The 71479-nt window shown below is 35.3% G+C and overlaps 6 protein-coding genes across 19 annotated transcripts; 3 read left to right on the top strand and 3 right to left on the bottom strand.

The window, feature by feature from the left end:
* The first annotated feature begins 2424 nt into the window (after positions 1 to 2424).
* LOC112280427 (large ribosomal subunit protein eL20) lies at positions 2425 to 4143 on the top strand. The gene is made up of 4 exons (XM_024515900.3): positions 2425 to 2503; positions 2828 to 2943; positions 3228 to 3291; positions 3679 to 4143. The coding sequence occupies exons 1-4, from the start codon at positions 2492 to 2494 to the stop codon at positions 4018 to 4020; spliced, it is 534 nt and encodes a 177-aa protein (XP_024371668.1). The 5' UTR covers positions 2425 to 2491; the 3' UTR covers positions 4021 to 4143.
* A 211-nt stretch (positions 4144 to 4354) lies between these two features.
* On the bottom strand, positions 4355 to 7244 carry LOC112280426 (calmodulin-binding receptor-like cytoplasmic kinase 2). The gene is made up of 3 exons (XM_024515899.3): positions 6236 to 7244; positions 5620 to 5968; positions 4355 to 5394 (listed from the first exon to the last, which is right to left on the bottom strand). Exons 1-3 carry the CDS (start codon positions 6629 to 6631, stop codon positions 5006 to 5008), a joined length of 1134 nt encoding a protein of 377 aa, XP_024371667.1. The 5' UTR covers positions 6632 to 7244; the 3' UTR covers positions 4355 to 5005.
* Positions 7245 to 32157: 24913 nt separating this feature from the next.
* LOC112280105 (uncharacterized) lies at positions 32158 to 36103 on the top strand. Of its 8 annotated transcripts, none has more exons than XR_016502057.1 (7): positions 32158 to 32427; positions 33224 to 33881; positions 34100 to 34505; positions 34666 to 34927; positions 35042 to 35121; positions 35228 to 35560; positions 35714 to 36103. XR_016502057.1 is itself a non-coding variant. In XM_073532852.2 (7 exons), the coding sequence occupies exons 2-6, from the start codon at positions 33339 to 33341 to the stop codon at positions 35517 to 35519; spliced, it is 1329 nt and encodes a 442-aa protein (XP_073388953.1). In that variant the 5' UTR covers positions 32158 to 32427; positions 33224 to 33338; the 3' UTR covers positions 35520 to 35560; positions 35773 to 36103. The 8 variants fall into 8 exon arrangements, 5 of the variants coding, with proteins under 5 accessions (XP_073388953.1, XP_073388954.1, XP_073388955.1 ...); XR_016502056.1 differs by having other exon boundaries at positions 35773 to 36103; XM_073532852.2 differs by having other exon boundaries at positions 35482 to 35560; positions 35773 to 36103.
* Positions 36104 to 37936: 1833 nt separating this feature from the next.
* Positions 37937 to 38754, top strand: LOC141045172 (F-box/kelch-repeat protein At5g15710-like). Its single transcript, XM_073532645.1, has 2 exons — positions 37937 to 38345; positions 38609 to 38754. Exons 1-2 carry the CDS (start codon positions 37937 to 37939, stop codon positions 38752 to 38754), a joined length of 555 nt encoding a protein of 184 aa, XP_073388746.1.
* A 605-nt stretch (positions 38755 to 39359) lies between these two features.
* On the bottom strand, positions 39360 to 42515 carry LOC112280675 (GABA transporter 1). 2 transcript variants are annotated; one of them, XM_024516446.3, is made up of 7 exons: positions 42046 to 42186; positions 41453 to 41810; positions 41212 to 41309; positions 40916 to 41102; positions 40486 to 40616; positions 40085 to 40306; positions 39360 to 39958 (listed from the first exon to the last, which is right to left on the bottom strand). In XM_024516446.3, the coding sequence occupies exons 2-7, from the start codon at positions 41799 to 41801 to the stop codon at positions 39575 to 39577; spliced, it is 1371 nt and encodes a 456-aa protein (XP_024372214.1). In that variant the 5' UTR covers positions 41802 to 41810; positions 42046 to 42186; the 3' UTR covers positions 39360 to 39574. The 2 variants fall into 2 exon arrangements, with proteins under 2 accessions (XP_024372214.1, XP_024372212.1); XM_024516444.3 differs by having other exon boundaries at positions 41453 to 42515.
* Positions 42516 to 58612: 16097 nt separating this feature from the next.
* On the bottom strand, positions 58613 to 63600 carry LOC112279441 (xyloglucan 6-xylosyltransferase 1). 6 transcript variants are annotated; one of them, XM_024513873.3, is made up of 4 exons: positions 63483 to 63600; positions 60922 to 61116; positions 59273 to 60605; positions 58613 to 59147 (listed from the first exon to the last, which is right to left on the bottom strand). In XM_024513873.3, the coding sequence occupies exons 2-3, from the start codon at positions 60951 to 60953 to the stop codon at positions 59279 to 59281; spliced, it is 1359 nt and encodes a 452-aa protein (XP_024369641.1). In that variant the 5' UTR covers positions 60954 to 61116; positions 63483 to 63600; the 3' UTR covers positions 58613 to 59147; positions 59273 to 59278. The 6 variants fall into 6 exon arrangements, with proteins under 6 accessions (XP_024369641.1, XP_024369636.1, XP_024369638.1 ...); XM_024513868.3 differs by lacking the exon at positions 63483 to 63600 and adding an exon at positions 63054 to 63352; XM_024513870.3 differs by lacking the exon at positions 63483 to 63600 and adding an exon at positions 62834 to 63023.
* Positions 63601 to 71479: the final 7879 nt, after the last annotated feature.

Here is a 71479-nt window from a genome sequence, read left to right on the forward strand (position 1 = left end):
CAATGTAATCGAGATGAAGATCTTCAAGAATGACATGTTCTTTCTTGAATAAATGGCAAGATATAATATATTTGGTATCACGACCTTGGAAGATACTTCCAATATTTAGTGATTTTATTAAATGTAAGAACAATTCTTGATGGTATTCTAAATGTTTTATTTAAAGGAAGTTATAAAGGCCTCAATAACAATCAAATAACAAGGTGGTTTTAATGTGTTTATAGTTGACTTTTAGGTTAGAAACTTGGTCAACAAAATTAGCCACATGTCACATGTATAGGTAGCTTGTAGAACAAGCTAACAATATGGCACATACATAAAAAACATTTTTTGCAAGTTAAGATATGTGGCTTGCAAAGTCAACACATGTTGGAGGTTCTATAGAACGTCACAATGTAGCTCCCAGGTGGAAATTATATATAGGAGTAAGAGTGAATCCTTCTTCACTCTTGTCAACTCCTTTCTTGCTTTAGTCTAAATTCAAGAATCTTTAATTTTCTTATCTTTTGGCAATAGCCATTCCAATTTCTTTTTAATATATATGTTTTCTTACTTCTATTTTGTCATGCTTCTTTGAAAAAAGTCTCACTTGGTTATTTGCTTTTATTGAGTTCTTGTCCTTGACATAAGTTGGCTATGTAGTACACATATAGAAACTTGTCTTGCAAGTTAGACATGTATCTTGTAAACTAGATATATATTGAATGTCCTATAAAATATTGCTATGTAGCTTCTAATTAGATAATATAAATGGAAACAAGAGTAAAGTCTTCTTCACTCTTATCAAGACCATTTTGTTCTTAGTCTTGTTTTAAGAGTTTCTAGTTTTTTTTTTTTTTTTTTTTTTTTTTTTTTGTCTTTAGCAATAATAATTCTAGTTTTAGTATTATATTATCTTTAAGTATTTTTTTTTAATGATGATACAAGAGTATTTTTTACTCTTTAATTATTTGTGATTCATATCCTTGACAAAGAGTCTCTATCTAAGAATTTTTTTATAAAAAAGTTGTTTAAATTATATATTTTTATTATTAAAAAAATAATTTAAATTATTTTAAAAAATAAAACCTAAAGAATGTAATTGATTAAATACTATTTATTGATTATAAAACACATTTAAATTTACTAATATTTTATTTTTTATTTTTTTTATATCTACTTAGTATGGAGATTTTTTTCACAATATGAATAAGCACATTATAAAAGTTATAGTTGAAATAGTGTTAGTATTTCAAAATTAAAAGTTATTTTCCTGTTTTTGCATCAATTTGAGACAAAATTATACATATACTAGTGAATTATCAATTATTTGGTTTTTTTGTTGTTTTATTATATCAAATATGCTAGATATCTAATTAGACTTATGAGACCAAAAGTGATACATGTTAAATCTCTAAAATATATTATCAAAATTAATAATATATATATATATATATATATATATGTCAAAATTTATATTCATTGTATACTGCTTATTTTTCATTTTCTGAGATTTGATTCTTCAAATGTTTAAGAAAGTTCTTTTTGATTTGTTGTACCTTTATGCCAATATAATTAATAACTCACATTAATATATATATATATATATATATATATATAATCTTGTTCTTTATTTTACTACATTTCTGTTGAATACATTTTTAGTCATGTATTTGTGAGGTTGTTTGATGTCAGTAGCATTTGATATTTGTTTATTTTTCTAAGTTTGAAGATACATGAATTCTTATATCCAATTGAAATTAAAATTATTAAAATTATGTGCATGAAATGTTATAAATGTAGAAGCATGCAAGATGTTTGTAAAATGACATGTGCAATTAGAACATGATATTCAGCCATTCAATTTCATTTGCATGTTCTTTGTGGAATGTTTTGTAGGCATTTATATTTTATTGATGTGGCAATGAATAAGGATGTAATAAATTAATTAGACATAATATTTCAGACTTGTTTTAGAAAAGGGTTCATCACCAGTTTTAAGTTATATAAAAAATCATAACTTCTCAAAGATCACATGACACATGAGCACCGTATGTTGTGAACATAACCTAACATAAAATAATTAGCAATGAATATAAAATCCACCCATGAAGTATTCTGGTAGTTTATCTGAAATGAAAGTTGGGAGAATTTTTTTCATAATTTTATTATTATTTAAAATACAAATGAAGGCAACAACCCTAAGACTACCTAAGACCCTTGTCTAGTTCTTCATATTATTCTATGACTCCCCCTTGTATAACTGTAGGCCACGAACTATACGAAAATACAAACTACCATATACTCACAGATACTCTACGAAACAGAGCACTGATGGAGAACCACTCGGCCCAGTGTGAACGGCGCTACCACCCGAAGCCCTAATTCTTGGAGCGGCTGCTTGAAAGTCCTGTGGGAATCGCGATGACGCTCTCTTTCAAGCGTGCGTCTGGTTGGGTCGAGAGACGCGCTCTGGCCCTCGTTGCTTCGTCTTGCTTCCCAGCGCGCAGCCATGAGTTTCCGGGTTAGTTGATCACTTGCCCATCTCATTCTGTATTCAGTTGCGGTTAATGAGTCCCTAGACGGTAGCGTGTTTGTTTCTTGTAGGGTTTGGGGCATCGAGCTTGCGCTGTGGTTCGTGAGCATCCCAGCGAAGCAGTCTTAGTCCGGTTTTGACGAGCTGGATGTGCCTTTTCGAGTGATTTGCTGTCCGACTAGGTTGCGTCAGGGATTTTGATGCTTGTCTGCTGTGTATGATTGTTTGATGTCACCGTAGTATGACCCATCATGCGGTAACTTGTTTTCATCATTTTCCGGTTCTGATCGCTCCAATTTCTTTTGGTATCAGTTTCATCAATACCAGGTGGTTGGGCGGGCCCTTCCTACCGCGACCAATGAGACACCTAAGGCTTACCGCATGAAGCTCTGGGCCACCAACGAAGTGCGCGCCAAGTCTAAGTTCTGGTATGGTGTTGTAGTTTAAGTTCGAAAAGAAACGACGCTCTCGCTTTGTGTAATTCCAGAGAATGCTTCGAAATTGGTGGATCTGTGCTTTAGATGATGATGTATCAGATCAGGATGTTTTGCGGAGCTGGCTGGTATTCTTTGCTGTGAATGTCGTTGGCTTGTGCTTTTATCAAGTACAGGTCATCTCTTCATTAGTGTTCTGGTTCACATCACCATATGTGTATCAGAAATATTTACTCAAGCTCGTACCATGTCCTCAATTTTCATGCTGTCTTGTGCAGGTATTTCCTCAGGAAGTTGCAGAAAGTCAAGAAGGCCCACGGTCAACTTCTCGCTATCAACGAGGTATGTCAACCTCACTCATTTTGTGATTTGAAGTCCTATCGTGTAGGCTCGAGTAGTAGAACACGCAGCAGAATTCTGAAATACAGAGGGAATGCGACCTGAATTCACTAATGGATCACATCAAAAATCGGTACTTTTTGTAGATCCCTCCATATAAGCTCATTGATATGTGCCATACTCTTCAGTTGTATGCTGATTTGAGAATCACACTCCGAATCGTCAATGCACTTCTAGGTTTTGATGCAATACCCAGTGTTGGGAGCCACTTTCGGGTCTTCAATTTCGAACCGTTCTCAGTGTATACGCTCTTGAAACCATCCCAATGTCGGGAAATTATAAGCAGAGACAATTGTCGTTGAATATGAATCTGACCAGACGTTCCTGCAGATTTTTGAGAAGTACCCTACCACTATCAAGAACTATGGTATCTGGGTGCGTTATCAGAGTCGGACCGGGTACCACAACATGTACAAGGAGTATCGTGACCTTACGTTGAATGGAGCAGTTGAGCAGATGTACGATGAGATGGCTTCTCGTCATAGGGTTCGCTTCCCATGCATCCAGATCATCAAAACTGCAACTATTCCAGTTTCTCTTTGCAAGCGTGTGAACACCAAGCAGTTCCATAACTCCAAAATCAAGTTCCCTCTGACCACCCGCAAGATCCGTCCACCAACCAGGAGCCTGAAGACCACATACAAGGCTTCCAGGCCCAACACATTTGTGTAGAAAAACAGTCGAGAAGGATCCTGTTCTACCTCGTGGCGACAGTTGCCATTTCATACGTGACGTGTTGGGGACAGTAAAAGCATTGAATCCTTCTATTTTTTTGAAGGATATATTTGAATTTAAGTGCAGTACGTTTTGCTTTTTTCTTGATTGAATGGACGTTTGCTGGTTGAGTTTACATGTTTGATGTTAGTTTTCTATCTTCATATCCCTTTGAACAATTTCCATTTCCCTGTCAAACTCGGTAGCGGCAGCTCGGGCCCCACTGGCCTAGAAGTATATTGTGAGACACTGCACTTGTGGTACAGTTTGCATACTACGATCAGAGAATAAATACTGGTAATGTGAAGTTTTATATATCAAATTATGTTACACTTACATGTCATTTGAATACATCGTACCTATAATTGGTACATTTCGATTGGCTACAAATTTTACAAGTCTCCTCGATAAATGTTCCGTATGCTTTTTAAGTATGTCTCAAATGTAGGAGGATTCTCTCTTCTAATCATGTTAGTTAAATAATTCCAATATCTGACAACCGTAGCTCTTTTTTCCAAGGAGTAAAATACAAACGTTCAGTCGGACAGATTGATCAGCGAACACGCTCCAGTTTCATGAGCTCTTGCAGCCATCACTTCTCTCGTTGCATACAGCGACGTTCCTATCGAGACGAAAAAAAGATGAGCATAGTGTCTGCTGCTGCGTGAACGTGCTATGCTTGGTTTTCGAAAGGTAGAGGATACCTGAAGTTTGTACTTGATCAATCTACTCACCTACAATCCTATCGCGATTGCGGCGAGTGTTTGTTTCTGTAGGATGAAACTTTCACTCGTTACTCCCACCCTGTTCAATCTGTATAACATCTTCAATGCGTCTTGGCTTAAAAGCTCCAGAGCCTGTGCAGAGAGGGTATCGCTCCATCCCTGCGACGACGTCTATTTGATGCTCGATGAATATGTTGGCCTGCTTCAGCCGAGCTGCTTCAAACGCGGCTTTCATAACTACCCTGCTGGTCTAGCTCATGTGCTTCCAAAAAAAATTTGCGAATGTCCCAAAGAACCTCAGTTACCCTCTTCATGCTGGGTCGCTTAGTCCTTTGAGGTGCTGTGCAAGCAAAGGCGAGGGTAACCAAGCGATGAAAGGCGCTCAATGATGCTGGTGTTTTCTTGATTTTACAGTCAAGCATGTCGACCAGTCTCCCTTCTGAAAATTTCTTCTGCGTCCATTGGGGAGTGAAGCGTTCAGCACCCATCCTCTTCATGTCAATCGGTCGCCTCCCAGTAAAAAATTCTATGAGCAAAACGCCGAAAGAATAAACATCACACTTCGGGTGCAGCTTATAAGTGTTTAAGTATTCCGGATCCAAATAACCTGCATTCGCCAAATCTCAGTCTTTTAATGCGTCTTTGCTCAAAAAAACCGCCGTCTTCCTTACCAGGGATTGGAGTGGAGATTTCAACACAAATGAAAGTTCAAACCTAATGTTCATGTGGAGGCCGGCGGGTATTATGTAACAGCAAATATGTGATATCAGAGGAGAAGCATCAGAAAAAAGTAGAAACATCTATCACAACATGGCTACGTAGCTTTCAATACCTGCAGTGCCCTTTACTGCAGTTGAGACATGGGTATCCCCAGCATCGGACGGTCCCAAGCGAGAGAATCCAAAATCCGCAACCTTGGCTCGATTCCTTTCTGTGAGGAGTATGTTTGACGACTTAATACCCCTGTGTATGATTGGCCGATCGGCATAAAGATGTAGATATGTAAGTGCGTGTCCGATGTCTATCGCAATTTCCAATCGAGTCCTCATGTCGAGTGGTCTCCCGTAGGTGCCATATAAGTGTTCACCAAGATTGCCGTTCGAAACATACTCCACGACTAGAATACATTCAGGTCCTTCTTCCAAATAGCCGATCAGTTTCACGAGGTTCAAATGATCCACCTACGATCATGAGATTGAAGTTAAAGCTTTTTGCAACAACTCGCATTCAATTTCAGGAGCTGCATAAACGAAAAATAACTTCACTGAGAATTTCCTGACCATCCTTCTTTCAGCAAGACCTCCCTAAAATGCAAAGTACTCGAAGAGAAATTCATTTTCACAATTTGCAGCTTGTGGTTGCTTATTAAAGGAAAACTATGGATCTTCTTTAGGTAATCTAGCAGTCGACATACAGTTCAGTTAGCATGTGGATTTAGAAAAATAAACCTGAGTCAACATTTCGACCTCCGTTCGAAACTCGGCCCCCAGCCGAGGTGCAAACTGATCCATCCTGCTGCGTTTGATGGCCACCATCCTCCCGTCCTTTAGTCTGCCTTTGTACACCAAACCGAAGCCCCCTTGCCCTATTTTATTTGATGGAGACCAGTTACAAGTTGCGGAAAGGATATCTTTCATTGTGAATTTCTCTGCAGCCGCAGCTGACTTCTGGTGGTCGTCGTTCACATTCGTAAACAATTGAAATGTATTTGCGTTGCGACGCTCAGATCCAGGCTGCGAAGATGTCGAATGTTGGTCAAAGACGACCTTGAACTGCTCCTGGCTCTCGTAATCACCCAATTCATCCTCCTTCGACCAAGGGAAATAGCAGGAAAAGCACCCCATTGTGATACTTCAGAGTTTCTAAAACCGACTGGATCACCCCGCAGCTGGAGCACAAAACGTCATTAACCACAGAAGTTCTGAAGATCCCGGAAGCCCGCACAAGGAAGTTAAATCACTGTACAAGGCACTTTCTAATAATCAAACCCGATCGTTGACGTCATTTCCAGAAGCCCATGTCCAACTGAAACCAGCATGAGGCTCTTATCCAGCAATGGCGGTGGTGGCATTAATGGCGCCTTTCTCGAATGCCACCTGAAAAACCAAATTCGCGCAAGCCTAGTCTCTTCCTCACTGTCGTGTCCAATTCCACGAGCCGCTCACAACAGAAGCCTCCCCCTTGAAGTTAAGTTGAAATTTGAGCGTGATGCTGACAACGTCCTGGAGGTGTAATCTTGAATCCTGTTCTTTGAAACGTAGAAGAAATATCTTGCTTATGGTTTCTCCAATAAACATTCTCGGAACTATGATTCAGAGACGGATCTATTTCTACGTTCAGGTCAGAAGTCTTTGTGTGCAATGCAATAATTTCCTGCGGTTCTAGTTCCTCGTACACAAAATCTGTAAAGAAACGACCTAAGAGAGTGAACAAAATGAATCGAAACTGGAAACAGCGTCACGACGCAGCTAACGTCCAGATGAGAATTCCTGGCATTATGTACACTTGCATCCAGCGATTCTGATGGTAAGAGTCTTTCACCACTTGCAGCGCCAGAGAAGGGCCTGCAGATATGCATCACAAAGGCAGTTGCTACAATTACATTGCAAATTGCTCTTACTCCCTTACTCCACGTGTCCTTCTCGAGGTTGTTAAATGAGAGCCGATTGGAGAGGCAGCCGTAGAAGAAGACAAATTAAGGTCAACCTGTTCAAAAATCAGTGAAATATATATATATATATATATATTTGGCATGGACGCCAACGACTAAACATACCGCCTTCGCTTCAAGTTCAGGGTCGGATACCTTGCTTAAAAAGTCAACTACTCGTGAGGGTCAGTCCAGCTTGTCTTCACTCAAAACGCGGAAATTCGAAATCTCTTTGCATTAGAATAAGTCACAAGGTGACTGGTGAGTTCCTCATGGATTCACCACCGGACTTACAACTACCCCGGAGTAGAGGATGCACCTGTTTGAACTCTTTCACTCTACAAAGGTTTGAAGGCTCTGCATGCGCGCCAAGAACTTCAAAAATCGTGCAGCGAGATATATGCCTCACAGTTTCGTAGTACGAAGTTGTCCTCTCGGTAGTTGTCACGATGCGCCGAAGTATCAGCGCGTGAGATGAACAATCTCTGTCTTTCTGCAGTATTGACCAAGTTTTAAATGCTAACATCACGAATTTGGGGAGTGAGGTGCAAGTAACCACTTCTGACGATGCCACCACGGGCGCTGCAACTAGGAATGGTTGTGATTGTAGCTAACAACAAGAAATCCGTGGAAATCGGATAGAACCTGGTGAAAATCGGTACGCTTCACCTCCACACCCGACTCTAATTGCAACTGACAAAATCTAATCATTGATTCTCATGCTACGATCCTCTCACTTCCACGTACCTCCCTTTTGCTGTCGCCCAACCTCATTGAGCGACTTATTCAATAATTTACTGACAGAGATCTTTCATCTTTGAAACTTACTAAAACTTACAACCTCGATTATGCTAGGACATAGGCTCAGCAGTTTAGAGTTAGGATGAACTCCGCGCTTTCCACCCTTCAGCGAGTCATCCCGCAAGAGATCACCCTAAGCTTCGGTCAAGAGTGGAAACTCAATCTTAAAATTGCTGGGAATGAATTGAGTCGAATGCTACACTAGTGTTCACAAGAATATTTCAATTCTATGTCCAACAGACATACGGAGAAAGGACCACGGTGGTAGTTTCTATGCAGCGGTCATCATGTCGTGCCGTCTTTATTGCTTCATAGCTCAACACTGATTATTCCAATCGTACTGAATCCCATTAAAGGTATTACTCGTAATCAGTCACTGATTAACCAAAACCACGACGTAAACGGCGAAGCTCTCGATCAATTGACCAACACCACCGGTGACAGCCCCTCGAAGAACTCGACGACAAATCCCACACACTTCCATTGTAAAAACCTGGCTCGGTCCACCAGATCAAAAATTCCGATTCCATCCTTAACAGCTCTGCTGATCGTAAGCTTCTGGAATCATACACGTGCCCTAAGATTAATCGGAAGCCGACCTTGGCCAGCGGCATTACCCTTAATGTGGTTGCTGTCGTAGCGCCAACTCGTCTCCTCTGGCATCAGCAAGCTACAGCCGCAGACTATTGTCACAGTTATTTTTACAATGCCTTATCATGCGTCTGCACCGTAAAGAAATTTCTTCCCTGTTGCCAGTCTGTGCCGACCTGTGGCTCCGACACTGATGACGGTAGCGTCGACGAGCATCGGTAGGGCCGGTCTGTCCCCTTGGTTGGTTTCTGCTCACTTTGGCCGCCGACAGATCACTCTTCTTCCCTAAAAGTAAAAGTAGTGACGGCTGTAACCGCGAAAGTAAATGTTGTCTGTATTTTTTTAAAGTAAAAAGGTGTGTTTTATAACCTGTTCTCCATATTCGAATCGCAAAACGTAAAGGTAAAAGTAACGCTTCCCTACTTGGTAGTTTAAATAGGAGGGGAATGTTCTCTTGCAACTTGGAGACCAAGTTGAATGTGTTACAGATACTTGAGTCATGTGATTGATTCAATTTTTGAAACTATTTCCAGGACTTATATTGGAGCATGCTGATTCTTTGGCATATGTTTGTCTTAGTAATTCATTAAAATAAAATAAAATAAAAATAAAAATGTCAGCTTAAAATATTTACGTGAAGTTGTTTTTCTAGCTTTTATTCTTTAGAGATTTGTTAGAATTGCTCTAAACTTTGAAATCATTTATAGGATCTCTCTGTTGCTTACATAAAAAAAAAAAAATATTAAATCAAAGTTGTCAGAAAGATTATAATACATCTTACATGTCTATTGTTATGTATTATTTTTATTATTTATTGTTACTGTTGCATGTGTGTATTATACATGGAAGTACACATCTTTATGATCCTTTTTTTGACATAATTATTTATTTTCTGATCAATTTACGTTGTGTACATAATGTATCTATATATATATATATATATATATTGAGAAATCAAGTTTTGTATTTTCATTCATTATTGAGTCTATTGCTTATTAATGAGTTTGAAAAAAAATTAATGATGAGATTACATGTCTTTATCATACATACATATATATATATATTTTCAAAACTGACCGCAGCTCAAATTGTACATGATAATCAACTAAGCTACAACTGTTTGTTTCAAAAAGTGGATCTGAATTATTTTAAATCCATTAAAAAAAAATTCAAACTTCATCCTTTGAAACATAATAAAATGATAATTTTAATAAATTGATAAATTCATACTACCTGAATTTAATGCAGTTGTATGGTAAAAAAAAAAAAAAAAAAAAAAAAAAAAAAGGCAGAAAAGAAAAAAAAACACACACACACACACACCTTTTACATTGTGGTGGCCATAGTTGTACAAAGTTTTAGTTTAGAATAAAACAACTTAAAACATTATCATTTTTAAAGGTGACCTTGTTATCCTCATGAACTTGAACTAATTATTTTTTAAACTAGTAATAAAAATGTCTGTATGGACAAGGTTAAAGCAATTGCATATCTCTTAGTATTTTTTGGAGTAGTTTCAGGTTAATTGATATTTTTAAAAATTATATCAATATTAATTTTATTCTAAAAATATATGAATTAAATTTCAAAAATAAAAATCCTATCTATAAATCATTTCAAAATTTCAATATACAAATATTTTGATGTTCAATAGTGAAATCAAATAATAAAGAAGTAAAGATATTATAGCTTTTCTTATTCCAATAAATCAAACCACTATCTCTATGCTTTTCAACCTTGCCTAAAGATCAGATGTAGCAAACACAAAAAATACCTCAGAAAACATCTAACTTGCTTTTATGTACGTTTTTACAAACTTAAGGATTGGTAGACCACCTTGGTCCAATATTAATTTACTTGCATTGTCTTTACTTGAACTAGTTATTTTATACAAGATGTATATACTATAAATTTTATTCTAAACTTAATTTTAAATGCTTTAACAAATTCTACAAACATGCATTCATACATGACAGATTGTGGCCACACTCTTTTCTAAAAAATTATGGCCACAATTTGATCTCTAAAACAATATGCAAATATTTTTGTTGCAAAAAATTATATTACATATGCTTAAATTATAAATAAGTAAAATATATATTTTATGAAAAATAAAGTAATTTTAATAAATTAAAAATCACATCTAAATTGTTGTTATTAAATGAATATTTGTAATAAATTTAATGTATATGCTTCTTACTATGTAATTTTTTATTTCATATTTTTATGTTAGTGTCATATAATCATAATAATATTTATTTCAATTTTTTTTTATTAAATTTATCTACTAAATATTAAGTATATATTTTTTTCTTGTATTTTTTTAATTTTTTTGATTCTTTAGGATATAGTTGTAATTTCAATTTTTTTTTTTTAGAATTTAAAATATAACAACAAAGTTATTATCAAGAACAAGAATACAAAGAGTATAAATAAAAAAGTAAGAAATTTTTCAAAGAAAGATGATAATAAATATATATATATATATATATATATATATATATAGATATTTATTTATTTAAGAAAGAATTAGAATAGCTATTTTCAAAGATTAAGAACTACAGACTCTTAAAACTAAACTAGAAGCAAAAAAAGAGTTAAAAATAGTAAAAAAGAATTTACTCTTGCTTCTATATATATTATCTAACTAGGAGCTATATGATGATGTTCTATAAAACATCCATCACATAGCCAACTTCCAATACATGTATCTAACCTGTAAGATAAATTTCCTATATGTACACCACATAGCTAACTTTCAATATATGTATCTAATTTATAAGATAAAGTTCCTATATATATGCCACATGACCAACTTGTATTATAAGTTGCCAAATTGTATAATATATGGCCAATTTGTTGGCCAAATTTTAACCTACCAATTATCTATAAATTATCAAAGATAAGAATAAGATGAAAGTAAATAAATAAGTGAGACTTTTTCAAAGAAGTATGATAAAATAAAAATAAAGAAGTATATATATTAAAAAGAAATTAGAATGGCTATTGCCAAAAGATAAGAAAACTAGAGACTCTTGAAACTAAACTAAAAGCAAGAAAGAAATTGATAAGAGTGAAGAAGACTTCAATGTTGCTTGTATATATACTATCTATTTAAGAGCTATGTGGCGACATTCTATAGGACCTCCAAAACATATTGATTTTGCACAATACATATCTTAACTTATAAGACAAGTTTTTTATATGGGCACCACATAATTAGCTTGTTCTATAAGCTATCAACATGAAAAATCCATGACTAATTTTTTGACCAAATTTTTAATCTATCAATCAACTATAAATACATGTAAAATCAAAGCAACATCTATAAAGCTTTTAGGAAGCTTTTCTAGAAGATATTATGAAATTAATCTACTTTTACTTACTTCTATCTATTTATATCATCTAAGTAATAATTACAGTAAATATGTGTCCGTGACATTATCTCTCCTTCTAGGGATGACTTCTACAAGGAGTGGTGATCACATATTGAAGAAATCTAAGATATGAAAAATTATATTTGTGACATATTATGATCTTTATTTCTTTCAAAGATTGTGATAATTACAATGTCTCATTTGATAAGTCAATAAATGATGGCTCTTAAGTTAAATTTGTTGGCTGTTGATTCTCTATCTTCTTAATTCTATAATTATATAGAAACTACAAACAAAAGATATGAAGTAGAATGTAATCTTTTTAAAATTATGTTTCTTTTATAAAAAATATTTACTATCTTTCATCTTGGTTTTGATGGATGTTGTTAATAAAAAGCTTTGATCTTTTCTATTACATTTGTAAGTTTTTTTTGGCTCTCATTTATGTTTGTTAATATTAAATCTGTACCAATGAATAAGATATTTCAACTTAAGTCGATGCCGCCTCAAGTCTAAGATTTTTTCCACTTCAAATTTTTTATTATAATTTGCTTATATAGGAGGCGGTGTTGTAATACATATTATCTTATTTAGAAATGCATTGGGCACCTCATTGTAAAAAAATAAATTTATGTTTTACAAATATCCAAGAAATTATAATAGATTTCATCCATATAAGAAGAATGTAATTCAAATTATATTTCAAAATTACTTAAAGCTAATACAAAGTTCTCAAAAACACTCTTTTTAGTAACTTCAACTACATATAAATTCCAATTACCTTATTACTTTCATAATTAGGTAATTTTCATTTCTCCTTGCAAGACCTCATTCTAATTAGTGAGCTTTGGCAAGTTGTAACTCCTAATCTGACTATCTACTTAGTGCAAAATTTTGCATACAAATGCCACTATAAGCTTTCTATATATTAAAAAAAATTCAATCCAATTCAACTTATAAATTGTAAAAAAAAGCCCAAAAATTGCATTGATGTCACTTGGATGCTAATTTGAAAGTTGATGCAAATATTCTAGTAGCAATTTTTTCTTCTTCAACCATTAACTTTAATTCAAAATCATTCTATAGCTTGATATTTAAGTCTTCTAACACGATGCCATATTTCATCTTAATTCAATTAATAGATCTTCAAATATCATAGAAATGCTATCCAATCTCAAACTACCAACTTCTAATATCCTTTTATACTAAAATCCAAATATCTTTCAATTGCACTATTAGAGTAATACAAAATTTTACACACACTTAGTATACCTAATCAACCAAGTATTAGCAAATTTTGAACTATAGATGTGATACCAATTTTACAAACTAGCCAAGAGTGCTAGCTGTCACGGCCATAATCATGTAAGCTAATAATTACATATAGAAATAGGTAGAAGTAAGTAGAAGTAGATAAAAGTAAGTTAATTGTATAATATTTAATATAGAAGCTTCCTAGAAACTTTCTAGACGTTGCTTTGACTTCATAGGTGTCTTTAATTGACTTTTTGGATTAGAAACAAGGTCAACAAGTTGGCCATGTGCCACACATGTTGTTAGCTTGAAGATCAAGCTAACTATGTGGCCCACACATAGAAAAACTTGTCTTGTAAGTGAAGGCATGTGTCCTACAAAGTCAACACATATTGGAGGTCCTATAGAACGTCGCCACGTAGCCCCTAGTTAGATAGTATATATAGAGACAAGAGTGAAGGCTTCTTCACTCTTGTCAACTCCTTTCTTGCTTCTAGTCTAGGTTCAAGAGTCTTTAGTTTCTTATCTTGTGACAATAGCCATTCCAGTTTCCTTTTAATATACCTACTTGTTTATATTTTGACTTATTATATCGAGATAGCCTTTTGGTGTATATTTTTCTTCATCGAGTCTTTGTCCTTGACAGATTGACAAGAGTACACTTACAATATCAGAGCTTTGTTTTTTCTTGAGTAAGAGTGGATTACCCCTTTCTCTTGACAAGACATAAGCGTATTAGAAGTTTGCGGATTACCCACTTCTAAACTGATATTGTTCTTAGTATCTTCTTTGTTATCAAGTCTTTTTTTTCTTTTGTCTTGAGCAATATCAAACAAATTTTTCTTCTTAGTGTCATTATGGCAGAGCTTGTTGAAATGAAGAGTGCAATGGCACAAATGCAAGAGCAAATGAGGGAGTTAATGCTTGCAATGCATCAACTCAATTCACCAACACAGGAAAGAACAAGAATAGCAGAAAGTGGAGATATAGAGATGATCGGAGCTGCTTCAACATCTACAACAAATCACGTTCCTTCTCCAATTGTACAACACCCTATAAGCACTAGAGAACCAAGAATTGCCTTACCTGAGAAATTTGATGGTACGAGATCAAAGTTTCGAGGATTCATCAATCAAGTACAATTGGCAATTGAACTTCAACCGCAAAGCTATCCAACTCCAGGATCACAAGTCAGGTTTATTGGCACTCTACTTTCTGGTTCTGCATTATCGTAGTTTTCGTCTTTTCTTGAACAACGAAATCCAATATTGGACAATTTGGAAGCTTTTTTGGCGGAGTTTCGATCTATGTATGGTGAACACGATGCAACTCGTGTTGCAACAAATAAGATCCGAATTCTGCGATAAGAAAATCGCTCAGTAACAATATATGCTTCACAATTTCGACAACTTGCAATTGACATCAAGTGGGATGATGCTGCACTCATCAGTCAATTTCTTTATGGATTGCAATACGAAGTAAAAAAATTGATGCTCAACTTACCTGATCCTCAAACTTTGAGTCAAGCAATCGATTTTGTGGTAAAATGTGATAATCGACTTTTTGAATTTCGATCTGAGAATCATTCACGGGAACCTCAACGTTATTACTCAATGGCAACATCAACATCTTTGTCAAACGTACATTCGGAAGTAGAAGACATGCAAATTGACGCGGTACGTTTTAAACCTCTAACTGAACAAGAAAAGATTTGTCGTCGTCAAGAAGGATTATGTTTATATTGCGGAGAACCTAAGCACACTGCTCAACATTGTCCAAAGAAATGACGCAACTATAAAATGAGGGGTACGACGGTCAAAGAAGACAACATGTCAGAAAACGGATTCGTCCAGCTACAATAGGGACCGTGCAGCTGGAACCTTGTACAATTCCTAATGAAAGTCCTATCCTCTCCTCAGAACCCTCTCCTTGTTTTATAATAGACTTATATTTAGGACCTAAGAATTACAAAGCCTCTGCTTTATTAGATTCGGGAGCCTCAGCATGTTTTTTAGATGAACAATTTGTTAAAAGTCGTAAAATACCCTTTGTACAGAAACCTAAACCAGTACATGTAGAAGTCATAGATGGTCGTCCCTTGTCTTCTGGAGATGTCACTCATGAAACTCATCCTATAAAAGTAACAATAGACGGTCATGATAGCTACATAGCTTTTAACATAATTAAATCCCCGTCCAATCCAGTTATTTTAGGTTTATCCTGGCTAGAAAAATATAACCCTCGAATAGATTGGAATTCACGTAAACTTGACTTTTCCAAAAGCGTTATTAATAGTTCTACGAACCAAGTAAAAAATTATAAGTCTAGTACAGTAAAACCCGTACTGATAGGTGCAAAAGCATTTATACACGCAGCAAAAGAAGGATCAACTTTTGCTATTTATGCTGCACCTATTTCTGAAAACGTAAAGACTTCAAGTGGCATTCCAAGTCAATATCAGGAGTATCAAGACGTTTTTGAGAAAAAGAATGCAGATATTCTTCCTGAGCATCATCCATATGATTGTTCAATCGACCTCAAGGAAGGAACTCAGCCACCATTTGGACCAATTTACAGTTTATCGCAAGATGAGATGGCTGAACTCAAGACATATATTGACGAGAATTTAGCGAAGAATTTCATACGCCATTCAAAATCTCCAGCAGGAGCTCCAATTCTATTCGTAAAGAAAAAAGATGGATCTTTATGAATGTGTGTTGATTATCGAGGACTCAACAAGATCACAATCAAGAACAGGTATCCATTACCTTTGATATCAGGACTCCTTGACCAGTTGAATCAAGCTAAGATCTATACAAAAATAGATCTAAGAGGAGCATATAATCTAGTACGGATCAAAGAAGGAGATGAATGGAAGACTGCGTTTCGAACCAGGTATGGACATTTCGAATATAATGTTATGCCCTTTGGACTCACGAATGCACCAGCTGCTTTTCAACATCTCATGAATGATGTATTTCGTGAATTCTTAGACAATTTTGTCGTCTGCTATCTAGACGATATCCTGATCTATTCTAAGAACGTCGAAGAACATGAAATACATGTTCGTCAAGTATTACAAAAACTTAGAGATGCAGGATTGTACGCCAAGATGGAAAAGTGTGTATTTCACACTACTCAAGTTGACTTTTTAGGATACATCATTTCAAATGATGGTCTCATGATGGATTCTAAGAAAGTCCAAACAATCGTGGATTGGAAGATTCCAAGGACGGTAAGAGATGTCCAATGTTTCTTGGGATTTGTCAATTACTATCGGATCTTCATCAAAGATTTCTCACGAGTTGCAGCTCCACTTACACGCTTGACTAGTAAAGATAAATTTCAATGGAATCAAGAAGCGGAAGCAGCATTTGAAGCCTTGAAGACATCGTTTGTCTCTGCACCAGTCTTATATCGTGTTGACTTTTCCAAGGCATTTTTTATGGAAACAGATGCATCAGATTTTGCCTTGGGTGCAGTTTTATCACAAATGGGAACAGATGACAAACTCCATCCGATAGCTTTTCATTCAAGAAAATTCTCAGCAGCCGAGATCAATTATGAGATCCACGATAAAGAACTTTTTGCGATCGTGGATTCCTTTCAAGAATGGCATCATTATCTAGAAGGCGCTTCTAGTCCAGTCATTGTGTATACAGATCACAAGAACCTCGAGTATTTCATGTCAGCACGCGTGTTGAATCGTCGTCAAGCTCGTTGGAGTATGTCTTTGTCAAGATTCGAGTTCATTATCACTTATCGGCCAGGAAAACAACAAGGTTTGTTTGATGTCCTATCTAAATGTTCTTATTTTGCACCAAAAGAACGAGATGCAGCTTTTGAGCAACAAAGAACGGTCCTCTTGAAACCGGAGCAATTTCATCTCCGAGCAATGAAATCAACATTGACTGTTGATTTAACTTTTCTCAAGCAAATCCAGTCCAGTATGTCCTCAGACCCTCTTGTTTATGATATCGAGAATAATTCTTCCAAGTCTCATGATCCTTCTAAGTTTGAGTTCAAGAATAATCTATTATATTTTGAAGGACGCGTATATGTTCCAGAAGGAGAAGTACGTTTACGTGTTCTTCAAGCACGTCATGACTTTCCAGCAGCAGGGCACTTTGGATATAATAAGACTTTGGAACTCATATCAAGAGATTTTTGGTGGCCACAAATGTGGAAGTCAGTCAAAGACTTTGTACAATCATGTGATATTTGTTCAAGATCAAAAATTCCTCGTCATCGACCTTACGGACTTCTTCAGCCATTACCTATACCAGAACAACCATGGTCTTCTGTTTCTATGGATTTCATCACAGATCTTCCAAGCTCAAGATCTTATGATTCTATATTTGTGATAGTAGATCGTTTCACCAAGATGGCACATTTTGTGCCATGTACAAAATCTATCATAGGTGAAGAAACAGCTAAGCTTTTAATTGATAATATCTATCGCTATCATGGATTACCTAAAGATATCATATCGGATAGGGGAACTCAATTTGTGTCAAGATTTTGGAGGACCCTTTTCAAGATTTTAAAAGTGGACATAAAGCTATCTTCGGCTTTCCATCCTCAAACTGATGGACAAACAGAGCGCGTAAACCAAGTCTTGGAGCAATATTTAAGGTGTACTATCAACTACCAACAAGATGATTGGACAACCCTTCTGCCATTGGCAGAGTTTGCTTATAATAATACGGTACATTCTTCCACGCAACAAACACCTTTCTTTGCCAATTATGGCTATCATCCACGACTTGATACTTTTGATTTTTCAAAAGTTGATAATCCTGCAGCAAAAGATATGGCAAATCGGTTGTCAGAGTTACATGCAATAATGAAGACACAATTGAAGGAAGCTCAAGAACAACAAAAGATAAACGCAGATCTATATCGTAAGGAGCAACCACAAATCAACGTGGGTGATAAGGTATGGCTACTTCATCGCAATATCAAGACTACTCGACCTTGTGACAAGTTGGACTATCGTAGGCTTGGCCCCTTTTCTGTTTCTCAACAGATCAACCCAGTTGCATATCGGTTACATCTACCGGAGTCAATGAAGATCCATCCTGTATTCCACGTATCTCTTCTTGAACCATATAAGATAGTGGATATACAAGGAAGAAGACAAATGCCACCGCCTCCTATAGAAGTAGATAATAATGAAGAATTTGAGGTGGAAGAGATATTAGACTCAAGGCGGCGCCGAAATAAGCTGGAATATCTTGTTCATTGGTGCGGATATGATATTAGTGAACGCACATGGGAGCCATCCAGGAATCTAGCAAATGCATCAGCTAAAGTCAAAGTTTTTTATCAACGACATCCATCAAAACCAAGATGAAAATCTCTCTTATAAAAGAGACAAGATTGAGGCAAGATAACATCCAATTTCCTATCCTTGTTTGTAACTTCTTTACATTTCTGACGCTAATTAGATTGAGAGCTAACAACCAGCGGATTCAACTTAAGAACCTTCGTTTGCTGACCTGCCGAACGAGACATTACGATTGTCACAACCTTCAAGACGACGCAATCGAGATGAAGATCTTCAAGAACGACATGTTCTTCCTCGAACAGATGGTGAGATACAACGCGTTTGGTATCACGATTTGGGAAGGGACTCCCGATGTTTGGTGATTTTGTTAGAGGTAGGAACAACTCCTGATGGTGTTCCGAATATTCTATTCGAAGGAAGTTATGAAGGCCTCAATAATGATCAAATAACTAGGTGGTCTTCCTGCCCTGGTATGGAACACTACCGATGGTTGAGAGGCCCTATCAATCATCTTCGAAGAGAACAGGGATCAGAGTATGTGGCGAATATAATTCGTCGCATCATAGATTTCCTCAACATATGATGACCGCTCCTCGTGGAACTCGTCTCTAGAAGGGGGGGTAATGTCACGGCCATAATCATGTAAGCTAATAATTACATATAAAAATAGGTAGAAGTAAGTAAAAGTAGATAAAAGTAAGTTAATTGTATAATATTTAATATAGAAGCTTCCTAGAAACTTTTTAGATGCTGCTTTGACTTCATAGGTGTCTTTAATTGACTTTTTGGATTAGAAACGTGGTCAAAAAGTTGGCCATGTGCCACACATGTTGTTAGCTTGAAGATCAAGCTAACTATGTGGCCCACACATAGAAAAACTTGCCTTGTAAGTCAAGGCATGTGTCCTACAAAGTCAACACATATTGGAGGTCCTATAGAACGTCGCCATATAGCCCCTAGTTAGATAGTATATATAGAGACAAGAGTGAAGGCTTCTTCACTCTTGTCAACTCCTTTCTTGCTTCTAGTCTAGGTTCAAGAGTCTTTAGTTTCTTGTCTTGTGACAATAGCCATTCCAGTTTCTTTTTAATATACCTACTTGTTTATATTTTGACTTATTATATCGAGATAGCCTTTTGGTGTATATTTTTCCTCATCGAGTCTTTGTCCTTGACACTAGCCTTAATTGTATTGCATAAATTCCAAATTGTTGATACAAACCATAACTTTGAAGAACAATTACAAAGTCATTCCAAATCTTTTAAAAACTAACCTTATACCTTTTGAATCAACTTGAAGCTAACTACCAAATTCTAATTACTAATCTTCAAATTCTTCCTTATTTTGTCCTAGGCGGTTGTTTTAGTCGCTAGAGGTTAGATTTTGATCATATCCCACAAACAATCAACCTCTAGGTAACAATCTAACTTATCATAGGAATTTTTCAGTCCAATCATATCTTCAACTTAATCTTAGTATCAACCATGTTAATTATATATCTCTTCTAATTTGATTTTATTAATTTATGGCTTTTTTAAGGTAGTAAAAGAATTTCTATAGCGTAGAAGGTAAAATTATCAACCAACTTTTAATCTATTACCTATCAAGATAAGAAAATAAACTTAGAGGCTTTTATAAAAGCCATGTTTAAATATCTTGAATTATTATTGAATGAAGATGATTAGATATTAATTAGAAATTTATTTTTGATTATATTTTCATCATATTATCATATCACAACATGATAGTAGTGGTATTTGTCTTCTTCTTGAGATATTTATTGTTTTATATGGCTTCAAAAAGAATACATGAAATATAAAATAAATTTTTATAGATTCTAATAGATATAATTAGTAAGAAATTAAATTAAATTATTTATAAATAAAAAATAGTCTAAATTTATAATAATCTAATTTGTCACAAAAGTAAATAGTTTTAATACTATCACAATGTAACCATATCTTTTCATCAATGTAAAAATGAGGTTGTTGCTTCTAATAAGCATCTATGTTATTTTTTTGTTGTTCTTGAGCTTCTTTTAGTCGTATCTTCATTGTTGTATGTAGCTTAGATAAATAATTTTTAAATCTTATATCACAAGATTATTATCTTTAAAAAAATTAAAAACATCAAGTTATAGATAATATCCAAATTTAACAAATAAAGACCTTTTATATAGAAGAATGTATCATATTATTATAAAAAAAATTCGCCAATAAAAAAATAGTTATTCAATCATCTTATTGATAATTGATAGTACATTTCAAATACGATTCCAAAACTTGATTTAGACGCTTTGTTTGTCCATCGCTTTGAAGATGAAAAGCCAAATATAGTTTTACATCTACTTTTAGAATCTAAAAAAATATTTTTTAAAATCTTAATACAAATTAAAATTTTTTATTTGATATAATATCCTTGAATAATCTATAATAGTGATAGATGTTGTCAAAGAAAAACTTAGCTATTTCTTCACTTGTGATAGATTTTATACATAGTGTAAAATATTCCATTTTGGTGAAATAATCTACTATCACAAATATAGAGTCATAAAAACTTAAGACTAAAAGATATGTAATAAAATCCATAGAAATAGGAGATCATGATTATTATAGAATAAATAATAGCTGAAGAAGTTTTTAAGATTGATGAGAAGGAATTTTTGCTATTGAAAAAATATTATATGATTATACAAAATCTTTGACTACCTTCTTTATTTAGAACCACCAAAAATCCTTAAATATTAGTTCCAAAGTCTTATTATATCTAAAATATTGTATACCTGAAAAGTCATGATGAGCTTTAAGAACATATAATTGAAGGATTTTTCTTAATATCACAAATAAGAGAATCAAAAGACATACTTAATTAAACTTGCTTAATAAAAGTTGAATCAATAATTAGTGTTGATTTCATTGCTCAAAGATGAAGATGCTTTGGCTTCAAGAAAATTATTTGTTATTGATCAAAAGTGGCATCTCCTTTTTTTGGTGCAAGATAAAGTCATCTAAAAAATTCATCTGAAAAATCTTGTTATTTTTTAATTGATAAGTGAACTTAAAGTTGAATCTTGATAAAGACATATTTCAATAAGCTTGGAAATAATTCAAAATATGTGCACACATGAAATATTCAAAATTCTTATAATCTATATACATGGTGACTTGATCAGGAGCGATTTTTATATAATGGCACTATTCTTAAAGCAAATCCATGGTTACAAATAATTATTTATTATAAATCTTGTTGTTGATTTTGGCTGCAAAAAAATTTTGGAAATGAAAAGCTACTAGGTGAAGTTTATCATCTATTTTTTTTTATAATAATATGACACTCAAAGTAAAGTTTGATACATTTATTTTCAAAAAAAAAAAATGTTTAAAAAATTTAATGTAATACAAGATTGGTGTAGAAAAAAAATTATCTTCAAAGCTTCAAATATTGCTTTCGCTTCTTGATTCTATTAAAAAATTTTTTTATAAGTCAAACGTGTAAGAAGAGCTACAATTTGAAAGAAGTCCTTGATGAAGATTTGATAGTAGTTGGCAAATCCCAAAAACCATTAAACATCACTTATTGTTTTTGAGATCTTCCAATCCATAATAATTTGAACTTTCTTAAGATCCATCATAAATCCATCATTTAAAATAATATATCCTAAGAAGTTGACTTGAATAATATAAAATAAACACTTTTTATCTTGGTATAGAGTCCCTCAGCTTTTAATTTTTGTAATACATGATAAATATGAAATTCCTATTCTTTTATATTCTTAGAATAGATTAAGGTATTTTTTAGGTAACAAACAACATAATCATCTAAAAACCCTCAAAATACATCATTCATTAGATATTAGAAAGCTTCTAGTACATTTCTAAGTCCAAAAGACATGACATTGTTGCATTACATGAACTCTTATTCAAGAATGCAATGAGTATCTAGCTGTGGAAGATAGAATAGAAAAATTGCTACAAAATAATATTTATTTGAATAGAATATTAAATAAATTCTAGTTAAATCTTAAAAATGCTAAATAAGCTTTAATCAAATTCAAAAGAAATCTTAAAGAAATTACAAGAGAAACAATAAGAAATCTTACAGGAGTTAAAAGAAAATTCACAATAAACCTTAAAAGAATCATTAAGAAATCCTAAAAAATATTAGAATAATTATAATTAAATCTTAAACAAATTTCAACAAAGTTCTAATTTAATCCTTGCTGAAACCTTAATGGACTTCAATCTAATCCTAGACAAATCTTAAATCCTAAATCTTAAATCAAATCTTTAAAAAAATTCTAAATGCTAGACTAAATCCTTGAAAAATTCTAAATCCTAAATAAAATCCTAAAAAAATCCTAAATCCTAAATCAAATTCTAGACAAATCCTAAATCCTAAACCAAATCCTAACCAACTCAATCTAATCCTAATATTATTTAGAACCTTAATATCTATCAATCAAATCATTGATCTTACTTAAAAATTTACACACTTTTCAAAAACTAATTTGGAAATAAGCACAAAAAATTTGAAGATAATTGCACTTACCAAATAGAAGAAAAATCCTAAAATCTGCTCAGATATTGGTTAGTCTCCTACTCTAATCTGAATGTTAAACTTCCACTCCCAATATCTCCTTTTTAAATTGTTTAATTATTTTCAAATTTTATATATGTATAGAAAATCAAGTCTATTATTCTTACATATAATTATTTTCCAATCCAATTAGTAGATTGCTAGAGATCTTAGAAATCCTAATTGCTTCTTAAAGTCCAATTTCTAAGACCTCAACCTACTTGAAATTCAATAACCTTCAATTTAATCATTTGATCAAGTTCAAATTTATAGCATATACTTTAAACAACTATTTTCATAAGTCCTCTAAATTTGAAGTATAGATCTACTACCAAATTTATGAATTTCTCATAAATATAACATCCTTTTTATTTCACAAATTTCAAAATCACCTAAAACAATTGTAACTTTGCAAAGCTCTTGCAAAGTCATTATATACTTAAATCACTCAAAATCAATGCTTAAAGAAATCTTTTAAGTTTTTTTTCTTATCCCACTCTCCGATCTACAAAAGAATATTTGAATTGTCATTGGTGTTTGGTTTTGTGCCTCAAGATTTGATTTTGATCCAAATTAATAACCAGTCTTCTTTAGGTATCAAATTTTTTCCTTTTGAGTTAATTTTTACTAAAATCAACTCTTAATTTCCTTCTATATATGCTCATATTCTTTATTTTTTTAATCTAATTTATTTTGCCTTATTCATAGCCTTATAAAGTAAGTAGAAGCTTACTTTGCAAAAAAGTATTATTTATATCTTTAGTTTTTTTTTGGACTATTTTCTATTTTTTTAAGATAATTTGTTATAATATTTGAAGTAAGATATTATATAATATAATAATTTCTTCATCTTTTTTACCTATTAGTCGTGTTATATCATGACAATGTTGTATTTGAAATGTTCATACCTAGTTTAAAATGTGATATTCCATTCATCTCTTTTTTTAATGTGTACCAAATTGTATGTTCTTTATAAATCTATTTTTATATAGATCTTAGTTTAATTCAATTCATCAAGAAGTCTAAATAGCTAACATTTGATTTGATCTAAATCATTATAGATAATATAAAAATACACTTATTGTCTAACTCAACTCCAATGATACTTGAGGTTGAATTACAAACTTAAAAGATTTGATTTTATTACACCAAATTAAATAGAAAATTAAGCTCACTTGTCATATTTTAATTAAATGGAATAATCTATAGCATCCAAAGAGAGCCAAAAAAGAGGTTGCAATTATATGGAGTATATGGCACAAAGCAATTGAGGTCAAAAAATAGAGAAAAAATATTCAATGACAATAGAGAAATCTTGTATCTTTTGTCTAAGCTTGATAAAGATAATCTTTCACAAGTTTTAGGCTTACCTTCACACAAAATATACTTGAAAGTGGTGCATGAGCTTAATATAAGTTCTATAAAATTCTTCAAACTATGTGCCAATCCAAATTAATTTTAGCTGGGATTAATACGTCTTTGCCCATCAGCTCTTTTGATGCTATAAAAAACTATACTTTATCTAGATATTCTTCTATGCAATCACCACGTAAGAGATGAGGCTCAAATAAAATGATTATGTCTTCTAAATTGCTAATTGGCCTATAGAAAAGATGAAGGCTTAATTGACTAATCTAATAAGGATTAATTGACTACAAGTAAATTGCTTAAAATCAGGTTTTGCTCATAATACTAAAAAATGACTTTATTTTCAAATATAAGGTTTTTGATTCAAGTTAGAGGAAGAATAATATTCTCTGCATGCAATTAGGAAGAAACATAAAATAATATTTTACGAGATTCCATAACATGTAAAATTAGGTTCTTTTTAAAGAAGAGTCATAAAGTAAGTTTGGTGCCAATATTGAATTGCAATGTAGCTAGGACTTCTAATCTTCTCTTAGCCAATATTTTGTATTGATTTCTATGTAATAAAATTATTCATTTGTTTCAAATAAATAAATAATTAATTTAAATTATACCATTGTTGAGATGACAAAAATCATGCTTCATTTTTAAAATCTTAGTTATAAGTTTTGGAAAAAAACTATGGTAAATGCAATGTATATAAGGAATATGTATCCAACAAGTACTTTTACATCAATGATATTATAACAATCTTCGAATAGGAGTGAATCTTATATATATATATATATATATATATATAACTATATATATATATATATATATATATATATATATATATCACAATTTTTGGATATACTTTATATATAAAGATGTCAAATTTTTATGAGGTCTAAACTTGATGCAAAAGATAGAAAGTGTATATTCTAGGGAAATTATGAAGATACTAAGGCATATAGGCTTATGTATTTCGATACCAACAAAAACATCAAAAATTATATTGTTGAGTGTTTAAAGCACAAAAATGCTTTTAAGCACTTAAAGATGTATCTTAGTAAGAGAAAAGGTATATTTGTGGATAACATCCAAAATGAAGTTACAGTCCGTTCACTGGATTTTCATCCAATAAAAAATAAAAGTAAAAAGTAAAAAGTATATTTTTAGATAGATAATTTTTTTATCTTTCCAATGACATAAAAATTATATAATTCCAAGTTAATATGAGTAAGTTATGATAGATTAAAGATAGAATGTAAATAATAGAAAAGTTAAGTGAATAATTTTTACCTCAAGGGTAACTTGCTTAAGAAATCAAGAGTTCAAGCCTCACCAAGGCTCACAAGTAGTGTATATTCTCCCCATTGAGAGGCCTTGAGGCCTTAGTCTTATCTTCCTACCTATACCCAAGGTGCTACAACCCATATGGAAACTGTGCACCTCTCTTCCTACAAGGACTACTCTAGCTGCTGGTCCTCCTATTTTCTACTAGTAAAACTACTTTTTTTGCATTTTTGACTTCACCATAGTGTTCAAAAACACCCAATTAGCCAAAAAACCTCGCATAGTCTTCAAATCTTACTTCATTTCTTCATAATGGCTCTCAAGGTGATAAAACTCAATTTTACCAAAGTCTTGAAATATTCTCAAAAAATTCATAAAAATTCTAAATAAACTCTAAATAAATTCTAAAAAATCCTATAATGTTTCTATAATATTAATATCCATATGAGGCTGTATTTTCCAATCTTGGTGATTTTTTATAGTAATAAAATCAATTTAAATCCACTAAAAATCCTATTTTTTATATAATTAACTAAAAAGACTTGAAGCTCTTTTTCATGCTTCCTCTAACTACTAACTAATCATTGATAGGATTTTATAAGTAATACATGTAGATAGGAGCCAATGAAGATATTGGTTTCAATAACTAACTCTTAATACTTAATAATAAAAAAAATGCTAAACTAACTAAAATAATTACCTCCAAGACTTACTAAGACTCCATTTTTATAACTTTTCTTCTAATAACACTTTTTCAACTTATAAATACTTCTAAATTATAATAAATACTCAAATATTTAAAAAAATACTATACTCTTAATATTTGTATAATTGAATGACTTAAAACTATGTTTTTAACTAATCCACTAATTAAGATCAATTTGTGGGACTCACAAAATTCAATAAAAAACAAAGAAATAAAGATAATGAAGATAGTAGAGATATAAATCAAGATGAAGAGCTAGAAAAGATAGAAAAGGTAGAATTCACAATTTTTAAGACCAACAATGAAGAAAATGAAAATGTTGAAGATAATGATATTGATGAATACTATTCTTTGAGAAATGAAAGACAAGATTCAAGAGAACAAAAGCTTAGAAGAATCCATATCATGGAATTGCAAGAAACATTTTCATGGAATAAGAATCATTTCATAGAATTCCAAGAAACAACCAACCATTACAAGATCAACCATAGATGCTAAGTACATGGTGGCAAGTCATTGTACAATAGAAGCTTGTTGGATAAGACAATTCTTTGAAGACAATTGACTAATGCAATTGGAAGCAACTTCAATTACATGTAATAATCAAGAATATCTTGTATTTGCCAAGAATTCTAAATATCATTTAATAACTAAATGCATTGATGTTTAACATCACTTAATATGACAGAATATTGAAGATATTGTAATAGGTAATATTGAAGTATTATGCTACATAAGACATACTTGTTGATGCTCTTACAAAAGTATTAATAAAGAATAGATACTTTAAATTGATAAAGGCATTAGAATTAAAAAAAAATTAATAATTAGTAAGTGGTAGTATTTAAGATAAACAAATTCTTGATTACTTACTACCACATAGAATTTAATCATAGTAAATTGCTAATAGTCAAAAGATAGCAAAGGCTAAAGGTAAATTCTTAAAGTGACTATTAGAATTTTTACATAGCAACTAGGTTAAGAAAAATCTAGGATTCAATAGGAATATAAAAGGGCCTAAAATATATATATATATATATATATATATATCTATGAATATTTTAATGATAGGTGGAAGCTAAAAAAATATCTTGGTAATAAATTAGATGCCGTATACCATCAACTATAAGTAAAGAATGCTAGAAGTGAGAATTATCTTACTCCACACTCTTTTTTGAGAGCACCCTGTTTAATGTTAAGTGTTGACATTTATTACTTTTTATTTCTTTGTATCTTAGTAAGATACCTCCAAAATCTTAATTATGACATTTTTAGTGACAATCGTCCTTAATGTAGTAGTCCACAATTATTAGGTCAACATCAGTGGATGTGAATACCAATGGACCGATGATTTGGTAAGAATTGGCACGAAACATGAAAGATTATAAATGAATAATTAAGAGTGAAGTGAAACTGAACTTGGCAATGCCGGCTTTAGAGTGAAGAAGAGGCGGTTCTTTACTTCAATTTCCATTTTGTGCCGCACTGCAGTAGAATGAGCCCAACAACCAACACAAAAGCATGGAATGTACGATCCCGAATGAAATTTAGAGGTATGCCAAGAAGCTAATCTATCGAGGGAAACAGATTAGTACTGAAAAATTTCAAACATACTTGCAAAGAGTGGTTGAGAAGCTTTGAGAGCATTGAAATTTGGTTTTGCTGTAGTGGTATACTGTAACATGAACATGGTTTTATGTCGTATGATCTCTACAAGAGTGAACGAAGTTGGACTTCACAAGATTTCTCCATTTGTCCTTAAGATCAACCCCAGTGCGTGCATAAAGGACATCTTTTTTCTTTTGCAGGATGGTCTTCCAGTGGCCTTCCCCATATTTCCGAACTCCGCTTTTCAAAGCTTCCACCTCTAATTCTGACCAGTTTTTTTTCTGCCGTCCACGCTTCAAGCCCGATCCTGTTGCAAATGAGTAATCACCTGTCGTCGAGTAACGAGGCGGCAAAGTCACATGATTGGGTCTAAGGATGTGTGGCAAACGGATTTGCCTTGAATCAGATGGAGAACAGCTGCTTGAGGCTTCATCCCAGCCCTGCACTCGTGTGGACGGGAGAGGTTTTAGAAGACTACGTTTTACAGAAGTGTTGTGGCTCATCTCACTTGGAATGTTCTCTTGTGCCTCTGTTTTACTATCTGGTTTTTTCAAGTGAGGAAGTGGAGGAAGTGGATACTTTACAAACTTCTGAAGCTCGATATGGTTATTATCTAATGTTTGTCGTGGTTTCTGCAAGTCTTTAATCCTTCCATTGACATCCTTCGGTATTTCCAAACAACGGTTATTCAAGCCTCGTATGTTACTCTCAGGCACCCCTTCGTTTTTGGAGTTAGCACTATTTTCGGCCACTGTATCTGTGACATTTTCATCAGATGCAGATGGAACCTTCACCGACAATCCTTGTAGCTTGTACTTTCCGTTATTGGCAGCCTCTTCAATTTTCTCCAGGAACACTGGGCTATAAATGGCCCAGAAATTCCTTATCAATGTTGCCAATTTATTCTCAATGATCTTGACCTTTGCATTGCTTGCATCCAATTTCTCACTTGCTGAAAGTCTAAGCAACTTACGAAGCTCTTCTTTCACTTCCAATATAGGATGCTGAAGTCCTTTCCACACGAACAGTTCCTCTTCGTTGTTGCTCAACTCTGATGACTGCAAATCACGCGAGTCCCTTGTTTCAATGTTCACCTCTGGTGCGTCGGGATGTGATGCCTTGAATCGTACGAACGATGGTATATCTTCTGATCTCATTCCAGCTTTGTCAATACATTCAATTTCAAAAGCATGATACAGAGCCTCGAGGGTGTCCAGTGTCTTCTGAATATCCAAGCCTCTAGAAACCAGAAACGAGAGCTGTTTGATCAGTATCATCTGTTTCAAGCGCCAGACGTCCTCAGGAACAGGAAGTGACTGTGCTAATTTCCTGATAAGATTCACATCTGACGTGTGCTTTAAGACGTACTCCCATACCCAAAGCCAAACGAGCTTCTTCCCTAGTGTGTATTTCATCATCAACTTTCGATTTGCTGTGGACACATCAGAGCTTTAATTCTGCACCATTCTTCTGCTCAGTCGTTTATTACTACGATGCTAATCTTGTATTATGTCTTTGATTGCTCATCACCGAAAACGCCCAAAACGGACTGCGATCAAGAAATAAACCAATTAATTCCCATTAGTTTTGTAGGAATAAAACAAACATCCGAAAATCGAGTAAACAACTAATCCATCTGGGTGTTGAATCGAGCCAAGTAAGTATTCACCATTGTCGAGTGACCTTAAAAACTCCCACAAGGATTTCGACTGCACAGTTAAAATCTCCGCCTATAAAAATATATGAAGAAAGGTAGCCAATCAAGGAACTTGAATTTTTTTTAAATGCATGTCTAGGCATGGAAATGAACATGGATCTGCTTAATGCCAGCGTTCGAAGTCAAAATTGTAACCCCGACGACCAAGATCGTGACGTAGATTAGATGCTATTTCAGAGCAACAATGTTTATAAAAAGAAAATTTCTGTGACATCAACAGAGAAGGAAGAGAATCGCAGACCCGACAACTCGTGGCTGCATGCTAGAAATCCCTACAACGTAAAGTGAGACGACGAAGGAGAGAGCCTGTCTTCTCCATCGCATAAGTATCAAGTGACGAAATGGACCAATCCAACGCAACGAGTTGATTAAGCTGACACTTACACTAAAACCTAGTAATCAACCAGAGAAGCAGAGCTTGATGTTCCTGCAAACTTTAGCATATGTCTCTAGACATAGAAAGTATACATCCATGACTTAAGACTTCAACTTCCAGAGGGGAAAATAGCGTGGGATGGTCGTCTGTATACGAAGAAATCTCAAATACTACCAAATTATTGAAAACGTTGCTCGATCATTAAATCTGACTCACTTACATGTAGCAAAATACAGAAACGTCGCTTAGAAGTTACGGAGGAGTCAAGGAGCGATACAACCTTACGATCGCAAATAAGAAGCATAGCCCAATTCTACTTCAATCCCATCGTTTTCTCACACCGCAGTTTAAACCGCAATTTGAAGCATTCACGCAGTAAATTTCGGGGCTCTGAGAGTCGAGCTCGTCGGGGATGACCTAGAGACTTCTCCCTGCCTTGTGTTGAATTTGTTAACGAGGATGTACAAAAAATGTTGAATCAAGAGTTGTCAAGGTTGGTTCTCGTAACAACTTGGACACCGTTTTGTATGTGAAACAAGTGGTCTTACCTTTGGCTTGCATGTACGAATTGCACAGTCCCTTTCTTTTGAATATGTGTATTTTAAATAAATGAATAATATGCAGTATTTATATATATATATATATACATATATAATTTATCCTTTTTATTCTTTTTACTTTTTCTGAACATATTCTTGAATTTCAAATCGTAATCAACATGTTTTTGAATAGTCACAAATAAATAATCAATATAGCTCAATATAATTAAATATCATAACTATTTTTCTTTTTATTTAAATTACATTTTTTTTCTCTTCATACAATTTGAAACATGAATTTCGAAAATAAATAAATAAATAATTTATCAAATTTCAGATACTACTGAACATGAAATTTTATGTATACAACTATGACATTTCTTGTTGTGGATACCAACTATACATTTGAATTTATTTTATCTAGCATAATTTCAAATATCATGACATATTATACATGATTTTAATAACAGATATGAGCAAATTTGATGTAAAAATTAATCTCTTCGGTTTTGTTAGATTTTAAAATTCACTTGGTCTTTTAAATTTGTAACTCTTTGTTGAAATGATAAAAGTGTTGATGAAACAATCTCATTTCTTCCATTTATTCCTTGACATGTAACTGCTGAAATGTACAACCTCCATCTTCAGTGTTATTTGTATAGACATGATTTGCTACATCTTAATAAACTTACTGCAATGTTAAAGAATTTTCACGTTCTTCTTTGTAAAGCTTCTCCACATATATGTCTAATACAGTCCCCTCTGTCTCTTCAATTTTTCTAAGTGTTACTCCAGCGAGGCAAAAAGCAGAAAAGACAAAAGGACAAAAGAAGAAAGAGAAGAAAAAGAACAGCACCGCAGTGGATGTCAGACACATGTACAAGCAAGCATTACAAATCATCGGCGTGATTCGAACCTATCAAAGAATACTTGAAGGAAAAAGCATGAAATCCTCCGTGGCTCCACAGCTCCCGCACCTCAGAAATGCCGCCTCAGTCAGCACACCGTCCGAGACATTCTCGCACTCAGAGCGGTGACGAAGAACGATGCAGACAGCCGCACAGGACGATGAACGAAACAAGGAATATATGCACCACGCATGTGCACAATAGACAAATGAGGGAGTGGTACATTCATCCACGCGGGTTATGAAGAGTGTCGACACCAACCCTGTGATCGGGAACCAGTGGTCGTTGGGTGGCTTTTTTGTTTTATTAACTTACCCGTCGTGGCTGTTCGTGTGTTGGAGCGCCCATCGACGTTGCTCCAGAACTTTCATAGTCTCGTCACCTTGAAGGAGCACCGTTGCTGCCGGTCTAGATTCACTGTTGGACTCTCGTCACGCTCTCCTTCCTCACCAGCTTCTTCCTCGTATGCTTCTCCCTAGCTGTTGTTTTGTGCGCTTCAGTGGTCGCCGCAAGAGCTTTATTTCATTCTGGAACATGAGCTAGGAGAGTTCACAGGGAGAAACTCTGGGCATTTCTGCTAGTGCTGCCGAACGGACATACAGGTGCGCTCGTTTTTGTTGTTGTTGTTGTTGATTCTTTTTTCTTTTTCTTTTTTTTCTTTTTTAGTCTTTAGTGTTCCGATTCTGTAGTGGTATGGTTCGGTGATGTCCTTGGCGGCGACTTTGTTCGCAGTAGAGAAGTGCGGTTGATTTCTTCATTGCGAATCTTGCGAGAGAGATTGTAGAATGTTGCGGCGTATTGACCACAGGAATTGTGTTGAGTGTTGAGTTGAACCAATACAGTGGCGAGGTCGCATTAGGTGTATAGGGGTAGAATCCACTGCTTTATGGATTGCTGTGAGAGCTTATTTCGAATGCTTATCTTTAGCGACTGGGTTTGAGTACATGCTTGCATTGAAGTGGGTTGGGTGTAACTTCAAGAGGCTTGTGATTTGTGTAATTGGAACGCCGCATTCTTTGCCTGAAGAGATATTTGGTTGGTGAGTTGTCTTCTAGTTTGGAGGGGGTTAAAAGTTTAGTATGCGCTACGACTGCTGCTCCCCTGGTGGGTTGAGAGTTTGTTGTCCTAGTTTTAGAGATACGCATCCGAGGTTGTTTGGACTTCGCCGGAATCAAATTGCGGTTTATTACATGGGCAATTTTCTGTTCTTTTGAAATATTCTGTTTATCTAGAATTGTGTTGTATCTAGTCTTTGACTTTTACGAGAGTTGAGTAGCGCGTTCTCTGATACTACTGTCTCAGATAGTAGACATTACCTTGAACATTTACAATTCTAGGTCAAGCAGATGGTATGATTTTCCTAAACTTTCTTTTAATTTTTTTCATATCTTTTTGCAGGCGTTTTTGCTGATAGTGCTACAGCGGAATGAATTGAGGGTCATTAGATTCTGGAAATAAGCTTCTTAGAAAATTCCTTGGTTCCTTAAATTTCGAGACGAGCAAGTGTTTGTTTATGACATCTGACTTAAGAGGGCACATGCTTGGACCCGTGTGTTGCGGCCTTTCTGCAGTCGGGAACCCCCCTTCTAATCGATCCCCAGTACGTTTCGAGGGATCTTTCTTACACACTCAAAAAACACATTCACCTCAGTCAGCAAAAGTGGCGCTCCCTACGCTACACCCCTCTAGTCCTCGTGCCCATAGTTTAAAACTCGTGACACGGGCGCCGGCCACTGCTTCTTTGTCAAGAACATTCCGGAGGTCGGATGCGGGGACCAAATCGCTTCAAGATGCATCCTTACCATCAAACCAAGAGACATGTGGTCACATGTTTCCTTGCTCTAGCATGACAAGTTTTCACAACCATGCAAGCTCCTGTATTTTGGCAGCTGATGGGAAAGTGGGTGCAACAATTTGGCATGCGCTTCTTCCCGCAAGACATCTTACACCTTTGGAATGCGATTCCAACCTGCCCTCAATTCGATCATTATCTGCTGGAAGAAGTGGAATCGATCCTGTTGCAAATATGATTCTTGGAAGTCCTGACCCCACTTTGGTAAGTGTTTGCCAGCTGCGCTTAGTGGGATGGTGTTCAATTGCTCGAATTCTATTTCAATTTCCTTCATATTCATGTGGGACAAGCCTTAGTTTAGTCTATTTCATGCTATTGCGCTCCTCAGAGCCTGATTACAAGATCAGAATGTACTTCATGTAATTGTATTTTGTTTAAATATATTTGATTTTTGTTCTTATTCTTGTTTTCATGATTCGCAGGTCAATAGTCCCTCGAAGTCTTTGGGAACTCTTCGGTCAGGTATATTGTCGGTGGATAATATTGGCCTCCCAAGACTGAGCAGCTTGAATGTCAGAACTGCTATGGCTGGTTGTCTGAGCGAAGGATCATGGAATGTTGCTTGGGATGCGCGTCCGGCCCGTTGGTTGCATGGCCGCCATTCTGCTTGGCTTCTGTTTGGTGTTTGCGCCTGCTTTTCGGCAGCCGCTGTGCCGTTGATAACTGCGGAATCGTCTCCTGTTGTTGCTGAAGCTGTTGTAGATAGTCTACCTCCACCAACTGCTCTCTCAGATCCTGAAAATAAATCCGCGGACCCAACTCTGGTAACACCGCAAACCGAACATTGTGGACACGGGAAGGAAATTATTACAGATTACACTGTCACTGGTAAGACTTAGAGGCTCTTTACTGTCCAATGTCACACTAGTTTCTTAATGTCCTCAGCGTATGTAGTGCTATGTTTATTACATTTTTTTAATGAGTGTTTTCTTCATTCATACGGCTGTAGTTTTTGCTCACGATTGTCTGCTGGGTGTTGCGATGATAGGGATCCCTGGAGATGGGCGGTGTCTATTCCGTGCTGTGGCACATGGCTCATGTTTGCGCCGCGGGAAAGATGCTCCAGACGAGACAGCTCAACGGGAGCTTGCTGATGAATTACGTAACAAAGTCGCCGATGAGCTAATCAAGCGAAGAGATTCAACCGAGTGGTTCATTGAGGGAGATTTTGACCAATATGTAGAGCGGATGCGCCAGACGTATGTGTGGGGTGGTGAACCAGAGCTTCTCATGCTTTCCCACGTACTTGAGTAAGTTCCTCTAAACATCATAATCAAGTACCGTGCAATTGGAGGTTCCTCTGTTGGTGGTCACTTTTTGTCTTGTAAATGTGCTGACGTTCGAGTTTATATTTTGGTCTGCAGAATGCCTATTACAGTGTACATGACTGAAGAGAAAACCAAAAGCGGCTTGATTGCCATAGCTGAATATGGTCAAGAGCACGGTAAGATTGACCCGATTCGGGTCCTCTATCATGGATTTGGTCACTATGAGGCATTGCAGATTCCAAACAGCAAGGCTAACTCGAAATTGTAAACTGAGATTTGTAGGCGGGTAGCGTATCATGGCATTGCTTGTAATGCTAAGAGGGTTGGAGCTGAAATTCATAGCTCATGTGTTGCGAGATTTATCTTCGGCGAGATCAGTTGATTTAATTACATTGAAGAGGCCCGAGCTGGGCATTATAGTCATTCTTTCATTATTAATGAAAATGTGGGGATTGTGACCTGCTCAAAGTTGAAAGATATTTTGTGCGAAGATGAGATATTATTGTGAGATTGATAGTTTTACGTGGAGATGGTAGCGTCACGAAACCCAAGCACCCACCGTCTTTATCTGTGAAGTTGGAGACTCTGAGAGGAGCCTGTGCACTCGAGCTCAAGGTACATTCTCAAAGCAGAGGTCATAAAGAAGTAGTTGGGTTCTCAAACTGCCACTTGGAGTGCAATATTCTTTAAATATCTTAACTTTCTGATGTTAACCAGTCCTCAGTAGCACTGTACATGCATGTCAGTGATAGTTGTCGCTTTTTGCAGGGCGTACATGAATACTGACATTCGAACTGATATACTGTGTCACAATGCAATGAATGCAGAGGTGATGACCAGGCCACTTTAAACTAGGGCTTTCCCTGAAATAGCTAATCTACCTTATTCTAGGGTCGCGGCCAGGTTTTATTTTAGGTGAACTAGTAATAGATGAAATACATCTACATAGCTGTTTAAAATCATTTATCATGGTCAAATTCGACATACCCTGTTGAACTGTTTCGAGTGCAGAATACTCTCGAGCGAGAAGTCTGTAAGTTTAATCAAATTTATTTATTAACTTTAGGACTTCAGTACTTACACAGTAATTACAAGCAACCATAACATGTAATATCCATAAAAGAATTATGTGCAATAAATATAAATTTTATGAGTTGAGACATGTTTTGTTGTAGATAAAACCATGAAATTATTATTTACATTTGAAGTTCTCTATTAAGTAGCCAAGGTTGAAACTTGTACCAAAATTGAGTTTTGAAGAGTCTTCAATTTTGTGTGCAAGAAATAGATAATTAAATAATTGTGATTAAAACAATCTACACATGTTTGTAACAATTTCTCAGCTGTTTTCAATTCACAATTAAACCAACTATATTTAAGTCTCTAACAATAAAAAATAATAATAAATTATATTAATCAATTTTATCCTCAAAAAATTATTAAAAAATAAATAAATATGGCAATCTGAGTGTCTTAATAAAACATTCAAGGTTAATCTACTAAGCGTATTCTAAAAAAAGATGTTTCGTAGGAAATTTAATTGATTTTACTTTTGATTGTATTAACTCCACAAAAAAAGTCATTGAAGGATCCTACAATTCACATTACTTATATAATACATATCAACATCATTGGAACAAGCAACACATTTGCTTGAATAGTTGGAACAATTTTCTGAAATTGTATGGCTCCCAACCCTGAATCTGTGGTTTAATCTGAAAACTCAGTGGGATTATACTGATCAGAGTCTAACTCATTTTGAACATGCAACTAAATTTTGTGTTTTGAAAAATACCATGCACTTTATTGAATTGAAACTGTTACTATTTATATACAGTCTATGTCACTATTCAAAATAATCAATGTAAAATCAAAAAATTGTTTTATTGTATGACTTCAAACTGTATGATTGAAGTATTCAATATCAAATACATTGACATTCTACAAACATTTATTGTGTTCAAGTTACATCAGAATTCACATATATTTGTCATTAAGAAAAACCATTACTGTTGAGATGCTGGCATTGATAGTCCTTTTTTTTTACCACGACAAAATCAAAAAATCATCATTTTAGCCACAGAAAATACGATATCTAAGAGAAGAAGAAGTTGAAAAGAATGGCCGATGGAAACTCAACAGTAGCTTGCAATAGAACCTAAGTGAATTTGTATTATAAAAACAACACTTTGTTAATTTTTAATTTTTTTCCTTAAATGTACAGTTTTACGATTTCAAGTATTTTATTTTATTTGTTGAAACCAATAAAAATATTCATGAAAAGGTACATAGTACCATAAAAGCTATGCACAAAGATACTATACAATACTTTATGTACAACATGTAAAATACATAAAAACATGAAAAATCCAATCATTTCTTTCACGCTCTGGGTGAGGTTCCAAGCTACATGTTCGAATTATTATAGTTTATTTATTTTTTTTTTCTCTAGGAAGAGATTGAACGATTATACACCCCCGTACTTTTCTGTCCTCTAACACTTAGGTTGCTTTCATGCCATTAATTTTACTCTTTAGGTACTCTCACATCCTTTTGCTTTTTCGCCCGTGCCCTAAAGCTGCCGCAAGCTGCGTCGAGGTTGGCATCAGTGTGCTGCGTCCATTCTGTGGAGCTATGGTGCTACTCGGGTCAAAACTCGCCTTGAAATTCGTCGTCGAGCTTTCAGAAGACGACGCCGGCAGTGTACTCATCAATTGTGCCACTGAATAGGCCAAGATGCAATTTGCAGTACTTGTGCAAGTGGTAACTCAAGCGTAGGTTTCTTGATCGCTCCAGACCGAGAGTTTTAAGCGGGAAGTGTTTTGACTGTGGAGTTTAGAGGATCTCTCACATTTTGGAGTTACGACTTGTCTTGGCAGCGGCTGGAAGTTGATGTGGTGACGAGACTTAACTCTGGTGGACTGAATCTGTAAGGAAATCTCGGCAGTGTCACGAAGCAATATTGACGGAACTGTGTCCATCGAGAGGAGCATGGCTTCTTCACCTGAACAGAACGAATCCGTTTCTACGTCGGATGTGTGGAGCATGTTACCTAAAGATATTGCTATGAGAGTGTTGGCGCGACTATCAGTGCCTCAACTTTTTCGTGCTCGCACGGTATGTAAGCAATGGAACTTGCTTACTTCATCTCCGGAGTTTCTGAATCTATTTAGTGGTCAGTCCCATGAACCGTATTTTCCAATTATGACATCGCGTTCCTTCATGGCACGTTGCCCTGATCAGCAATACAACCCTGAGCAAGCTGTGAATTCTTTGTTTAACGGATTCTTTGGGTACAACCATACGACGGAGACATGGCAAAGGTTGCCTCCACTCGACTTTTTACCTCGTCAAGGTTTAATGCTTGTAGCTGCTGCTGAAGGAATTCTATGCTTTCAAGGTAATTCAACTCTGTTTTTGTGCAATCCTGTGGCGCGAACATGTATCGAGCTGCCACAATTTGCACCCAATTGGTCGCTGCTGCGTACGTGTTCAGTAAACATTTTGGTAGATCATCTCACAAAATCGTATAGGGTCGTCGTGGTCGGGAACGTTCGCTCAGGGTCGTTGTGAGTGTTGCAATTTATAGATCGACTACAAGGGATTGGAGTATCGTCGATTGTCAGCCTCCATCCCAACTGTTCCCGTATCTTCCAACTGCAGCTTTATGCAGGACGGCTGTGTACTGTGGGGCAGTGAGTAGCCCTCTTAACCAATTTGGTGTCATAGCCTATGATATCCAAGCTGAGGCGTGGCGAAAAGTGTTGCATAACATACCGTCACCGCCAGACGATAGCAGCGATTACTAGTTGACCCAAGTGGTGGAGTGTGGTGGGGTTGTTTATATGGTACTTGCGAGTGGATACGGGGGAACATGTGGGGGCGTTGTCACCAGCGTGAGCATTCTCAAACTTGAGGCCCTTACAAGTAATACTCCCATTGAATGTTCTGGTGTGAGTGAGCATTCAAAATCTGAAGGGGTCTCAAAAGAATGGACTGAGGTCACAAGCTTAAGTGAGGAACTGCTTCTTGATTTACAGAAAGGGTGGTTAGAGAATGACGATGTAGGTGACATTGTATGTGTTAGACATGGTACCCGAATATGCCTATCAGCAAGCGTAGACTTCATGATAGAGTACGATGTGGTAACGGGCGACTGGAGTAAACTGCCAATATGTTATCAGTTGCTCAATGTAGGTGCCAATATTTCTGTTGAGTATCATCGGTTCCCCGCACAGTTGAGTTTGACAACTTTGGACTGAGTTATTCAAATTTCAGAGACGTATTGTGTATAGATTCAAGCTGTTACTAATATAAAATTTAATTAGCATGTGGTAACAAAAGCGTCCCAAAAATATTTGTTTCATTTAGTATACTTCTCAGATTTTTCGATGGAATTGTTTGCACATTCATATTCCACTCTTTGCATGCAGCATTCTGCTTTAGTTGACTGTGATTGTGGGTGTACAAATCTCATGTGGGGAACTGGTCCGTCGCACAGCTGGCCCGAAAGTAATCTATATCATAACTGTCACACCGCATCATAGATTGGTCACGGGCACATATGTGCAGAACATTTCTCTAATCAACTTGACGCCTTCTGGCTGCTTTACAAGTTAGTTTGCATGCTCAAACTATATTAGCGAATAATTTGTATGTGCTGGCAACGAGAACTACTTGACGGACGGAGGCGACGCATCCCAGTAGCCCAACAATGCTAAATACGATGACGATAGTCCAGTGGAGCCAATACTTGGGCGTTCTAGGAGAGGGATGGAAGACACCAGCATACAAGATGAATGGCAGGACGAAGTCAAGAGGGGTAAAGCCGAAGGAACCGATCACGGCATTAATGTCTCCAAAGAATGGTATAGCTGCACTTATGAGTGTGGTAATAGCCACAAGTGCAGATCGGAGGATGAGACGTGGGACAAGGTTTCGGGCGGAATATTTGCCTTTCTGTATATTTGACGATTTGCCCTCAAAGATTTCGAAGGTCGGCTGTGCGTATACCTGCAAGACTCAGCAACATGTACAATACTTCGTCAGACATCAATCGGCGCAAGCCCTCGCAACACGACTGCAACATATGAAGCAACAATTAGAATCAGACTCTGATGGCATGCTGTGGGAGCTTACCAAGGCTACAGCCAGGAGTTGTGCAAGCACGAGGGCATTAGACAGGAAGTTGAGCCACTTGGGAACAAAAGGTTCAATATTAATGAAAATATTTCCCTGGGCTTCATTTCCGAATGCCCAATATCCAGCTGCTGCCACGGAGAAGAACGTGGTTATAACGACTGCGTAGCAGACAAGCAAACCCTTAAACATCTTTCCTGTAACAGGTGGAGCCAACGTTGCCTGAATCCAAAAAAAGAACGCATTAGTTGGCGAAAATCACAAACTGGTTCACCCAACTTTCTGCCACAGTTTTCATTGAAGTGAATCTTTGAGATTGCACATGAAGAGGAGTAATGCTGCGCAATTCCGTTGTCCAAGTGCGAATTCAACAAGTGATTATCTGTTCGCTAGGTGAGTACCTGAATCTCGGGAATGATGCCATTACCGTAGGTTGTGGCAATGATCACCAGAGAGTTGAACACACCATACGCTTTGGAACCTGGAGATCCTACAACTGCGTAGTCCCTGGGTGGCGCTTCGTTTGAGTGGCCTGCCAATTTATTCAGAACGGTGCTCGTTACAGAACCGTTTGCTGGGACATGATCTTTCACACGCATGGGATGATGGAATTCTTAAGAATGAAAGCTAAATACCGGAATCACTAGATTTTCATTTTCGTATTTTTATCTATCCCCTCTTCAATCGTTAAAATGTAGTTATATAATCCATCTTTCGTTGCCCGGAAAGCTCTACTCATTTTAGTGATAGAAACGACATACTAAATTTCGCACAAGATACATTCTGGACACTTCCATGTGAAAGGATAATGAGGATTTTCGAGTAAACCACCTGCATAGATGCAACCTCCAACTGCACTAAGACTGTATCCCAGGCTGCACAGCAGAGACAACAAGTTGATGTAGCGTAAAGAGTGGAAAGAGGGCAGCTGCGAAAACACCGCCATCACCATCCCGAAGATAATCGTGAACACGTATAGTTGCATTGAGCCGTTGGGATGAAACACCTTGTAAATCAGCTGGACATCCGAAGTTCCACCATCAGCTGTAGATGATGGAAAAAAACAAGACTTTATTCAAGAATAGTAAACACACTAACAATTCCTTGAAAAATTATGGGTACTGCACCTTCATGCTCTGGCCGCCGAGGACAATGCAACCGATCATAGCGCCCAAGCACAAACCAATTTGAAGGACGGAGACAGGGTAGTAGCCCCATGTACGTCCTACACGTATTGGAATAATTCACCAAGTCAGATGCAGATACTCATCGTCAAATGAAACATGATTTGAATCGACCATTCTCTTCAGCAAATTCGTAATCGCGCACACTGCGTTCAGAGAATGGTGATTTTGAGATGATTCGTACCTAGGACATAACCCCCCATATCCCTAAAGCGGAGGAGGCGATGACCTTCCAATTCTGCCTGCTCGAGTACCTTGGAAATCCGCATGTAAGCGTAGAAGGAAACGACAGCTCCGATGATAAGAGCCAGAAAGCCAGGTGCCCATCCCAAGCCCTTCATTGCATAGGGAAGGCTGAGAAGTGCAGGAGCCACAATAGATGTACTAAGATGGAAGCCAGCATGCTTCCAGTTCCCTTTAGATTCCAGCACAAACAGTGCTCCACCATCCTTGATGATCGCGGTGCCATAGATTGCTTTGTCTTCTCCTCCACAAGCTTCAGGACTCATTGTTGTGCCGTATTCACCTGCCATTTTGACCGCCTGATCCATTCCACCTATCCGAACCTATTACATACTATTTTTCGATCACAACTTTCAAGGCTGCATCAGGTAATGGGCTTTGGAATCCAGATCTCTGAAAGTTTACTTTCATAAATCTATCTCTCCACGCAAAACTGTCGACAGAAGTTGCTATAATTCTACGCCTAGGTTCTGACAATTTTCACGAATGCTCTTTTGAAAGAAATTTGTTCTTTGGACTTGAAAGTACTCGTACCAAACAATGAGTACCGACGTTCGATGTTCGTCGTTGGAAGATCCACGGGGCAGCCCCAGCAGCTCAAGATACCCTCTGATCTCACACAGACATTCTTGGCTAAAGATCAAAAAAATGCTCCGAAGAAAAGTTGCCAGGTTCTTCACAAACCGTCGCTCACTTCCCAACATTGTTTCTACTTCCTGCAGGTATATCCATCTCACTCTTCGGTACTTCAGACTGCTGCAAGTTTACAACGGACTAGCAAAATTTCTTGTTGCTTCTAGGTACTGATGCCGTACGTTCGGAAATACACCTTGGGAAATATGAAGTTGGAACTGCCACTCACACCGCCACAAGACAGCAGAACAACAGTGTTCTGCAATTCAAAGGCAGTAACAAACGACAGCGAGATCTTCTGCAACACTGTAGATGCACGAGAAGTTTTCGGGTTCGAGGCCGTGCCCAGTTCTTCAAGGACGTGTGGACACAATCATAGGAATGTGGCCCTACATTGTCCTGGAAGAAAATAGTAACCACGGATGACACGCAACGTCAGCATTCGACAAGGCTCAAGTCCTAAAAGCATTTCGATGCAGATCGACACGAGAGACCGGTGCTACTAATCCTGTACCCCAGGCTTCTCTCGAGAGCTGGGTAGTGATGAGCCACAACATTTTCTGATTCTGGGTGGTTGAGGGAAAGTAATTATCGATGGATTGTGGCAGCAGTGGTTATGCTGCATCACGACTGAGGCTTCAAGCTCGTCGAGCAATGCTTCAAGAACGTCGATTACAATCCATTTCGCGTCACGGACACTCCGTGTACTTCGCAGTGGATAATTCTCAGTACCATGGGATTTCTCGTTCATAGCAATCGATTGTCATCACCTCAGTTTTAATCGACAAATAGATCCCTGGACGTGAGGGAGACACCCATGTCGTTAGTAAATCCCCTTCGGTGCAGCTTATTTCTTCGCTGTGTGAAAGAAAGTATCTACAACGTGATAAATATGGGGACAGGCTGTTGGATAGTACCCCTATTTTTGGAGAACTTTTCAACTCGATTAGCCACAAAGTCGATCAACTATGCAGTACCTAGCATTGATGTAGATTGGATCATTTTCGGTTCTCACCTGCACTTACTGGTTTATAAGTAGCTTGGATAATTGGGACCGTAGATGGAGTCCTAGGGCCAACATGCATCTGAAATTGGTGGCCCACGAGGTTATCGTGGATGTATTCTTAGCTGTAGTAGAGACTACATGTCTGCGAGTCCTTCATGGGTTTTCATGCGTGGTTCTGAACAGAGAAAAACGAGATTAATCTTGGACCACTGGAGTGAACGCCTGGAGAAAACAGTACTACTGCAATTGGTCGGGTCTAGTTGTGCAGGTGGTGGCCATGAAGATGGAATCACAATTTGACACCGGCATCAACCAGCGACTTGGAAACCTTCACCTGGGGGAACTTGGGCGTAGTCGCGAGGGGGTAGCTCTGGTGCGAAACCGAGACTGATCTTGTTTCAATGCACCTCAAGCATCGAAATCACAGAGTTGACCCAGAGTTCATGGGATCAACATGAACTCGATGAAGAGGAAGCACGACGGCTCCTCCTGTTCACCAACCTCGCAAACGTAGCACCGACATCACGAGGTGATCAAAGTCCAGGTGGGGAGATTAAAAAGGAAATCACAAAGTTGGTTTTCGTGGGCACAAACAGCAGAAAGAATCTCCGAGGCCAACAAGTGGCATCGTGGCTTTGGGTTCCGGACACCCAACAAGAGAGACTGAGCACTAGGGCTCTTCATAAGTAGCGGTGATAGTGACGATGGGAGTCTTGAAGAAGAGGAGCCATGAGGAGGATAGAGGATGCCATGGCTATGGCAGGGTGGATCTCCGCACCACTTTGAGGATGGGAAGGAGGACTAGGACGACAAAACTTTAGAACCAATTATTTTATTCTCTTATCTATTAGGATATATATATATATATATATATATAGATATTTATTTTTGTGAGAAATTTCTTTGTGGAAAAATATCATACATATCTCTTGAATATGTTGAAATATCGAGAGTATTCCTACATTCTTGATAATAACAAATGTATCCTTAGAATTTTTTATAACAACAAATATATCCTCCAATATAATAAGATATAAAAATGTGACAAAGGTGCAACAATTCTATTACTCTTTTTATCTTTATATAGATACATTTCAATAAAAGAAGAAGTCCCTCACATGTTGTGTACTCTTGGGCAAACTATCAAAAAAAGGAGAGTGCCACAATAGTTGAATAGTGCATAACATGGGGCTCTCTTCTTTATAGCCCCTCGTCCTCCATTGCCTCTAGTTTTGATGCACACAATATTGAGATTCTTGATTTTGAAGTATGTGTCTATTCTTGGTTTAAAGATGAATTGAGGCTCCTTGTGCATTGTGAGACTAAGACTAGGAGAGTAGGCTCTTGGAATAGGGATGCCAGCCATTGCAAAGGTTTCATTTCATTCATGGATGGTGAAGGTTGATCATCTTCAATTAACAATGCTGCATCAAAGATCTTGATTTTAAGTTCCTAAGTTTAGAATGTAGTATTTTTCTTTGTCCTTGAGCATGGCAACAATCTTATATATTGCTCTAGTTGTTGTAGTTAAATCAACTTTGGGATTATAAGCTCCGACCTTGGATTTCAAGTGTAATAATCCATGGTGCCATATCACTCACAACTCAATTGTTATTACATACACTTATTTTGTTATTCTTGGAGTTTATATAAAATTTGCTATATAACAAGATTTTAGAGAACACAAATTTGATTTACTTGTGAATATACTTATGGCTTTAACAAAAAGTCAAAATTTTCATTAAAGACAATTGCAAACATTACACCAATGTCCTTGTGCTTTGAATATGAATTTTAACTATCTTTATCTAATATCTAAATTTTTTACATAGATTTATATTAAATTAAATTATTACATTAAATTATCTGAAATTATTTTAAAGATATTTAATTTAGTTTTGTATAGAAAATTTATTGCTATTTCACATTCCATGAAAAATTATTCTCTCTTAAATTTAATCATATATCTTAACTATCAATAAAAAATAATAATAATAAATTATATTCTTTTCAAAAGAATACAAAGAACAGATTTTAAATCAATTTAGATTTTTTTTAATGTGAAAGACTTCATACATTTTAAAATTTCTTAAAATAAAACTTATAAGCATATTAAATAATATCTTATAATATTATGAAAAATAAATACAAGATGATTTATAAATTAAATAATGTAATATTTTAAACTAAACTGATATAATAATTTCTAAATAATACAAATATTAAAAACTAAAAAAATCTTTATATATATATATATATATATATATATATATTATTTCTTATAATATTTGCATAAATATTAGATTTTGAACTAAGTCATAAAGTAGTTCATAATCTATTTGTGGTAAGATATCTCATTTTTATATTTTATGTAAATTGCTATTTCACATGGAATAATATTGCTATTTATTCTCTGTGTATTCCATAAATTGCTAATTCACATTCCATGAATAAATTTTGTGTACTTTCATTGTTTTAGAGTTGTAATGATTCAAAAAAATTAAAAATAAGTGTGTGTATATATATTTATATATATATATATATATATATTTTTTCTAGAATAGATAAAATAAGAAAAAAATAAAGTGATACAAAGAAAAGAAAAAAATCATGTATCAGTTAGAAATATACAAAAATTGATAAAACTTATTACATTTTTAGTTCGAAATTATTTTACATATAATTTTTATAATAAATTTATTATAGTTCTAATAATAAAATTCTTAATATATTTTTAAAATAGAAAATTTATTAATAAATAAATATTTTTTTATATAAAAAGACAAAAATTGATTTTCAATTAAGTTCTTATGCTGTTGGATCAAAAAACTAAAAATCAAAACACACTATTAAATGTTAAAATAATAAAGAAATAAAATTTAAAGCTTTTAAAAAATAAATTTATTTTTTAAAAAAAATTATATTTTTTTAAATATTCAATTTTAAAATTTTATTATTAATTAATCATTTAAAAAAAAAATCAAAATATCTCAAGAAAGCTTTGTAAACAAACACTTGGGTGTAAAGACATACATTTATATCTTCTTAGTTGAATGTCAACATCATAAGTTAACTTACTTATCAAAAAATATTTTTAAATGATTATTTTTAGTTATAAGAAATTATAAAAGAAATTTAAAAAATTAAATGAATTTTAATGAAAGATTATATCTATTAAATTCTTGTGCATTATTAAAAAATTTGCATTTGTACCATTTTGCCATATAACTACGTATTGTGTAGGCTCGTAAAATTTAGATTTAAAACCATGAAACAAAAAAATTGGATTTCACATGGTTATATGTAGGCTCTATTATGTAAGTATATATTACTTTCTCTTTTTTGAACATCACATCTTTAAACATCACATTAAGTAGCACTTTAGCACTACAATCAAATTGATTTCTAGCAAGTCAAGCAATTATCTCCAATATTCTTACATTGATTGGATCTAAACATTCTTTTAACTCTTTTCATATCTTCCATACAAATGTAATGGTTTTTTAGGTGGCAATGTAAACATTGTATAGAGGATGGTAGAATCGAAGCAACATCAATTTTGTTATTGCTTGATTTAGTTCAATACTCAATGGATGATATTAACCTGATGGTTATTGTATAAATTACTTGTAAGGCTTGAGCAATATTAAGGGAAGTAATATAGTCAGCGATTGATTGTTGCATGAAGAGCAAAGTGCTGATTGCATGCATACATAGGATTTCAAATAGATACCACTTGTTGCAAGTGCATGTGCAATTTCATAAATCTAATATATGAGGTGATTGCTTTAACAAGCATTCAAAAATAGTATCAAATGAAAAAAATGATGCAATATTTGTATACAAGTATCTGTGACGATTTAATCTCCTCTTTTGCTTTAGTTGAGAATGGTCCAATAATTATATTGATAATTATATATCATTCATTATACTATGCTATAAGCTACTACCAAATTGTTTCCAATATTAGAATTAATGGCATCTTACATGCTTCGAAGATCTAAGAATTTAGAGTTTTTAAAATATTTAAAATCATGTGGCCAAATTAGTTTTTGTCAAAGAATGGCAATATCTAATATTGTCTTTAAGTGCTTATAAAGTATTCTACAACTTCTTTGAATACAATCCAAAATTTGGATGGTTTCACATTGAAATTTGAAATAATCATTGTCTATGTTGATATTCACAAATATATAAGCATTGTATTTTTAAATTATTATTGTAAGTTTTCAACTAAATGGCACATGCAAAATACATGGTTGATAACATTAATGAGGTATTTTTGTCAATTAAACAAAAATATAAATCTAAAAAGTTTATGATTTAATAGACAAGTTGTAAGAATTATTGTTTTTAGTTTTTTCCAAAAAAATAGCCAATTATCAATATTTTCAGCATTCACAATACTGAATGCAATAAGAATTCTTTGCTCTTCTATATTTTTTGTTGTAAGAACAAGGAGTATCTTATAACATATTTTTTTAAGTCAATACCATCTATGCTAATGACAAATCAACAAGTTTTTAAACCACATAATCTTGTATTATAGACAACAAATAATAAAAGATAGTAATTTTATTTATTGATTTCTACTTCAACATAGCTTATTAGATTTTTTGTTTTGATTTGGTCATAATATACTTTTAGATTGGTGTAGTTGTCTTCATAAGAGCCAATTAGCTTAGAAACAACTTATTTTCTTCTATACCATGCCATCAAGTAAGATACTATAATATCTTCACTACATCAAATATCTTTTTGGATCTATGTAATCTTTAGAGATCAAAATGACATCTCCTATAAATCCTAAATTTGAAATAAGAATCACCACAAATACAATGCAAAAACCTCAATACATTCATTACCATGATTATTATCAATTCTATACTTAGGAAAAATTTAGACTTTTCTTCAAAGCCATAAGTATATTTATAAGTAAATCAAATTTATATTCTTTAAATGTCATAGACATAAATATGTAAACCAATAATTATCCATATGATTATATAAAAGTAGGTAAAAGTGTGTTAATTCCATAATATCTTCTATAAAAGCTTTTTAGAAGCTTCATAGATGTTTTTTTGACTTTATAGGTGTCTATAATTGATGTTTTAGGTTAAAAATATAGTCAATAAGTTGGTCATGTGCCACACATGTTGGTAGCTTGAAGAACAAGTTAATTATATAGTCCACACATAAAAAACTTGTCTTATAAGCTAAGGCATGTGTCTTGCAAAGTCAACACATATTAGAGGTCTTATAGAACATTGCTACATAGCTCCTACTTAGATAGTATATATAAAGGCAAGAGTAAAGCCTTCTTCACTCTTGTCAATTTCTTTCTTGTTTCTAGTCTAGATTTAAGAGTCTCTAGTTTTCTTGTTTTTTGGCAATAGCCATTCTAATTTTCTTTTAATATATATAATAATTTATTGTTATTTTGTTACTTTTCTTTTCAGACAAATTTCTTAGATTTATGCTTCTTCTAATTTATGTTCTTGACACTAAAATCTTATTGTATAGAGAATTATTAGTGTGATTTTGGTGGTTCATATAACGCTTCTAACAATCAAAAATACTCTAGCAATATTGCATAAAAACTGTTAGCAATAAAAGACTAGAAAAGATAAGCCTTGATCTACCAAATTAGTAAATTTTATATGAAACTCAAGAATAACAAAATAAGTGTATGTAATAACAATTGAGTTGTGAGTGATATGGCACCATGGATTATTACACTTGAAATCCAAGGTCGGAGCTTATAATCCCAAAGTTGATTTAACTACAACAACTAGAGCAATATATAAGATTGTTGCCATGCTCAAGGACAAAGAAAAATACTACATTCTAAACTTAGGAACTTAAAATCAAGATCTTTGATGCAGCATTGTTAATTGAAGATGATCAACCTTCACCATCCATGAATGAAATGAAATCTTTGCAATGGCTGGCATCCCTATTCCAAGAGCCTACTCTCCTAGTCTTAGTCTCACAATGCACAAGGAGCCTCAATTCATTTTTAAACCAAGAATAGACACATACTTCAAAATCAAGAACCTCAATATTGTGTGCATCAAAACTAGAGGCAATGGAGGACGAGGGGCTATAAAGAAAAGAGCCCCATGTTGTGCACTATTCAACTATTGTAGCAATCTCCTTCTTTTTTTGATAGTTTATCCAAGAGTATACAACATGTGAGGGTGTCACGAACACAAAAATACAGACTCGAGATCTAACAAGAAGTTCAAGAAGAACTAGCAAGAACTAGATTAATCAGATGAGAACAACACCAGAGAGGTGAACTAGAGCTCCAAGAGATGTATTGTCGAGACTAAAGAACTTTTCAACCTCGATTCCAATATATACTTCTATTTAGGAAGCTTCTCAAGCAACTTCTATCAACTAGGAAGCTTCTAAAAGGTTCCAGAGACTTGCTTCTAAAAGGTTCTAGAAACTTATCTCTAGAAGGTTCTAAGGACTATGTCCCTAATATCTTCTACCAACTAAGAAGCTTCTAGAAGGTTCCAGAGACTTGCTTCTAGAAGGTTCTAGAAACTTGTCTCTAGAAGGTTCTAAAGATTATGTCCCTAACATCACCTCCTCTTTTAGCTTCGAGGCCTCTGAGAAGCAATGTTGTTGATCAGTACCAACACAAGAAAATGAAGATCTGTTGCATAACGTCTGCTATGAACTCCAACTGTTGTTCATGAGGCAAGTGGTTCATTGGCCCTTGAAGCCAACAGTAGTGGTCCACTCCTTCAACTTTTGACCAAGCATGAACTTCTGTGTCCTCATTGTGAAATTGTCCTGCAAACACGCCTTCTGGCTGACCATCGTAAGCAGGCTCGGACTCAAATACAATCACTAGTGATCGATTACTCAGTATCTTCCATCATCGTCATGGTGTAGGCGGTTCTTTATCTCGGGGTCGCCTTCGTGAGCTAGTCGATTGAGATAATCTGACTGGCATAGTATCTATCTCTTGGCTATCCATATCAGAAGACCAAACTATGGCTACTGAAAAAATTCTATTTTATCTTGGAGAAAATAACTACATCAACTACAAATTTTAATAGTGCTCTCTCCCTTTCTTATATTCTTGGGTGACCAAGCTTCAGAAGGAAGCTATCGTCGAACCGACTTAGGTTTATGAGGATGTTATTGATGAAACTCCTATACCTTTTATGGCACATTGGCAAGATTTTCAACTGGCTCTCACGTTCGCTCATTAATGTCATAGCCGCACCAATGAATAAGATACTCCAACTTGCTCCACCTTCACCGTGAATCCAGTACCTTTTCAACCTCGTATTCCTCGTGGTTCTCGATCTCAATACTAGATGGCGGACATTGTACTCTTCTAGGAAAAGACAACTCTCGATAAGGCTCTAACAGAGAAACATGAAAGACTAGATGTACCTTTATAGAAGCCACTAATTCCAGACGGTACGCAACTGGATTGATTTGCTTCTAGGTGATAAATGGTCCCAATCTTTGATAATCCAACTTATCACATGGTCGCTTGGTCTTGATATTTTGTCCAAGAAGCCATGCTTTATCTCCAATTTTGAAAGTAGGTACTTGATTCCGAAATCTATCTGCAAACGCCTTGTAGGATTCTTGAGCGGATTGTAATAGAAGCTTCAACGTATTTTGAAGCTCTGATAGTTGTTTCGTAAATCCTTCAGCTGCTGGATTGTTATTTGTTGACGGACTCAATAAATCAAGCTTCGAATGATACCCATAGTTGAAAAAGAATGGTGTGTATTGAGTCGACACATGGAGGGTGTTGTTATATGCAAACTCGGCTAGCGGCAGATATGTGGTCCAATTGTCTTGGTGATAGTTGATGCTGCATCGTAAATATTGTTCCAAGACTTGGTTCACCCGTTCCATTTGGCCGTCAGTTTGAGGATGAAAAGCTGAAGAAAGCTTGATATCCACCTTCACTATCTCAAAGAGAGATCTCCAAAACTTTGATATGAATTGGGTTCCTCGATCTGATATGATATCATCTGGTAGTCCATGATAACGATACACATTATCGAGAAAGAGCCTTGCTGTGACTTCATTGGACGATGTCTTCTTGCAAAGAACAAAGTGCTCCATCTTTGTAAGCCAATCTACCATGACAAAAATGCTGTCAAATGAATTCGATGATGGCAGGTCCGTGATGAAGTCTATGGAAACTAAAGACCATGGTCGACGTGGAATCGGTAATGGCTGTAGGAGTCCATAAGGGCAATGCTAAGGATTCTTGGATCTTGAACAGATGTCACAAGAGAGGACAAAATCTTTCACATCCTTCCACATTTGGGGCCACTAAAAATCTCGAGAAATAAGCTCCAAGGTCTTGTTGAATCCAAAATGTCTCGCAATTGGAAAATTGTGGCGAGATTGAAGAACTCGGAGTCGTGCTGGTCCTTTTGGGATATACAACTGCTCCTCAAAGTATAAAAGATCTCCCTCCACCTTGAACTTGTCGTCATTGGCACGCTACTTGATATCAATGGCTACTGAATCTTTAATGGTTGCGGCACATACCTGATTCAAGAAGTCAGCATCAATTGGTACAATAGTAGCGCGAAGCCAAAATTGCTCTGGCTTCAACAACATCATACATTGTTGATCAAACGCTACTTCTTCAGCCTTTGGTACAAGATACGATCTCCTCGATAAGGCATCAGATAGTCCTTGCTGCTTTCTAAGTCGATAAGTGATAACAAAATCGAATCTAGATAGCAACATACTCCACCGAGCTTGACGTCGATTTAGAACTTCAGCCGACATGAAATATTCCAAATTCTTGTGATCTGTGTATACGATCACTGGGTGTGCAGCTCCTTCAAGAAAATGATGCCATTCTTGGAAAGAATCCACTATAGCAAGAAGTTCCTTATCGTGGATCTCATAATTGATTTCAGCAGCAGAGAACTTTTGAGAATAGAATGCAACTGGATGGAGCTTCTTGTCTTCTCTTATTTATGAAAGTACAGCTCCGAAAGCAAAATCTGAAGCATCAATTTCTAAATAAAAGGCCTTTGTAAAGTCTGGATGTACCAAGATTGGAGCCGTAGTAAATGCGATTTTTAGGTCTTGAAATGCCTTCTTCGCTAGAGGTCCCCATTCCAGCTTATCCTTGCATGTCAACCAAGTGAGAGGAGCAGCAACTTGAGAGTAATTCTTGATGAAGATCCGATAGAAGTTGGCAAAGCCAAGAAAGCATTGTACACCTCTCACTGTCTTCGAAACCTCCCAGGACACGATTGCTTCCACCTTCTTGGGGTCCATCTTCAAGCCTTCCGTAGTCGCAACAAATCCCAAAAACTCCATCTCTATTTGGTGAAATAAATACTTCTCCAACTTGGCATATAGTCCTCGCTCGCGTAGTTTTTCCAAGACCAAACGAACGTGCTTTTCATGCTCTTCCTCATTTTTGGAGGATATCAGAATATCATCCAAATAGATGACAACAAAATCGTCAAAGTACTCTCGGAAAATATCATTCATCATATGTTGAAAGATCGCTGGAGCATTGATAAGACCAAAGGGCATGACATTATACTCAAAATGGCCATACCTTGTATAAAAAAATGTCTTCCACTCATCTCCTTCCTTGACTCGTACGAGGTTGTAAGCTCCCCTTAGATCAATTTTCGTAAAAATTCTTGCTCGTCCAAGTTGTTCTAAGAGACCAAAAATCAAGGGTAATGGGTAACGATTCTTTTTTGTTACCTTGTTGAGGCCTCGATAGTCCACACACATCCATAATGAGCCATCTTTCTTCTTCACAAATAAGATGGGTGCTCCACCTAACGATTTTGAATGACGGATGAAGTTCTTGGCTAGATTCTCATCGATGTACTTCTGCAACTCCACCAACTCTGTCTGCGATAGATTGTAGATTGGGCCAAAAGGCGGTTGTGCTCCTTCTTGTAAGTCTATGGTGCAATCATATGGTCTGTGTTCCGGTAGCATGTCGGCATTCTTCTTTTGAAACACATCTTTAAAATCCTTATATTGCTCCGGTATACTTGTTGTCGAGATCTTCTCCCCGGTAGTTGGAGCCGCATAAATGACAAATGGTGTGCCTTCCTTGGACAATCTTATAAATGCTCTTGCTCCAATAAATAAGGATTTCTCTATTTGGGGTTTTCTACTAGGCTTGCTCTTGGGTGATTTTGTGGAAAAAGTCATCTTCCGCAACTTCCAATCTAGGGATGGGTTATGCTTTTCTAACCAGGAAAGACCAAGAATAATAGGATTTGATAGGGTTCTAATAATATTGACAATATTATGACTACTATGGCCCTTAAACGTCACTTCTATAGGTTCTGATTCATGGGTGACACTACCAGACAATAAAGGTCGCCCATCTATGACCTCAACGTGAACAGGTTTGGATTTTTGTACTAAAGGGATCTTATGATGCTTTGCAAATTCTTCGTCTAAGAAACAAGGAGATGCTCCTGAATGTAATAATGCTAAGGTTCTCAGTTTCTGAGGGCCAATAAGCAAAGGGATTGTAAAAAAAAGGGCAGGTTGAGCGGAAAGAAAGGAACCTGGTTGTTGTTGCGATGTCTCATTGTCCAGCTACACGGTTCCTATTGTGGCTGGGCATCCTCGTTTTCTTGAATAAATGTGCTCCTAGTCGTGACAATACATCAATTTTACTTCTTGGAGCAGTTTTCAATTTTGTGGCCTTCTTCACCGTAATATAAGCATAGACCTTCTTCCATACGCCGCTTTTTTTCTTCTAGAGTAAGAGATTTGACACGTACCGCATCAATTTGCATGTCTTCTACCTCTGAATGTGAATTCACGCTGCTTGCCGATATAGTTGGAACGTGGCGAACCGTATGTTGTCTTGAACGTTGGTCTTGGCGGCATTGAAATATGTGGTTATCGCACTTCATAGCTTGGCTAATAACTTCATTGAGCATTTGTGGATAAGGAAGAGTTAACAGCAAATCCTTCACATCGTCCTTTAAATCCCAATAGAATTGACTCATCAACACTTCTTCGTCTCAATTGATGTCACATGCTAATTGCCTGAAGTCTGATGCATAGACTAATGTAGAACGCATCCCTTGTTGTAGTGATCGGACCTTTGTTGTAGCCGATCGAACCTTGTCGTATTCACCAAATGCTTCCACAAATGCCTCCAAAAAGGTTTCAAAGTTGTTTAGTATGGACTGTCGTTTCTCAAACAAAGGAGCAAACCATGATAGAGCTTGTCCTGTAAGTAAGGTTCCAACAAGCCCAACATGTGACTCCTCCGTTGGATAGCGTTCAGGCTGTAAAACTGTTATCAACCTGATTTGGTTGACGAATCCTCGAAACTTGGAACGTGTACCATCGAACTTGTCTGGAAGGCTAACTCGGGGCTCCTTATGTTGTAGAACCAGCGGTGCTTGTCAAACCTGAGGCAAAATTGCTTCTCCAAGTGCAAAAGTTTGAGGCTGGTGCAACTTAGATTATGCCATTCCAAATGCTCCATCATTATGAAGCCTTGCCACGACTCCTTCAATCTCCGCAGTTCTTTGCGATAATGTAGTGAGGGCATTCATGATAGCATCCAACTTGGACTCTGAACTTTTCGTCATACTAATGTCTTGGCCTCCGGCCATTCTAAGAGAAGGACAGAAATAACTGTACAAGAAGACAATATTGGTTTAGAGGAGGGTACTCCGCAACCTCTAAAATGCCTTAAGAGCTTCAAGAAAAATGGTAATCCACTCTCTCCAAGAAGAATAAGACTCCAATATTGTAACAAAAGAAGTATCAGTTTAGAGGAGGGTAATCCACAACCTCTAAAATGCTAGTACACTTCTAAGCAAAGGGGTAATCCACACTCTAACAAAGAAGAAACTAGCTCTGATATGTGAGGTGAGTGAAGTCTCGACAAACTGTCATGGACATAGAAATATAGACTCGAGATCTAACAAGAAGTTCAAGAAGAACTGGCAAGAACTAGATTAATCAGATGAGAACAACACCAGAGAGGTGAGCTAGAGCTCCAAGAGATGTGTTGTCGAGACTGAAGAACTCTTCAGCCTCGATTCCAATATATACTTCTATTTAGGAAGCTTCTCAAGCAACTTCTACCAACTAAGAAGCTTCTAGAAGGTTCCAAAGACTTGCTACTAGAAGGTTCTAGAAACTTGTCTCTAGAAGGTTCTAAGGATTATGTCCCTAACAGAGGGACTTCTTCTTTTATTGAAATGTATCTATATAAAGATAAAAAGAGTAATAGAATTATTGCACCTTTATTATATATATATATTTTAAAATATCAAGAGCATTCTTACATTCTTGATAATAACAAATGTATCCTTAGAATTTCTTGTGATAAAGGTGTAATAATTCTATAGTACACCTATATATATATATAATAATATATATAATATTACTTGTTTTAGATTAAATTATTTAATAAACAAATAATGTGTAAGTAGATAATTTTTTATAATTTAAAATATATTAAATGGTTCTTTTTAATATAAATACATAATTTAAAAATTATATTTTATCTTTTATTAATTATATGTTTTTTTAATATAATATTTTATATATTTAGAATTATTTTTTAAATTTTTATTATAATAATTAAAATGATTAAAAATAAAATCATATATCGTCTATTTTATTGGCACCCAATCTTGTATTTTTACAATTCTAAGCAAAAAATTAATTTTTTTCAATTAAAATCTTCATTTTTGAAAGATTCTTTTCTTTGCTTTAGAAATTAAAAATTACTTAAATGTATGTGTATATTTTCAAACATATATAGCTATTTTTTAAAATTCTAAGTTAACTTACTTGTAGTACCAGAAAGCACATTCCAAGTCATTTTTATTACAATTTATGTTAACTTAAAAATTAGTAGAAAATTTAACATCTAAATTTTATTAAACCATGATCTACACATTCGATTCAAAACATTAGTTTTTATCACTAAGTTTTGGTTTAAGTATTTCTTAAATAATAATAATAGTAATAATAATATCAACAACTTGTTTTGGGACTGAGCGGAGTGTTTCCTAGCCTTCAGAGCCTGGAAACGGTAGCGCTGGCACTCCCCACGACGTTCTTGAATACGACGATCGCACGAAAACGATGATTCTTCTCAGTACCTTCAAAAGTGCATAAAAAAGAGGACTGTACTCTCTGAGAGTAGTGGAATACCTTTCCGGTTTCTTTTAATATCTCGGAGAATCTCTACGAGTCTAGAGGCGAGTAAGTGCAGAATCTCTCCATTGTTGAAAACTTGCTGTGACAAGAATAAGTTGCTGTGCAGAAGACAGTGCAAGGAGTCGACAGCATCATCCTATTAGAGGTGGTAACATGGTCAGAGATTCTGCAGAAACAGGCGAGCAATGTGTGAGACGCTACGGGCTAGATTAAGTACTGTACCTTGTTCAGAGGTAACAAAGTAAGTGATGTAATGTGAAGACGCAAAAATCCTTGGGCGTGACGATGGCTTGCAGTTGGACTTGTTCATGTACAAATATTTAAAATAAATACATAAATATCATGAATGCTCAGATCGAGGAGAAATGAAGATGCGTTTTTTTTAATCAAATACAGAGTAATTTCATGTGTAAATGGACATGGAAGCCAACAATATTCCATCTGCAGCCGATTTGCATGTGGAAATACTTTGACGCATGAAACGGTCACAGGCAAGCAGGAAATGTCACATTCGTAAGGGTGATTTCAAGTTTGATCCCTTTACCAGTTCTGACGACTGACGTAAGGCTGCACATGCTTTCTACCTCTCATGTCTGCTCTCTGTCGAGCAATTTACACTAAAAATATCTAAAGACCTGATCAGCAGACGGAACCAATTACCTCGGAGAAATTAAATAAACTCGATCAAACCATCAAATTAAATGATTGTGTTCAGCGAGATATATTCTGCTCATTTACTTATTTATTTATTTCTTCATTTATTTGTTTAGTTTTCCCTCTAAGTGTATTCGACTTTCCCTTCTTATCGAAACAAAAACTGAAGGAAAAAAAGAAGGAAAAGTTGCAAACATGCACTATCAAAAAACCGCACCTGTGAAAAAAATCTAGGTCCAGCGGACGTCCCGAGTAGGACACTTATCCATTAAGGAGGCTTCTTTCAATTTCGAGGTAAGTTTCCGATTATACACCACCTCCTGATCTAATAAAAACTTCTAAAAGAATTGTAGGTACTACGTTCAAACCTCAGACCTAAATTTTCGGTGTGCGCAGTTTTTGAGCTTGGAAGATGATGAATGAGACAAGTCGGACGAAGAGCACGTTCAAGAAAGAGGAGAAGCAAATAACTCCAACTGCTACCAATGTAACATCGCTGCAGCTAACAGTACAAACATTTAAAAGCTCAAACATCACATCTAGACAGCTTTCGAATCGGTGGACAAAAAGTTTAGGGCATCCATACAATTTTAATAGTGCTGGTAATCACACGATTACAACAGCATCTATCATTGAACTGCACGCCGATTAGGAAGCCAGAGAATCAAGAACTCTTCAGGAAGCATCGACCCCATCACTATATCAATCCTCTCCCGTCTCAAATTCTAGTTGAATAAGCATTTTAAGCTTGTACAATTGGAGGAAATTTCATCACCATTAATGCTAAGTGTGATTGAAGATGATGTCAAGATGAACATTTTCAAATTTTCAAAATGAAATTACTGCAATCAAATAGTAGCAAGTACGTCGTTCACGTCGACTGCGTTACTAAATGCGAATTTAGAAAGCATTTTCTTCTGTGCAGAGCAGTATACGTCTTCAAATAAAAATCCGAAGCAGATAGTGAATAAAATTAAGAGTTTCAAGGATTTCCGTGCACGGCTTCCAATCGAGACACTGGTTGATAATTCTGCTTTTATAGGGGTAAGAGTGAAGAAAGGCCACGGAAAGATCTTCCGGAGGGTGAAGCAGCGGTGGGCAGGTGTGGGGACGACGATTGGGAGTTGAGCTTTTTCTGAGGGGCGCCATTTATTTCTCCTCGCATCAATATCCGGTACAACTGCCATTCTCTGTGTCGATGCCATGCGTAATGCTTTGACCTGGATCAGTCAACTTTCTAAAGAACTTGACAAATGTACAAACGTACGTAGCTTCGAGCAAAGTGCAAAACGTTATTGATCCGATAATTTAATCACTAAAGCTTGATAAGAAACATGTAGTTATACACAGACAGAACATGATCACGGAAAAAGAGGAGACGATGCGGTGGCTTGACCAAGAACTACAGTTGGTTGACTGAAGTCGCATTTTGCTCCAACTGTACGTGAGCAACGAACAATGGAGAATCTCACTCAACTTGCTGCTGCTTGCGTGATCCAAATAGCTGAAGAGTCACAGGCAGGTGTTTCTCTGGTGACGGAATTAACAAAATTCTCATGGAACATAACTACGCACATCATTGACATAGAGATAGCGTTGATAGACGGAAGTGCATGGAGACAAATCGAACCACCGAAGGGTGCGGTTTACACAGTTGTATCTACCAATAGCTCTTAAAATTTTACAATCAAGGATCTGAATTAGAACCTTGTGCAGATATTGACACCAGCAGTTTACATAACTAGGTTGATCTTGTCGGAGGTCTTCCTACTTGCCCGTCGATTGAGTCTCTACGTCTCTACCTGTCCATGCAGCACCTTATAGGTTTAATTTGTGCAGAATGGTTTCGCTGTTTGACTCACACCGGTAGTTTGTTCCAGCGGCCAAACTTTCTAGTGCCACCTCAGGTGGCGCAGCTGCAATGAAGTGCCTACTGCTCATTATGTATAACGCCTCCATTGTCATGCAAGATTTAAAGCAACTAAAGGTGTCTTCGATACCGACGGTACATGTTGAGTTCGAGAGTATCGATTATTTTCGGATGATTTGCATTTGGCTAGGCCAGGCAACAGTAATTAACGAGAAGAAATCTGCTTGCTATGCATTCGCCATCATTTAATCCCAGAACTCGCCCGCAACAACCACCTCTCTACAAAAAGTATCAACGCAACACGAATGTAAGACTTGTCGCCCAGGATAAGCGTTGGAACATAAAGAGGATTGCTGCTTTTTTGGCTTGAGGACCAGAAATAAGGTGGAGGAATTAGGATTAACCTGAGTCTACACTGCCTTCTTCGACTTCGCAACCACCGAAGCTTTTTCAGTCCGATTCTTTGCTGCATCCTTTGGCTCAACCTCGGCAGATTTCAGCATTTTGTGAATGAAGCCGTATCTTCCAATGACTTGATTATCGGCGAAGTTCACAGCGCGCTCCATTTGTGTCAAGCACCGATCAACAGTGTACTCGGGATTGATAGCTCCGCAGCAGAATTCACATCCGCAAAAATGTGTCACAAAAGGCCATCGATCATCTCCGTATTTGCCTGGCTGGTACTTCTCCATCATGTCCTCGAATTTCTCGGTCAAAACCTTCCAGTAACCCTGGAAATAGTAGGAGCTTTCAAGGAAAACTTTGGACCCCCATCGCTCCCTGTCTGTGACCATGAGATAGACCAACCCAGATTGGTCATCCGCCTCACTATCGCCTCTGTCGGGAAGTGCCTTCGTCAGAAACTTGCCAGCTCCATCCCTAATCTTGCCTCTCGGGCTCATCGGTGCCCAAGCATGAAGCATGTCCATCGACCATTGACAATTCCGTAATAAGAATACACCAGCATTGAGGCCTAGCCAGCTCCTCTTCTCGTACACAACTTCATCCCAGCCATGCATCACCATGTTGTATTTTTCATACTTGTGCAACGGGAGCTGAAAGGACATATCAGTGAAGATTGCATCACTGTCCATCCACCAGAACCAATCGATTTCGGGGTGTTCCTTCATAAGCATATGCGTCAGAAACGTCTTCACCCACCATGAAGTCATATCTTCGTCAATATGGTCCATGTTGTAGTAGATTTCAATACCGTGTATGCGGCAATAGTCCATCTTGTTCTTGATGGACTTCAGCAGCATCTGGTCGCCTTGCTTGTTCTCGCACTTCCTTGGGTGCGAGCTCGTGATAAGCATGATACGCGGTTTAGGGTTCACTCCGCTTGATGAGTTTGTGCTCCTCCGTATTGCCTCTTTGCGAGTTTCATCCCAACCAACAACTGGAGGACCGAACTTCGTAAATGGCTTGTTCGCACTCAAAAATTCCTGCAATCCCTTGTCAATCGATGCAAGATGCTCACGTAGCTCTTCAGAAGTCATTCTCTGAGGGCCATATACGGGTCTTGGACTACCAATAGTGAGCGTGCTTAGATCCAACGTGGATAAGCTCAAGAGAACTATGCCGAATGTGCAGACCACCGCAATCAAGCACATCGCACGCACCACACGGCTTTGAAAGCTCCGGCCTCGAAATAGCAACCATGCATCGTCACCCATTGAAGACAATCCTTTCTTGTTATCTTCCTTCATTTTGCTACGTAGAATGCTCTTTCCCCTCCTGCCGTTTCACTCTCTTGCGTTAGCACTTGCTCTCACGACACTTCACTATTATGCAAATTTCTGCATGAATTTTTACCCAAGGAATCTGTTTTCATGCTGATCTCATGATTCTGTCGTAATCCTGGTCGTTTATCCGCATTCCAAAATAATCTCCTGAACAACCTTGTGCCAATAACCTCACCGTAGCCTAATCGGTGCCATCTAGATTGGCTGCTGCAGGTTTTCGTTCATTAAACAACCACACCTCCTAAACGAATTTCAATGGGCACAAATAAAGAAGCTGTAAATTGGAGAGAGCGAAAATTCTGTCTCACCTCTGCTCTTGCAATTGCACCCGCAATCGCATCCCCGTAAACCACAGTGGAAAAAACCACAGCTCTTCCTCAGAGCTGTGACCCACCAGACAGGTTCAAAGTGCGCTGTGCAAATACTTTTCTTCAACTCTTGCAGCGCTTCTTTGACTCAATTCTACCACCCTGTACTCCAATTTAGTAGATTGATACAAAATCCTGCAAGAAAAATAAATAAAAAAATATATAACTTTTAAAAGAAGAGACAACGGTACCATTGTCAGGTAGAGCCAAACAACAAGGTCATGTGCATCGCAATGCACATTTTCCGTCCATCTCGAAATGCATGTCATCAAGGGAACAAGCTGAATTTTCGCAAATTTAACACAACGATAATGCTCAAGTTTCGAACCAACTACTTGTGCAATTTTATAGACATGAACTCGTTGTAACTAGCCATAGCAAGGATGCGATGTCGGTGATAGTCTTAGTTAATCCAGCAAAAACCACAATGAACATAGGATTCATCACTTGGCTGTACATTATTTAACTTAGATTCTAAAAGTAACACTATCGTCAGAGATGGTATTTCATGTGTGGACCCTTCTCAAAGAAATTTCTTGAGCAAAGCGATTCATCAACTTCGAAAACCCCTAATAAATCTGATTTCAGTTTGATTCTCAAGGTCGAGAGACATTTCATGTCGAGGCCAATGCGTGAAGGTCGAAGGCAGAATCTGACAGTCTTGTCAAATCTGGACACATCGAACTCGAAATCAAGGCCTCAACTGCCATTCAACAGGTGGTTGAGGAGGAGCATCTTCAAAATTGAACTTTAGCCAAATCCAAAAGTTATTTGAAACCGATTCAGGTCGGAAGAACTCAGATTTTCCTTTGACGCTGTCGTCAACACAACGTCTAGGGCTAAGCTTTCTTTCCTGAATGCCTCTCAGACGAAGAGAAAACATAAACTTCTACATTCAAGTTTGGAAAGAGGAAAACACAGAGACCTGTTATACTAGACTTGATAATATGGATGGTGCATGTTTAGTTGTCAATTTGTTGCACTCACTAGTGATGCTCTCACAGCCAACAGTTCCTAAGGAAGATGAGAATTTTCTGATTCGAAGAGACGTCGAAGCAGAGCCTGAAAGATAGCTAACTCGTCTATGACATTGTCAATGTTACAATGTCGCAAAAATGCGCTAGAAACTGAATTCTTCTTTAGGAGCTTGGGAGGATTTACATGTGAACTCTTGAATTCGAGTTTTGAGTCGTCCAACACTAACTTGTTGACCAGCTGCGGTGAAATAGACCTGTGTTCTACTCTTCATGCGCACAGATCCGAAGAAAGACTGAAACTCCGGCAGCGTGACAAACCTTCCTTCGAGGCGGCCTCCACAGGCCGAGCTACCTACAGATCCTTCTGCTGACTGTTGATTTAATGTAAAACTCTTGTCTGGAAGGTACGATTAAAGGAATCTAGGTCCCAATTGTTGAAGACTGTTCGAAAGAGTCAGCTAGATTCTTCCACTCAATCGATCATACACGCATCAAAAGAGCACTCAGGGAATCCCGCATCTAAGAAGACGACAAGAAGAAACATGCGATAATGCTTCAAACATTCTCCTCAGCGCATAAAATGACTCCTACCTCCAATTACACACTCAGCTAAACACAGACGAGGTGTGAAGACTTCCACAGTTCGGCTTGGGTAAGCGCGCCCAATCCGACACAACGACACACCCAATGTAATCAAACACTAAACTTTCACGGAAGACTCCAGAACATGCAAACACATGTTGAAGTCATCGTGCATTCCTGACCAACGAACTACTGCAAAACTCCAGCAAGGATGTCAGAGGGTCATCATTTTAGAGGTAGGAACACTTGAGCACAAGGAATTCTCAGACAACTTGCGTTGCTTACAAACCCACCAAGCAAACATTTGGTACAATACCGACACCCGCTTAAGATAGTGAACTGTGATCTCGAACTCCACGGCAGGCAATTGAAGAAGCATAACCTCTCCGCCCCCATCCCCAAATCCCCTCTCCCACACGAGCAGACCAAAACGTCGGAACAATACAAAGCGAACTTCGTGCAACCGGACACTTGCCAGACGAACACTGACAGACCAAGACAGAAGTAACCAACCTGGTTACAAATGCTCTACTGAAGAATCCTGTCAGCATTGATGATCGACAGCACCACATGATGAGAGAGTAAGGACACAGGATTCAATTGTCACGAACAGGGCTTTGTCTCGCTCGCCTCCGAGAACGAAAAGAGTGTTTGGACCATATACACGACTCAAGAACAATGATCGACGAAGACACTCAATGGCCTGCCCATCAAAAGAGAAAGCTTCCAATTGATTGAGACCGGGGCTGGAAATCGTAGCAATATCGATCCATGGTAGCATGCCTCGAATTACGCGCCCGGCGTTTGAGGCTATTTCACTTATCCAACCAGTTTCGCTGACCTCTTTTATTTAACAACACGGGATCGACAGCTTTAATTCCTTCGTGTTACTGCCTATTCAGGACTCAGAATACGAGTCCAAACGCCTTTTCAACTACTTACCCAACATTGTAATCACGCAAGCTCTGAATCTGAAGCTTTGAGTAGACTCAGCTGCATAATCCGAAGCTGAACAGTACCCGACAAGGCAATAATTATCATCAGCAGCAGCACAAGCCGTGGACCGGCGCGGGAGCAGGACTTCTCAAGGTAAGAGGTGTAAAACAATCGACAAAGTGGTACGAAAGACAAAGCGATTCTTCCGTCGCAGTTGGATTCACATCTCCGTCTGATCACAGCACTAAAGAATATGCTCCCCGATCGCCGGACACCGATACGATGCATCGACTGACCCCGTTCAACCAACTGATCCTAAATCGACGTCGAGAAGTTTTTCTCATCGCCGTTGCAGTGATCGACGCTCTATGAATGATCAGACAGCTGCAATAATTCACACGGCATGGCATCGCCATAATGTTTTTCCGGTTACCGCTTCAATTGCGTCGAAATTTTCTGAATCTTCGTCAACGCCTCCTGACTTTCGGTATTGAGCATTCCGTGGCGAAGAAACCCTAATTTTGGGTGGTGGTTACCAGTAGGAGGCGGAACTGGGAGTTGTGAGGCCAAGCTACTGTAAATTCTCGTTCTCCACTTATTGTCAGGAATAAGAGGCTCGGTCCCAAGACATTTGAACTAGAAAAAGTACTAATTGCAACCCTTTCGATTGCTTAATCAATACATATAACACAATCATTGATTTTTATGTGATATAATTAGGGGAATGTTAAATAGACCCAAGTTTCTATAAAAGCAACCCACATGGAAAATTACCTCTAGATTAATTTCTCCACTATTGGATTTGCAATCAATACCTTAGTACAGGTTAGTTTTCCCTTGCATTGCCTTGTGTTGGTTTTGATTCTAGAGCATTCTTTAGTTCCCAATTCTAGTGCACACACATTGTGGGGGCACATCCTTACTAGATGCCATCTACCTGCTCCTTCTCTTCCTTGTACTATAAAATATGATCACTACACATTCATAAGTTGCCAAGAGATCAAGGTAGAATCACATAAATAAGTTCACAAGTTCAACTTCCAATTTAAAGGTTTTTTTAATTTATATGTATATATATATATATATATATATACATTTAACCTGATTTTTATTAACTACATATTGATTCATTATGAAATACTGGTGTAAACTAGCCCTCAAGGTAATTGATAAATTTCAATAGATCTAAGATTAGATCTTTTTTTTAAAACAAATTTACAGAGAAAATCAAGTATTTGATATGATTTGCAAGTTTTTTTAAGCTCTTTTTTATTTGTCAAAGTGTATTAAAGTATAAAAAATACACAAGTTTTAAACCATACGTGATATAACATAATAATAATAATATGTATGCATGTATGTATGTACTCATGAACTTATATATAAATATATACATACATGTATATATAATTATATAAAGTATGATTTTTATTTTTTGTAGGATTTTACATAATATAATATAATGTAAATTTTATTCTTAAGATTTTTTTATAAAATCCAAATGTTTTATAAAGCTACTTATTTCTTTTATTACTGCACTGTTAAGATTGATTCTATGTTTGTAAACATAATTAAATGTTGATGAAAAAATCATATAAAGTAAATAAAGTAAATAAATATATATATATAGGTTTTTAATTCAATGAATGATTATATATTTTTATTTTGGAAAAAGAAACTTCATGTTCACTTGAAAAAAATATTAACTTCAATTTTATGCACAATATTGATTTCAGGAAAATTATCTTTTATGTTTTGTTCAATTTCATGATGTATACTCATTCATTAAGAAAATATTACTCTTTCATGTGTGTGTGTAAATATATATAAATAAATACATATATATATATATATATATATATATATATATGTATGTATGTATAACATGTTTCTAATATAAAATTTTAAAATCACATAAAATTACCAAACACCTAAAAATTGCAATTCATTTTGGTTTATTTTTATTTTTATTCTTTTACCACTGTTGCTTTTATATATATATATATATATATATATATATATGTGTGTGTGTGTGTGTGTTGTAGTATGAAATATAATTCTTGTTTATTTAGTTGTTTAAATATATATATATATATATATATATATATTTATTTATTTATTTATTTTAATATTTTACATAATCAATGATTGTACTGAAAGAATGAAAAATCAACAAAAAACTTGTGTGATATTATTTATTTTTTTACAATACATACATACATACATACATACATGAGTGTGTAATCTATTATTAGTAAAACATTATAATTTTGCAATAGTATCAAACTACAGGATAAAAACGCTAATATGGTTTACTTTGAACATATTGATGGAAACCTGATAATATTCTAAATATTCCCATGTTTAAGTAGAACCTGTTTATTTTACATGTATCAAATGGTTATTATAATGTATACGTACTAGAATTTAGATTATTATTCAGACTTCTTTTCACCAGAAATCACATTAAAAATAAATAAATAACATTTTCATTAAGCTTCATGCTATCTTAAATAAAATTATTATTACTATTATTATTATACATACTTGCATCCTTCAACGAATATATTAATAGCGTTGGAATTCAGTATGATTAGAGTAGTTCACATTAATTCTCTTAATTAATGAATTAATTAATTCATTCATTAATTTTGTGTTCTCCACCCATCCCTCCCCCCCCCCCCCATTGTGTAGCCCCATAATGAAACTACCAACTGCACAAAGGATAAACAAAAATGGGCAGCAGGGGCCACCAATAATTGAAGATGGAGTGTCGAAGTCACTGATTTATTTTTATTTTTCCCCCTTTCCAAAGCGGCTGACCTGCCCACGGGCAGCCACAGTAACTCAGATCTAAAACCGCGAGTCAGACCACATGCAATTATGCAATGTGGGATGAATGTAGGATGAATACGTGTGCTTGGGAAAAGGACGAATGGATATCATCCCCCTCTATGACACTCGAGCTTGAGAGGTCTAATGCCAAATAAATTTATTTTTAATTACGTTTTGTTGGTTTGATTATGTTACTGCTTCGCCATGGACATTGTGATTATTACGAATAATAGTGCATTTTATTATTCTAATTATCATCATTATTTACTACCTGTATTCATTTATTTCATTTTATTTTTAAAAAGAATAAACTGAAAAGATATTTTACTTGCACATAAATTTTGGGCTTCTTGCTTTTACTTAAAAACCTTATATATAGTGAAGATTGTACACTTTCAAGGTAAAAATTTGCTACACTGTTTCTATTAAATGGATTTTTATAAATAGCACAGCAAATTCAAACATGTGTTACAAACATAGAATCAACTATATATATATATATATATATATATATATATATAATTTAATTATATGTGTACACTTATATATTGTTGTAATTCTCTAAATTGATCTCCCATAACTTGATATCCACTTCTTAACATATTTGTTAGCTAATAATTATATCAAGTTTAAAAAAGAACTCCAAAATTTCATAACTTCCACTTAATAAAAAAAAATTGGCTGCAAGTTGTATCTATTTAGCGAGGTACAACTATATGTCTGTGTATATATATCTATTATATAAAACAACTTAGATATAAAATGAAGACATAAAAAAGTCTTCTCAATGGCCAAACATGGGAATAGATGGATTGCACTAATATTGATAGCAATTGGGTTCCCATTCTCATATATATATATATATATATATTGAAATATTATGCTTATTGAATCATATATATATATATATATATATATATAATAAAGTATTATACTTATTGAATCAAGTGGCTCTATTTGGGAAAGTACAACTCTAGCTTCCCTAGATTTCAGATTGTGACTTCCCTCGATCAGGATTTTTAACACAGAAAACATACACAACATGAATGATATTTTGAATGATGAAGTGGGTGATTATGTACATTATAACAATTTACATTCATGTACGTGTTGGAGGAATATGTCAATCAATTTTGAAGGATGTTTATTATATTTTGGATTTCGAAATAACTTATTTTCAGAGACACAACTTCACATTATTCTCTCATCATTGCATTTGTAGTAATTACATAACACTTCAAATTTTCAGCTTAAAATGTCATCTAATTAAAAATTAAGAATTCAGTTTAAAAAAATTATAAAATTTGATTGGTTTCTTTCACAAAGTTGTTGCAAAGAGTGTTACAGTAATTTAATTTTATACATGATGCAACTTTAAATTAAGAAGAACTTTAGAAAAGCAAAGAAATCTTGTACACATGCCAATCATTATCAATAGTGAAATGGGTAATGTGTAATGATAGTGTAAGATGTTTAGAATTATTTTGTCCATTCATAGCATGAAACACACATGCATTTGAGAATTGAATTTTTAATAATAGTAACAGTCAATTTATAAATCCTACTAAATTGAAACAGTAAACAGTAATTCACTCATTTTCACACATAGAAAGAGTTTTTAAATTGAATTTTGAAATAATATTAAAAATTCACATGCAGTGTTATTTTCTTCTACAAATTGTTTAAGAATTAATACATATATAAGTGTATGTTTGTGTAATTATTCTATAGAGTTCTATTAAACATTCTAGTAAGTATTCTTTGTAAAAATTAAAATCTAAACAAAGAAATATTGAGCAAACTTAAAGTATGCTATATTTAAGTCATTTTTTGTGTTATCATTGCTCATAACATTCAATTCTTGTAGAAACAACTGTCGATGATTACACACATTTGATTGTAAAATGGATATTTTAAAGATTAATTAATGATATTTTCACTATTTTTCATTATTTACATCAACAACGGATTAAATATCTGAGTTCCAAATGAAATTAAAATGAAAAAACAACAATGCAATTTCAAAGAGAATTAAAGTAAGAAAGATTAAATATTTTGTTAAAAGTTTCAGAGTGTTTATATTTTATATTTTATATTTTAACTGCATGCATGCATATAAATATATACATATATATATATATATATATATATACCACAGCATTATTCTAATTCAATTCAAAAATAAAACTTAGAAGTTAAGTATTCAGATAGAATTTTTATTGAATAATACATATATATATATATATATATATATATATTATTATTTTTTTTAGCCACAATCCTTTGTTTTCTGTAACTACACATGAACCACAAAAGAGTGGTGTTCACACCATAGTAATTGAATCATGCTACATCCAAAGGTGGATATACAAGTGGAACACTCTTTTTATTTTATTTAATTGTATTTATTTTAATGTACCAACACCCCTCCAGCTCACTGTGAAAACATGTGGAGCTCCTTTGTTTGTTTGAGTGAGTTGAGAAGCATCTCACCCACCTATTTCAAAAAAACAAAATACAATTGTGGCCTCATGGACTAGGGCAAGGGCAACTTTGATCCTTTGGCACCATCAAAGCCAATCCTTTTGATAAAAGAATTAGGGTTCCAATGATAAGGGCTTTTCTTTATTACAATGACATCAACCACCACGCGGCACCATCATGTTTCAAAAGCATTTCTACACAAATCAATCCAAGTTTTAAAAGTCCAATTCCTTGTGAATTAGGTATCATACATTGCCATATGTTGTGGTTACTTTTCAACAAACTTGTATTCTTTGTATTTTAAGTATTTGTAAACAAAGGAAAAGTTAGAAAAACAGAAGCGGAGTAAAGCATCTAGAGAATAGGTTCTGTTGTATATGTGTATATATATATATATATATATAGATAGATATATGACTTTATGACTTTATATTATCATTATTGTTCTTTTGAGCATGTATGTATATGTATGCATATATATATATATATATAATTTGCACCTTGGAATGTTGGTGTATTCTGTAATTGTTTTCATGACGGTAATAATGTGAGAATCAAAGCATTTATGTTGTTATATTTTATATATTTTTGTTGTTGTTGTTGTTAGGTCTTAATATGGTGGGAATGCAAGTAGCTCGTGTCAATCTGCCAGTATCATACATGTGTGCCAACCATATGATTTGAAGGTGGGAATGAACAATGGAGCAGGCTCTTGTTTCATTATTTCAGTGTAAAGCAATGTGCTGAGGGAATATGACAACAATGACAATGTTATCATTTGAACCCACAAGTTGGACCCACTATAATTCCCATTCTACATTGTATATTGTAGTTTGTGTTTTAAAACAAGGAGAAAAATCATTGCCACCATCAGTTTGGGTTTGTTTCCAATCCATCAAGTTATATACTTACGTAATTATATTCAGAATTTTTGAACTATTTGGTGAGGTTGATGTTGTATGCGGTGCATTTTTCTTAGTGAAAATAATACACCTTTTCACTGTCCTGGATTGTCAATTGTAATGTCAATAAATTGTAACTTTATGTTTTGATTTTGTATTTGATTTAATTCTAACAAAATTTCATGTCAATGAAAATGAGAATAGCCTAAAGAACCAGTTTCTTTTTTCAAGTTAGATTTAATAAAAATTTGAAAATTTATATTGTATGTATGTATGTATGTATGTGTATAGATAGATAGATACATATATATATATATATAGTCTTGTGTTAACTGTGATCTCTTCCTACAGATATAAATATAAATGAAATATTATTGGAAGCCACAGTGTTTAACAACAAATAAGTTTTATCTACTAAGTAAAAAATTTAGATTGATTAATAACAAAAATTTATTTTTTTAGTTAATATAATTGAATATGAATAATTAATCAGTATATTAGAAAATATAAAGATATCAAATATGATTAAATGTTTTACTAGAATACATTTTGTGTAAATACATATGAACAATTGTTAAAAGTAAAATATTATAATTTTTTAATAATATTATTTTAATTCATCAAAATTTAAATTATTATTATTATTTTAATTGAGATTTATAAATAAATACACCTATATATATATATATATATATATATATAGAATTGCTAATGCCACCACAATTTTTGCTATTACCACTACATCCACCACATGCTACCTTTGTTCAATACCATTCTAACTAATTAAATTTTCTTTATTTGATACTTTTGAAACCATTTGTTTAAATAATTTTTTTGATAGGAATAAAATAAAAATAAAAATAAAAAACTAAAGAAATATATAAAATGGGTGATAGGTTGTGGTGGCAATAGCAATATTATATATATTTAAAACTCTAAATACAATAAAATAATATTTTTTTGAAGTAATTCTTATAATTTTAGAAATTTCATTAAGTTTTAAGTTTTGATAATGCTACACTTTATAATAATACTTATATTGCAATTATTTTAAAATATATTCTTTTAATCTAGATTGTAACACTTTTCAAATTTGGTTGTAATTCTTCAATATCAACATGTATTTAAATGTAAAACATCTTTGTTAAAAGAATCTAAATGCCTAAAATTCTACATTAAAATTGAAATTAAACTTACATTTTCTTTATGAAAAGTTTAAAAAATTAAATCTAAAATTCAAATTTTAAAGCATAAACTCAAGGCTATATTTTTATTTATACACCTTGTTGTTATTTAAGTTTTTATTTCAAATACTAATATTCTAGCAACGAAATATTATTAAAAAAACCTAGTTACTTTTAAATTAAATTAGTTGTAAAGTAAAATTTCTTAGTACATAATTAGACACAATGTATTAAGATGAAATCATTTACACAAAAAATAACCTATGATAAATATGATAAATATTTCAAAATGTTGTTCAAATTTTTTAGGTTTTGTAAATCAAATCCCAAACCAAGTCCTACAAGTGAATTCTGTTGTATTGATAATCTTCCATAGTTCTTAAGTTTACGCAATTCTAGGTCAAAAAGGCAGAGGAACATGGTAGGACTAATTAGCACATGATTTGAGCTATCCCCAAATATGATGTCAAAATCCAATACATGTAGCATCCACAAACCACATCTACTCTAATTTCAAACCTCTTTACTTTTGGTACTCTACCTTACCTTGGACTCTTCCACCCTCCCATGAGTTGCACCCATCAATATATATATATAT

Source organism: Physcomitrium patens, chromosome 3 (assembly GCF_059467195.1).
Source record: "Physcomitrium patens ecotype Gransden chromosome 3, ASM5946719v1, whole genome shotgun sequence".
Lineage (NCBI taxonomy): Eukaryota > Viridiplantae > Streptophyta > Bryopsida > Funariales > Funariaceae > Physcomitrium > Physcomitrium patens.

Excerpts from the sequence above, each read along its gene's own strand:
- LOC112280427 (XM_024515900.3), top strand. Across the intron at positions 2,944-3,227 it reads CGCGCCAAGTCTAAGTTCTG|GTATTTCCTCAGGAAGTTGC; the intron begins GTATGGTGTTGT and ends TGTCTTGTGCAG. Across the intron at positions 3,292-3,678 it reads AACTTCTCGCTATCAACGAG|ATTTTTGAGAAGTACCCTAC; the intron begins GTATGTCAACCT and ends ACGTTCCTGCAG.
- LOC112280426 (XM_024515899.3), bottom strand. The coding sequence starts at position 6,631 with ATGGGGTGCTTTTCCTGCTATTTCCCTTGGTCGAAGGAGGATGAATTG. Across the intron at positions 5,969-6,235 it reads AGGTCGAAATGTTGACTCAG|GTGGATCATTTGAACCTCGT; the intron begins GTTTATTTTTCT and ends TCATGATCGTAG. Across the intron at positions 5,395-5,619 it reads TGCAGTAAAGGGCACTGCAG|GTTATTTGGATCCGGAATAC; the intron begins GTATTGAAAGCT and ends TGGCGAATGCAG.
- LOC112280105 (XM_090248677.1), top strand. The coding sequence starts at position 33,339 with ATGACATCTGACTTAAGAGGGCACATGCTTGGACCCGTGTGTTGCGGC. Across the intron at positions 33,882-34,099 it reads GAAGTCCTGACCCCACTTTG|GTCAATAGTCCCTCGAAGTC; the intron begins GTAAGTGTTTGC and ends CATGATTCGCAG. Across the intron at positions 34,928-35,041 it reads ATGCTTTCCCACGTACTTGA|AATGCCTATTACAGTGTACA; the intron begins GTAAGTTCCTCT and ends TTTGGTCTGCAG.
- LOC141045172 (XM_073532645.1), top strand. The coding sequence starts at position 37,937 with ATGGCTTCTTCACCTGAACAGAACGAATCCGTTTCTACGTCGGATGTG. Across the intron at positions 38,346-38,608 it reads AGGAATTCTATGCTTTCAAG|CTTTATGCAGGACGGCTGTG; the intron begins GTAATTCAACTC and ends TTCCAACTGCAG.
- LOC112280675 (XM_024516444.3), bottom strand. The coding sequence starts at position 41,819 with ATGGATCAGGCGGTCAAAATGGCAGGTGAATACGGCACAACAATGAGT. Across the intron at positions 41,310-41,452 it reads TATGGGGGGTTATGTCCTAG|GACGTACATGGGGCTACTAC; the intron begins GTACGAATCATC and ends CAATACGTGTAG. Across the intron at positions 41,103-41,211 it reads TCGGCGGCCAGAGCATGAAG|CTGATTTACAAGGTGTTTCA; the intron begins GTGCAGTACCCA and ends TCGGATGTCCAG.
- LOC112279441 (XM_024513873.3), bottom strand. The coding sequence starts at position 60,953 with ATGCGATTGCGGGTGCAATTGCAAGAGCAGAG. Across the intron at positions 60,606-60,921 it reads GTGCAATTGCAAGAGCAGAG|GAGGGGAAAGAGCATTCTAC; the intron begins GTGAGACAGAAT and ends GTGAAACGGCAG.